This window comes from Diabrotica virgifera, chromosome 7 (assembly GCF_917563875.1).
Source record: "Diabrotica virgifera virgifera chromosome 7, PGI_DIABVI_V3a".
Lineage (NCBI taxonomy): Eukaryota > Metazoa > Arthropoda > Insecta > Coleoptera > Chrysomelidae > Diabrotica > Diabrotica virgifera.
In genome coordinates, this window is record NC_065449.1 from 15,181,594 (window position 1) to 15,253,682 (window position 72,089).

A 72,089-nucleotide genomic window follows, 5' to 3' on the forward strand; every position below is an offset into this window, starting at 1 on the left:
TAAATTTTGACACTAATGACATTTCATAGGTTGATTAAGTTATATCGGCGATTTTTTATGTTTTCTGCGTCATTCCTTTAATTTTTAGATTTTTAGTTTACTTTTATATAGGAAACAGTTGTTTGTAGAACTCTTTAGCGACGTATTGGTATAATATATGTATGGATTACCTACCGTCGAAGGCCGATATGTTCAACCAAAAAAGAAGATATGTAACCGGGCGTGCAACGCGTGCGGCGCACGCGGGCGTAACCCCAAAGGGGCGCCAAACCGAAGGTTTGTTAAATAAGAAATTTATTTTAAATGAAATAATCATTTTTTATATACAATTTTAATAATTTCATGAACAGCTAGAGAAATCTCAAAAATCAAATATTGTGTTATTACTGAAAAAATAATTATTACTCCCGTCCTGAAATGTTGAACTTATTCCGTCAAAAATATATTTTGTTGTTCCTTCCTAGTTTTTTTCTTTGAAGTAGATTGAATTACGCTTGGCATACCATCCAATCGATTTTATGTTGTAACGTAAACTAAAGAAAGCGACACTCAAAATAGTCAAATGAACATCAAATCACACTCCTTGACGAGTAGAAACATAAATCATTAACCCCCATAAAACGCAACTTAGCAGTTTACTCGTACAAAAACACAACTTGCTGGATCAAGCAGTTTTACTCGTATAAAGTGAACCTTTTACTCGACTTTATGATAATTACCCTTAAGTAAACAAATACTCTATGAATTATGATTATGTATTTGATAATACCTACCTTTTCCCTTCTCGTCTATTGGGCACAAACATTATTTACTGTTACTGGTGAACGGGTGGTTTCCTGCAGTGAAAGGTTTAAAATTTTATTTTATATTGTTACGACTATTATTGCAGTATCCGTTGGGTTTATTCTGCCCTGATTTTAAACTTTTGTTTTCGTGTAAAAAATATTCGACAATCTTTTTTATTTGTTGTTATTTTAAGTGGTGTGGAAATTAAATTAATAATTGTAAAAATGGTAAGTAGGTATCATAGTCATTACATAGAATCATAATAATTCATTTTAAATATAATGGGGTTTCCTCTAATAAAATCCACAATTTACAATTTATTTTGAAAAAAAGAAAATTAAGACATTTTGCCTGCGTAACTTGGAACCATATGGGAAACTTTTTTATTTTTAATTTTACGGAAAAAATTTATTCTTCATAAAATGGTTTGCATAGTCTATAAACTAAAATACAACCATAAATATAAAATTGTATCAATCTTATACGAGTATCAAAAATATGAATTTCGATCAAGAGTACCTTATATTTCACAATATCGAAAATTATCATTATGAAACGTTGTTTGGAATTAATTAAAAACTATGTTTTCATATGCAATTATATCCTTTTAATTGAAATTTTTTTTTCTCAAATTACAGATACCCAACGCCCCTTTCATTTATTACGAATAATGTGATAACTCTTTTATTATTAATGATTAATTAATTAATAATAATAAAAAAGTTAACACATTATTTGTAATAAATGAAAACGGCTAATTATTAGTAATAAAAGTATGTACAATTATTGTACGATAAAAAGTTCTTTATATGGTTTGCATGGTCTAAAATCTAAAATGCAACCATCAAATCCTATCAAATTTTATCAATTTTATATAAGATTAGTGTAAAAAAATATGAGTTTCGATCAAGAGTAAAGTGCCTTTCTAGATTATAATATTTTAATTAGAAGGATGTAATTGCATATTATAGAAACATATTTTTTAATGCTGAACAACTTTTCATATTAATAACTTTTCAATATTGTGAAAACTAAACGTACTTTGCTCTTGACCGAAACTCATATTTTTTGACATACCTCGTATAAAATTCCTAAAATTTGATATTGGATGGTTGTATTCTGTTCTGAGTTCTAGACAATGCAGATCTTTTTATGAAGAATAACTTTTTCTCGTAAAATTAATAATAAAACAGTCTCCCATATGGTTCCTAATTATGCAGACACCCTATATAAAATTTGTTTAAAAACTTTGAAATGACAAAATAGTATTGTTTGTTTACTTAAATGTATATTTTTAATTTAATGTACAGGGTGCTTCATAATTGTAACAAAAAAATTTAAGGGGAAGGGCTCAAAATGTCGCCTGTCAAAATTTTCAATGTGTTTTAAGTGTATATATTTTTTTCGAATCCTGAGAAAACTAATAAGTATTTTTAAATAATTTTAACGCAGAATGAAAGATAACATTATTGCCGAGGGCCGACAGTCACTTAGAATAAATAAAAAGTTTCTTTTGAATTAAATATTTGCAATTAACCCGGGAACAGTCGCTTCCTTTTCTGTCACGTTATTGGTCGCGCGTTAGATTTTATCTAACAAAACAAATTTAAATACGAATTTTCAACAAATTTTTAGTTTATAGTACATATTTTTATTTACATGTTATGTTAGAAATATTATTTCTAACAATTATTAAAGCTAATTAATTCTCACCCATGCCATAAATTCCAAAAAAAAGAAAAAGATAAAAAACCCACGCATTACTACACCCTTACTCGAAGCACTTACGAGTGGAAAGTTATGTTGCAAAATTTTTCAGCGAGTTATCACGAAAAAGGAAAAATGCTTTTATTTTCACCTCTGGAACTTATTAAAATAAACATTATACATACAAGTTTTCAGGGACTTTCGGCCTCAGTAATAATCTAGTCTTTCATTCTGCGTTTAAATATTTCAAAAATATTTATTAGTTTTATATGTATAGTAGATTTAGAGGGCGCTAAAATATGTCACGCACGCGGGCGCCAGTCAGCCTTGCGGGGGCCCTGCTCCTCTTGGTTTAAAAACAAACCATAGAATTTAAACAGTCCAGAGAATTTTTTGTAAATGAAGATATTATTTCAATTTTTCATTATTTACTTCTGTTTGTTGTGCTTACCCTTTGAATTCGCATTATAATTGACTCAGCAATCTTTTATGTATCTTGGCCTGCTCGTACAGAAATAGCCAATTCCTAGCAACTTCCCTCTATCTTCTGATACTTAAAATATCAAGGTCTTCTCCCACATTATCATTCTACTACGTTATGTATGTACGTACAGTACATTATCATCTGCTTCTACGTGGTTGTCCTCTACTTCTGCCCTCTTGGTTTTAAAATGTCAACCACACATCCTAGCAATGTGCCCGACCCACCTTAGTCTTAATAAATTTCACAATATCTAGTATAATTCATCAAATATGACGCCATCGACTCTCTTTATTTACGGCCCCAAAAATATTTTTAAGTATTTTTCTCTCAAAGATAGATAAAATAATCTCTCGTCGTTTTGGGATAAAGTTTATGTTTCAGCCCCATACCTATATAGTCCAGAAAGCCACTGCGCATCCGCTAGAAAAAATATTCTAATTCAGATTTTTTGCACAATCTTACTCAAAAAGGACTCCTTTTAACAAATTTGCATGTTGCCAGTACCAAAAGGTGGTCAAAAATTTTTTAAATGTTTTTTTTTTTGTTTTTTTCCTAAAATAATTTTTTTTGCATGGAACAAAGTTTTTTTAGGTTTTTTGGATTAAGATGATTTTAGTTCAATATAATATATTTTTATATAAACTTGCGTGCATATAGAAATCCGCCCACTTAAAATTTTTGTCATTTTTAATGTCTTATATTTTCTAAACTTGTTGGCAGATTTAAGTGATTTTTTTAATATGTTATAGCCTAATTCTTTAAAAATACCACTGTAATATTATTGTTGCTAACCAGTTAAATTTTTATGGTGTACCGGGCATTTATAAAATACTGAAATTAAAACCCAACTATAGACTCCGGTTTTCTTAACATTCTGTTTTTTTGATTAATTCGCTTATGTTTAACAACTAGATTTGTTATTTATCAATTCAGGGTGTTTCCAAATAAGTGCGACAAACTTTAAGGGGAAAGGAACAAAATGCAAAATTTTGACGCCTGTATTTTAAATGTAATCATTTTTTTCGAATTCTGAGAAAACTAATAAGTATTTTTGAAAAATTTAAACGCAGAATAAAAAATTACTTTATTACCGAGGGCCAAAAGTCCCTCAGAATGAATAAAAAGTTTTTTTTAATGACATATTTGAAACTAAAAATCACACTAAATTTTCCCAGTTTTTCACCCCTGTAACTTATTAAATTAAACATAGAAGTTTTCAGGGACTTTGGGCCCTTGGTCCTAACGTAATCTTTCACTCTGCGTTTAAATTTTTGAAAAATACTTATTAGTTTTCTTAGGATTCGAAAAAAATGAATCCCGTTTATATTCTTGTTATTGGTTTTTTTTGTATAATAAACGTTACTTACAAGGAATTACTTTTAATACTATTTTGTACAAACTTCCAATTAATAATATTTTCTTGTTCGACTCAAAAAATACTATAAATTTTACCAGAATTTGTAGGTACTTTAAAGTCGTAGTTTCGAAAGCGGTAGTCCGAAAGTCAGACTCAGACTACGGACGTCATCAATTGCGACGTTGCCTTTTTCTCTTCATGGCTTGTAAAGTAAAGGTGGCTATGGCAGTATTGACTTGTTTAGCGTGGGTAGATCTGCCCCAAACTGGGCACGCATATTCAGCAGTTGAGAAACACAGTGCCTGTGCCGTTGTTCTTAAGATGCCAGGACATGCACCCCATTTACTTCCCGTTAGCTTTCTGAGTATGCTGTTCCTAGTTGTTACTTTCCCTCTCTTTTTGGTGCAATGTTGTCTGTTGGTAAGGGACCGGTCCAGAGTTACTCCAAGATATAGAGGTTGGTCTGTGTGCTCTAGTATATTACCATTCCACACAATTTGGAGCTTTCGCTTGGCTTCCTTTGCGCGAAGGTGGAAGGCGCAGATTTCTATTTTAGAGGGATTGGGTCTCTGGGAATTTTGCAGATAGTACTTTGTCATTGTTTTTAAGGTAGTTTCGAGCCTCTCCTCAACTTCTTCAAAGCTATTTCCTTGAGCACATATTGCGAGATCGTCAGCATAGAGGAAATGCTTGGTTTCAGTCGGCGTAGGTTGGTCGTTTGTATATATATTGAAAAGCATTGGTGCTAAAACACTTCCCTGTGGGAGGCCGTTCTTTTGGACTCTCCACCTACTTACTTTGCCCTCCAGCACACGAAAAAACGTCTGTTTTGCAGTAAGGAATATACGTTACCCAGATGGTGGTCATTGAGAGTGTCGTATAATTTGCGGAGCAATGTTTTATGCCTTACTGTGTCATAGGCTGCTGTCAAATCTACGAAAGCAGCCCCTGTTATAAGTTTTTCTTCAAAGCCCTCTTCAATGTGTTCTGTTAGTGCGAGGACTTGACCGGTGCAAGATTTGCCGGGTCTGAATCCACCTTGTGGGATAAGGTGCTTGTCGACATTTTATTCTATTCTGGCGAGGATGAGCTTCTCATATAGTTTGAAAAAGTGACACAACAGCGAAATAGGTTTGTAGCTACTGGGATTTTCTGGGCCCTTTCCTGGTTTTAACAAGGTTATCACTTTAGATTTTCTCCATGATTTTGGAATTTTGCAGCACGTGTTGTAAAGTTGCAAGATCCAGTTTTTTGCTCCTTGGCCTAGATGCTTTATTTGTTCACTGCATATATCATCCACACCTGCAACTTTCCCGTTTTTTAACCTGTTCATACCGTCGTGGAGTTCTTTTAGTGTAAAAGGAGTTCCTAGGTGGTTTGTCTCCTGATTCAATCCTCTTCAAGTATATGGGTCTTTATGTGTTCTTAGTTCTTCCATTCATAAGGAGTTGAGTAGCAACTTGGTTTGCTGTAACCTTGCAAGGTGGTTTATGTTCTTTTGGGTTACCGCTAAGTTTTTTTACAAGGTTCCATGCTATTTTACTATTGTGTCATGTCCATTTTTTCCAGGGTTTCAATCCACTTTTCCTTTCTGGCTTGACTCAGCTGTTGGAGTAGGACTGCTCCGCAGTCAACCGTTTCTTGGCTAAAAGGGTCAGTGGAATAGAGGGTTTCGTATGTTCTCATTAGTTCTTTGGACTCGCTGGACATCCCGGGAACATATTGTTGCCTACATCCTCTGGGTATAGCTTTTCTACACATTTTTTATTACTTCTACAAATTTTTCGTAGTTCTCTACTTTTGGCTCAAGATGTAGCAGCTCAGAATCTAGTATGTCTGCATACTTTTGCCAGTTTGCATTTTTGAAGTTAAATCTCCTTCTGGACGGAATAGTTTGAGGTCTGGCAATTGGAAAGATGTTTATACCAATTGGTCTATGCTGAGTTTTGGGTATGGGGCCATATACTACTTTGGTACATCGGTCTTCAAGGTTATTACTTAAGAAACAGATATCCGGGTTGTATCCCCTTTTCCAAACTTTGCTCTGAACAGATGGTGGAAGTTTAGGATCATGTATTAGCGCGAGGCCACTCGTTTCAGCACATGCTTCTACTGCGTCTCCACTCGCTTCCGAATTTGCATAGCCCCAGAGTAAACTGTGACTGTTAAAGTCTCCCAGTATAAGCTGATTCGGTTGTGATTGGAAGTTAGTATAGTTTACTTTTTGGCAGTGTCGCATTGGTAAAGTCCAATAATATCCTTTGTAAAGAGCTGTTTCTTTAAATTCTGTCAAAAAGTGTTTTTCTGTTGTTGGTGCTTCAATGTGTAGTTACTGATGTATAGTTCAGTCCGGGAATCTTTACTCGTGCGTCATCATTTAAAGCATACGAAATAAGTCGATAATTGAAATTTACTAAACGCAACAGCAAGTGACAGTAAGTGACTTGCTGTTACGTTTAGTAAATTTCAATTTCCGACTTATCATCGACTTATTTCGTATGCTTTAAATGATGACGCACGGGTAAAGATTCCCGGACTCAACTGTATGTAAGGATTAACTGGATAAGTTGTTAGAAAAACACGAATAACAATAAATACAGGATAATATATTTTCAAACATTTTTTTTAAAGCTCACTTGGAAACATTCCAGTGACCTTTACACAGCAAAATAAAAAACTATATTTAATAACATAAACCTAGCGGGTATAATAGACTCTATAGTAAAGCGTTTTGGACCTCCAAAGGGAATACGAGTTGTCGAATTTCAATAAATACACTCCCTTGCCGGGATAGGGATGGGACCCGGCATAGACTTCGTTTTGGCAATCTCTTCGGTAGACTGGCACGATCTCGTGAAGTAGAGGTTTGGAGATGCCGTTCAAGGTGACGGAACCTGATTCTAAATCGCTAGTTCGTATCGTTTCTTCGTCAAATACTTCGTCGTCATCGTCTAGTTCATCGAGATCTTCGTCGTCGCTTTCTGAGACGTGTACAGAGACTTCTTCAGTCTTGGGAGTTCCGAATTCGAAGTATACGCCGAAACCTAATAAAAAACAAAATAGATTACAAAATCTTTGAAGTGCGCTTCAAAAATATCATTACCAGTAAGTAATAATTCCTGAATAATAAACTAAAACAATTTATTATGAGTGTTCGTTATTACAAAGCAAAATAGAAGCTATTTTAAAACTAGTTTCCTTTGTCCCATTACTAAATCACTCAATCTACTTCTTCTTTTCCGATAGTCTCACTTGATCCTTGTTATGTATTTGCGCAAACTCAGTGTTAGCAACCTAGGAGTGGGGTCATTGTGCCAGGACCGTAAAATTATAGTAAATTGAAAAAAATTACAGTAGATGAGAAAAAAATTGAGTTTTTATCGGTACACAAGTAATATAAACAGAATATCAAGTATATTGTTCAAAATTGCGGTTATATAGATTTTAATTGGAAGTGTTCAGTACTTTGCAGATGTTTCTTCTTTAAGTGCCACCTCCTCGACGAAGGTTGGCGGTTGGCAATCATCATGGCTATTTTGACCTTCGAGGCAGCTGCTCTGAACAGTTGCCTTGAGCTGCAACCAAACCATTCTCTCAGGTTCTTCAACCAGGAAACGCGTCTCCTAATCTCTATTTTTCCTTGATGTATGAGTCTCAAGATGTTATATCTTTCGGCTCTCATCACAGATGTTTACATGCATTAATTAAAAGGAAAATTTGGTTTGAGAAACAGGAACGAGCGTATTAAATATTTACTTAAAAAGAACATCAGAGATGGACGTGTCAGAGCCCGAATGAAAAAACTAGGAACAAGACCGATTTTATGATCACAGACAAGAGGCAAATCTTTACCGACCCATAACCTGTTAAGCCATCTCTACAAGTTATTCACAAGAGTAATAACAAATATACCGAAAATAAAATTACATTTTTACCAACCTAGGGAAAAGGTGAGTTTTAGGAAAACTTTGGCACTAACGACCACTTCCACTGCATAAAAGGGATTATAGAAAAATCCATTGAATACAATCGACCATTGTCTTGGCTTTCGCAAAGCATTCGATACGATAGAAATTAACAACAAAATGAGAGCATTTGAGGAAAGTCGTATAGATAATCGGTATTTCAAACTGATCGAAAACATATACATATATAATACAACCATGACCGTAAGATTACACAAATATACAAAATGTATAAAAATCAAAAGGGGAATCAGACAAGAAGACACGTTATCTCCCCAACTTTTTACGTCAGTTCTGGAACATGCTTTCAAACAATTGGAATGGGACGTCAAAGGAATCAGTGTTGACAACTAAAATGCTATTCCACCAATGATTTGCGGGCGACATAGTTATGATAACAGATAACTTTTGATACTTTCCTTAATCCAGGTCACAGCAACCAAACTCAGCGTGACCCAAAGAAGAATGGAATGCTCGTTACTTGGACTGACTCTCAGACACAGGGTTAGAAACGAGGATATAAGGACAGGCGTCACAGAGCGCATAGCATGGCTGAAGTGGAACTGGAAACTGGACCGACCATGTGACAAGAATTGATGACATACAGGCAGTGGACACAAAAAATTAGTGTGGAGACCACGAGCAGACAGAAGAGGTAGAGGTAGAACACCCTCTGTATGATGGGCACACGATCAAAAGAGCTGGCGATTGGCTGCAAAAATCTTAAGGCCGACAGAACTGGAAGAAATTAGAGAAGGTCTATGTTCAACTTTGTACGCAGAATACTGGATAATGATGATAAAATTAAAGATTGATGTGTTGTATGATAGGAGCACTATATTGAAATGTAATCTGTAAATCTGTATCGTTTCGACGGCAAATGAATAACATTTTCAAATTAATTATGATTCGTTTTTTTTAATCTAGAAATATAGTTTATGGAAATTATAGTTGATTTAAAGAAGAGGGTATGGTTTGAAATCAACAAGCAAGGAAGGACACCTAATAGGAGATAAGCAGGGGAAGCTAAGTAGATGACAGGAGCATTTTCGGACTAGAAGAATTGGGTTTAAATGTCTTAAATTTATTCGAGCAATCTCCTGTCTTCCTTTGTCAGTGGAGTTTCTGGACACCCTGTACATGGTACAATTATTTTATTTTTAAATTAAATAAACGTATTAAGTACAATTCAAAGAATATTTAAAAAAAACTTCAATCCAAAATATTGAAAAGTAAGTCATTGGTGATAAATTTTGACAGGCAGCTCACAAAAAAATGGATTTTGCGGTGGACATCAGAACTCGTCACTAGATCATACGAAACAAAAAATTCAAAAAGATTTAGTTAGCTTATGAGTTTCACGAGGTAACAACGTCGAGTTTTTTATTTTTAATAATTTTTGAGTTTTTGGTATCACTCAGAAGTCAAAAAAACGAAATTTTTGGTAAAAATTTTGTGAAAATCAACAGACTTATTATTGTTGAACAAAAAATAAGCACAAAAAGAAAAATATCTCGACGTTGTTACCTCATGAAATGTCTAAAGAAAATCTATGCAAAATTTCAGATAAATCGGCCAAGCAGTTTTTCAGTTACAATGTCCACCGCATTTGAAAAAGCAGTTTTGAGAAAAATGCGTTTAAAGTTTTGACAACTGCATCTTCATCTTCTTATTTGTCTGCCAAAACGTAAAGTGATGCACATTGGAATATGTTTTTTGAATCACGGAGTAATATACAAAAGAGAAGGAAAACAGTTGTTTATACAAAACGAGTCGAAGGTAGGCAATCAATCTGAAATTTTCAGAGTATTCTTGAAAGTATGCACTTTTATTTGAAATAATATAAAAAATTAAAAATATTTCAAACCATACCCCCCCCCCCCCAAAGGAGTATTGTAAAGGATCACAGTGCATAGTAAAAAGGAGTGAAATTATAGTATGTCTACTACAAATTATAGTAAGATTGCTAACACTGGTTAACACTTTCAGCTCCGGGCCAATACAGATATTTGTCTCATATGCCACTTTTATACAGTCATTAGAAAATTGTTGAAATTTTAACACAGTAGCCGTGTCGGTGGCACCCGATTGATAACAATGTGAACACGGGAACCGTGTCGGTGGACTTGAAAGTGTTTAATGTGCGCATTGAATACAGTTAGCAATTATGCGACATATTTTCTTTGTTTCCTCTTTGATTGTGCGATTGTGCCAATAAAGAGGCGAAAGAAATCATATTTTTCCAAAGAATACATACCTATATCATAATGATCAGTGGCGAACTCCCAAAATAACCTCGACCCGTGCGGATGTGTCGGTACTCTGACGGTAACGGTTTCTCCGTGTCCTACTCTCACGACACCGTCACCTTCTCCTTGCGAGACACTTTGTTTGAAAGCGTCCACTTCTGCTCTGGTCCACATACTGGCAGTTACGATGTTCATCTCTTCCGAATCATTGTTTTGGGAGTTGGAAATCGATTTTTCGTCTGCCTGCAAAATATACTAAGTCAAAATGATTTGCTAAAAAAGTTTCAACACGGGAATTATAGGGTAAAGGAAGAAGGTATCTACAGAAATTGTTCACTTCCAACTAAGACTGATAAAATGGCAAAAAAGTCAAGCAAACTTCTGAGTTCGACCAAAACAAATTCACAACGACAATAGAAACGAAAAATATATGCATTTAGGATGCTGGAAGAAGAAAAAGTGCTGCAAATATAGAAGTTTCAGTGTAACGTACCTTGTACTTACAACCTGTTCAAAACACCTTTTAGATAAAAGAAAGCCAGAAAACATGTATGAGATTTATAGATCTAAAAAAAGCCTATAGTAGCATACAGCATACCCCTCAGTAAATTGTGCGGCCTGAAATAAAGGATAATGTTGTATGTGATATAAAACATGTCTACAATGATATATAACATGGGTATATCTGTAGATCACGCTAAACTTTTCATTTTTCTGACGGCCATGAGGATGAGGCAATTGGATCTCTGACATATGATGTCGAGGTATCGCTGAATAGGGGAAGTATAAAGGTTCGTCAGCAAAATGCAATGATAATAAAAAATATTGTGATATTATACAGGGTAGCGAGAAAGTATGGAAACACGGTGATTTCTCGGAAACCGCTCGAACGATTTTTATAAATTTTGGTGGGTAGGGGTGTCCTAATGCGGCCGATATTATAGTGGTAATTACATTGTTGTCAGATCTTCAGTTTTTCTGAAAATCTAATGAACTTTCTTATTTTAAATAGAACACCCTGTATATTTTTTGCGTTTTGAAGTCCTTAAGAAATACTGATAATTTTTCATGTTATGTTCCCTATACCTAAATGCCATAATTTCGGAGTTATTGCTAGATTTATTTAAAAAAAAATTAACAATTTATAAAAATAAATTTTTTAGGCCCAAGTAGACATTATTTTAGGTTCTTTTGATCATTGGGAACAAAAAAGGTCTTTTGTAATTTTCCTCAAAAGTTTATCGTTTCCGAGTTATAAACAATTTAAAACTGAAAAAAATCGAAAAATTACGATTTTCAAGGTTACAAAACACAAGTAAAAAAAATATTTTTAAAATTACGAAGTACCTAAATGCAAGCTCAAACCTTTTTCTATCAGATCCCTATAAGAATTTTTTCATATTTTATTCTAAAACATTGTTTTTTTTTTAATTGTTATTAAAGCTCATATGAGAGGACGGGCTATCGCGCATCATTAACAACTAAAAAATAATGTTTTAGAATGAAATAAGACCCAATCACTTATCGGCATCTGATAAAATAAGGTTTGAACTTGAATTTAGGCAATTCATAGTTTCAAAAATAATATTTTTTACTTATGTTTTTGAACCCAGAAAATCGTCATTTTTCGATTTTTTTCAGTTTTAAATTGTTTATAACTCGGAAAGGATTAACTTTTGAGGAAAATTACAAAAGACCTTTTTTGTTAACAATAACTCAAAGAACCTAAAATAATATCTACCCGGTTGAAAAAAATTAATTTAATTTTTTTTTAAATAAATGTAGCAATATCTCCGAAATTATTGCATTTAGGTATAAAGAACATAACATAAAAAATAATCAGTATTTCTTAAGGACTTCAAAACGGAAAAATTATACAGGGTGTTCCATTTAAAATAAGAAAGTTTATTATATTTCCAAAAAAAAAACGGAAGATTTGACAACAATGTAATTACCACTATAATATCGGCCGTATTAGAATACCCTTACCCACCAAAATTTATAATAATCGTTCAAGCGGTTTCCGAGAAATTACTGTGTTTCCATACTTTCTCGCTACCCTGTATATCTTTTACTAAATCAGTGCTATTGTTAGGTTTGGTCTGAAGTGAACATCAAAACATCAAAATAAATGTATTTTCAATTAAGATTGGGGTTCATTCCCATTAAAAACAGTAGATTACTGGTAAAATAGTAATGCCTATTTTTGTACTATTAAAAAATGTTTTACCTGCTCTGCAACATCAACAGCATCTTCTTTATCCGAATGAGCATCCTTATGGTTTTCTTTTTCTCTTTGTGTCGCCTGTAATTGTTGCATATACTGAATGTAGTGTTGTTCTTGTAGTTGTTTTATCAAAGAACCTTGTTTTTCAGGGTCGCCTATAACATTGACAATGAATATCGTAAAAATAATATATCAATAACAAAAAACACACTGTATGATGTAATATATGGCACATCCGGGGCGCCCAAAAATTCCGAAAGCCAAAATCCCGACGGCCAAAACACCGACACTCCAGAATCCCGACACACCAGAATCCCGACACACCAGAATCCCGACATGCAACAATCCTCGCATAAGCAAAAATCCCGACCACTACATTTTGAATATTTATTGTTTCCTTTTCAAATGCAATACCAAATCAGATTATAGAGTATTGAAATTGAAAAATTAATTACTTACTAATAAGTACGGGTACTAATTATTATGTATTTTAAAAGAAAAAATCATTAAACACTTTATTTTATAATATAAAAGCTATACTTACTGAAATGGAAGATTGTATGAAAGTAAACTTGAATTCAGGATTTGATTATAAACTGCGCGTCATAGAAAACGGGCACCTTAAAAAATTGGTAATTTTTGAGGTTGCGTATCTCCTAAACCTGTTGTCCGATTTAAGTGATTTTTCGAATATCTTATAGCCTTATTCTTTGTCAATATCCCTGTAATAATATTTTTACTAAACAGGTAAATTTTCATTGTATACCGGGTGTACGAATCAAACTGTGTTTTTTCTCAAAGTTCGTAACACCCTGTGGAATATCCTAGCATCTATAAAATACTGAAATTAAAACATAACTATACCCTCAGGTTTTCTCAACATTCTGTTTTTTGATTCATTTGCTTATGTTGGATAATACAAAAGTTAGGTACTTTAACAATTAGCCATGTTCTTTTTCAGTACAGGGTGTTTCTAAACAAGTGCGACAAACTCTAAGGGGTAATTCTGCAGTAAAAAATAATGACTGTTTACTTTATAATCGTATCTCCCCAAATGCTTCATTTGCGAGATACGGGATGTTGAATTTTTTCTTACAAACTGACGATTTATTTATTGCTTTAAAACCGGTTGAGATATGCAAATGAAATTTGACGTAGTTATTGCACATTTTTTGACAGACAATTTAGAATTTTATATTCACCATTGGCTTGCATACGGGTAATATGATCGGTCATATTACCCGTATGCACGCCAATAGTGAATATAAAATTCTTGATTGCAAGTCAAAAAATTCGCAATAACTATCTCCTAGAACCTACCAAATTTCATTTGCATATCTCAACCGGTTTTAGGGCAATAAAATAAATCGTCAGTGTGTAAAAAAAATCAACATCCCGTACCTCGTAAACGAAGCATTTGCGGACATAAGTTTATAAAGCAAACGGTCATTATTTTTTCATGCAGAGTTGTCCCTTAAAGTTTATCGCACTTATTTACAAACAACCTATACTGATGAAGAACATGACTAGTTGTTAAAGTACATAATTTTTGTATTATCCAACATAAGAGAATGAATAAAAAACAGAATGTTCAGAAAACCTGAGGCTATAGTCGGGATTTAATTTCAATATTTTATAAAGGCTAGAATATTCCACAGGGTGTTGCAAACTTTGAGAAAAAAACACAATGTGATTCCTACACCCGGTATACAATGAAAATTTACCTGTTTAGCAAAAATATTATTACAGGAATATTGACAAAGAATAAGGCTATAACATATTCAAAAAATCACTTAAATCGGAAAACAGGTTAAGGAGATACGCGACATCAAAAATGGCCCACTTTTTAGGGTGCCCGTTTTCTATGACGCGCAGTGTACATACATTATTGGACTATATATTGGCAAAAAAAAATAATTTAATTCTTATACCCATGTTAGAAATGTTATTTAGAAAATTAGTTCATATTAAATGGTAACAAAAAATAAAAAACAGATGGCCATAAACAAAAAACCAAAAATAAATGTAATTATATGTTAAAAAGGAACTTATCAAATCTGTCGGGATTCTGGCGTGTCGGTATTTTGGCCGTCGGGATTTTTGCTGTCGGGATTTTGGGGTAGACTCGGCACATCATACATTGTATGATGTGTCATATAACATGTTATCAATTAGAGTACTTGGCCCTTAAAGGACAAAAAGTTCGAAGCATAAAAATATAAAATTTGATAAGAACATTTTGTAAAAAATATTAAAATTTAAATAGACAAACCTGGATATTGTTGCTCTGCATACTTCCTAAACTGTTCATAGGTCTGTTGATTTAAAGCTAATTGGATCTGTCTCTTAATTGCCTCCTGTCTCCACATTTCCTCTTGCAGTACCTTTTCTTCTTCCAATTTCTTCAGCCTTTCTTCCTCTTCCACCTTTTGCCTTTCCTCTTCTTGATGACTGTAGCATTGTTAAGTATATATATTTTTTATTACGTGAAGAATATGAAATATAGAACAAATGATGTTGATATAATAAGTGTAAACAACAAAGCAATCAAATTTAGAAATAGTAAACTCAAAAATAATAAACATAGAATTACAGTTGAAAGATCAAATCAATCCAATATAAATTTATATACCATAGTACCAAATACCATGTTTTTAACTTCCTCGCAAATGTTGGTCAACACTGATCATTGGAACCACAGCTCATAATTCATTTTTTTTTCCTTTAAAAAAAGATGCATTTTGCTGAATCTTTTCAATCGCCATTTTCTGAATTTAATTCTATTTGTTTATAAGCCAAAAAAATTGTTAACAATTTTTAAAAAAATCCTTAGGCCTCCCAAATAATCTGATTTCAATTCTATTAAGTGCATTGGATAGGTGGAGTACTCTTTTATATGTAAAACATTGGAAAACTTCTACTTATATGGTTTCGATTTTGTTGAGCAAGATTTTAAAGATTTTCAATTTTTTTTTAAATTTAGATTTCAAAATTATTATGGGAAATCTATTAAATCGATTCTAATGAAATTTGGTCAACTATTTTATGATATAAAGATTTTCTAGGCAAATTATGAAAGTCCTAACTGCAATCCAACTGGTTGAAAAACATTGAGTAAGAAAACGCTTGGTTATAAGAAGAGTAGAAAAAAACTATGATTTTATTTCAATCAGTTTTGAACATTTTGATGCTTTTTTATTAATATTCTGGATCTAGGTACTTGAGAGGGAGTAAAAGTCAATTATTATTATTGAAGTTATTACACAATGCCACCTCTCACATTCCCCTTAAAAATCTGCCCTGGTGTATTAGTAATTACATAGTCTTCACAATAAGAAGAGTAGAAAAAAACTATGATTTTATTTTAATCAGTTTTGAACATTTTGATGCTTTTTTATTAATATTCTGGATCTAGGTACTTGAGAGGGAGTAAAAGTCAATTATTATTATTGAAGTTATTACACAATGCCACCTCTCACATTCCCCTTAAAAATCTGCCCTGGTGTATTAGTAATTACATAGTCTTCACAATAAGAAGAGTAGAAAAAAACTATGATTTTATTTTAATCAGTTTTGAACATTTTGATGCTTTTTTATTAATATTCTGGATCTAGGTACTTGAGAGGGAGTAAAAGTCAATTATTATTATTGAAGTTATTACACAATGCCACCTCTCACATTCCCCTTAAAAATCTACCCTGGTGTATTAGTAATTACATAGTCTTCACAAATGGCATAACATTATTTTTGAGCAGATTTCGTTTAAATGTAGATCACAATTTGATCAACCCTATATACAAATTATTTACTTTAATTTATAGTAGTAGTAGTATCTTTACTCAGTAGATTTTATTATGGTAAGTATTATGCACACTGTATAATGATTTAACTGGGCTAAATTTAACTAACATTCATTTTATTATCATTATCTGAGTACTTTACTTGTCTAGTTCAGTTTCCAAATGAATGAAAACACATTGACATAATCATGACTCAACTTCATTAAAAGTTTTTTTATTTAATCTTTATCATAATATGTAATTTAGATATTTTAATATATTAGCATTAAAATATAATATATTCAAATTATGCAAACCTTCAAATCATTTTAGAATTCAAAGTTCAAGTGATATGATATCAAATTAGATATAGTACAGGTTTTTAAAATGTAGGCAATTTTTATTCACGATCATGAGCATTTGAACATCAATCCCTTCTATCCATGAATAGTTTTTTTTATCAAAGCTGTTTGTTGTTATAATCAATTTGTTATGTAGCCCATTGGCTTATTCCACTTAGCTATGGCCCCCGCCTTTGTTGACAATGTTTGACAATGATCTTCCAGTTTTATCTGGGCTAGATCATTCTTTATACTCAACAGATTTTCCAGTATTGACAACTCTACAAATTTTACCATTTGTGTGACCTTATTTTTTTTATTTTCCGCTTGTTTTTATTTTTTTAACAATTAAGAATTTGTATGGAAAACTATTATCTGTTTAATTTAAAGTTTATTGATATCTATAACAATTCTGGTGTGAATCCCACATTTTTCTGCCACTTTAAGTTTACAGTACTTAAGGAGGTGTGTAAACACTGCAGTCAAAATGGTTGGTGATCATAGGAACTAACGTTTAACAATTCTTTCAGTAGATGGCAGCACATATATATATTCAAACATTTTAATAACGACGAATTTTAATTCTATTAACGACGGCGTTGTTGCCATTGCCAAGTACTAAATAGAACTTATGATCGTTACTGATCGATCGGTACAGTTCACCTTCAATCGTACTTGTATTGTATTTACAGACAAGGGTTTTTAAATCTTTACCTGGAAATCTCACTAATAGCATTGTATAACTGGACAAATTTTTATCTTTTTTTAAACAATGCTAATAGATACAAAACGTTTCATTTGGAAATATTTTATCACTTATTGTATTTAGATTATATTTGTAATATTTGTCTTCAGACGACAATTATTAATTCTTTACCTGGTCAAAAATATTTATTTTAAACTGATAAAGAAATTTGCAATTGTTTGAAATACACGTAGTAAATATATACATTGAATCACGCTTTTTGCTCTAAATTTTAAATAATCGCTTGGATTAACATGAAATTTGGCATACACATAGGTAACACCATTACACATCCCATTTTAACAGATTGTTCACAGGAAGCTAAATTTCTTGGTGTTTATCTTGATCAGGGACTCACTTGGGAACGGCACATACTGAAACTTTCCCAAAAGCTCTCAAGCCAACTCTTTTTATTTAGAAACCTATCTAAGGTTACCTCCCTTCAAACCCTTCTTACATCATATCACAGCAACTTTCACTCACGACTAACTTACGCAATCCTTTCCTGGGGACACTCTTGCCATATAGATAAGGTGTTTGGTCAGCAGAGAAAGTGTATTCGCATAATCACAGGTCAGGGTTATCGGGACGATTGTAGGCAGTCTTTCAGAAACCTGAGGATTCTCACACTACCTTCTGTGTACATTATGCAGTGCCTATTGTATGTTCATCAAAATGTAGATCTATATAAAACACAACAGCATACTTATCAGACTAGAAATCATGATGCCCTTGTACCAGACTTCAGTCGACTTGAGAGGACCAGAAATGGAACCAGATACCTAGCATTGAAATTTTATAACTGTATACCAATATCTATTAAAAGTCTTGATTTTAACCAATTTAAGAGACAAATTAAAAATTATCTTCTGATGGGTGCTTTCTACTCATTTGAGGAGTACTTCAGATCTAAATTTTGTTTTGTCCTGTAATTTAATTAGTGTTTAGTTTTTAAATTTTAGTAATAGGTTTTTTTTACTGAAGTACTGTCAACTTTTAATGTAATTTTAGACAATTTTAATTATTGCTGACCTGTAAAAGTACATTTGTACATTATTACCAATAAATACTCTACTCTACTCTAACAGGTCAACCAAGAAAAGTGATAGTGTGCCGATGTAAGATTTTGCCCTGAGGGTGAGTTTTACCCCATCTCAGGGATGAAAAATTATATGTTCAAAATAAGTCTGATAATGGATAAACTGACTAATTCTAAGCAACTTTTGTTCTATAGGATTTTTTCAGACTTATAGCCAGACAGGCCAAGACCCATCCAGGGCTATGATGCCAAAAGAAGAAGAATAGTAAAATCTAACTAACATTCCAAACAAAAAAGATATCATAGGATAAATATATAGTACTTACGCTCGCCTCTCTTGCTCCTTCTTTTCTCTCCTGTGTGCCTCTATGTACGTCGAAAATAAAGGACATTTCCTACTAAGTAATTCTACAAAACCTGCCCTAGCTTGGTCGGCCGAAAGTTGGCCCAATTTTTGCCACGCTACTCTCCTATCTCTACCCACAACATCCAAAGTCCCCAAGGGGGGCAATTTATGTACTGCATCAGCATAGGGGCCGTGAAGCACTTGCTGGGAGAACGCTACTAATTGCAATTTGTCTTCATAGCTATAGTGTACCGCTTTACCTTCTTTTTCTACGGAATAAACAAAATGTTTATGTGGAACTAAGATATGACAAATATTTAAATTTACCTTTATAAAAGTTAAAACCTAATTTATACACTTCTTTCAGGGGCAGGCCATATTCTGCTGTTTCTAGTGTGGCAGTACTTTTATTGCTTGTTGTCGTATTTCCATTTTCTAAGGCTATTTTGTTAAAATTATCAGAAATTTGGGAACTGTCACTTTCGGTAGCCATAGCGAAGTGATGACGTTTATTATTGTCTTCTTCTGTTCCTGACGGTACTATTTTTTTCATTCTGTCAAAACTGAATTTTCCCCTTTCTGATTTTTCACGTATAAAAAATATTTAAGACTTCTCTGTACATTTGTTTATTTACATTGATATAATTTTACTTTGAAAAACAAATTTTACTGTTATTGCATAAATATAAAACGCAGTTTTTAAATATGTGTTGAATACCTACAATGGAGAAGACTATTCGTAAAAGTGACAGTGACATCATTAAATGAGGTTATGTTTATGTATTGAAATTTCAAAATATTTTTCTCACATTTTATTTTCTCATATAAACAAAAATAAATGGTAAGATAATAAATTTTGTTTATTTATTTATTTACAAAGCTCAACAGGCCTTGAAGGCCTAGGGCTAAAAGTACAGATATATGATATAATAGTATAATACTTATACATACATTACAAAACTTTTATAAAGTGGGGTGGCTTCTTGTCCAATTATGCTCCTTGCCTACTAAATTGACGTAATATTCTTCTCCATTCATCCCTGTTTGTTGCTCTTTCTTCCCAATCAATAAATATTTCCCTCATTTCTGAGATCTTTTTGTACACTGTCAAACTATCGTTGTCTCCATCTTCCTTTCCTTCTTTTCATGATTGGGCTCCGTTTTAAGATCATCTTTGACATACTCTTCCTTTCCATTCTCATCACGTCTCACATTTATCTCACTTTCAATGCCTTAATGTGGGGACTGATGCTTGGTTTGTAATACAGTTCCTCTGGCTCTGTTTGTTCATCGCACCCAACCTTCTACCATATTTTTACCTCCATATATATAGCTCAGAGCATTTTCCTTTCCCATCTTTCCAATTTCTCTGTACTTATTTGCTTTTTTCACTGTCAGCTATCATACGTTACTGTGAGCTTTACCTGTTACTGTTGTATATATTCTTAGCTTCGTATTTCTTGATACATATTTGGATTTTATCAGTAGTCTTGGCTTCCTATCTTTTTATTTCCCTTTGCCAATCTGGCATCCAGTTTTTCCAATCTGATGCTCAGTGTCAAAGCATTTTGCCTCCTTTTCTAATCTTTTCATATTATCGGTTAACAATGTTCTCCGTCTTCCGATACCCGTTCGCCATTCCTCTCTGTCCACACATTGATCTACTTGCAGACCTCTTTCATCCATGGCTTTGTTTATTCCTGCCTGCCAAATTTTCCTCGGTCTACCTCTTCTTCTTCTACCTTGCGGTTTCCAGTTTTGTATTTGCTTTGGGATTCTGTCTTCGTGCATTCTTTGTACGTGACCAAACCATCGTAGTTGTATTTCATTGATTTCGTCATTTATTGTATGTGTGACCTTCATTACTTCTCGTATTGGTTCATTGGTGACATGTACTCTTCTTGATCTTCCTGCAGCTCTTCTCCAGAAATCCATTTCGGTGACCTCTAACATTCGTTTTGCTTTTTCCTTCATAGGCCATACTTTGCAGCTGTATGTTATGATGCTTTTCACTACAGCGTTATAGATCTTTTTCTTGTTTTGGTTTTTTATCTGCTTGTCCCAGAGTACTGAGTTTAGGAGCGTAATTGCATTCCTGCCCTGAGTATTTCGTTCTTTAATGGCACCATCCAGTGTTCCATCATTCGTGATTTTCATACCCAGGTATTTACATTGGTTACATTTACTGATTGTTTCTCCTCCTTCTAGTATCAAGTCCTGCTGCGTTCCACCGATATTCATATATTTGGTTTTTCTTATGTTGATCTCTAGTCCCCATTTCCTGTATTCCTCTATTAGCTTTCTTGTCATGTAACAGATATCATCGTAGTCTTGTGCTATTAGTATTTGGTCGTCTGTGAAACAAAGAGTATTCGCGGTGTGCAAGTACTTGGAAGGGAAACGAGAAACGACCGTGCGTGAGTCGCGGAGAAATATTGCAACTATCTTAAATAATTCATATTGTCAATTGAAATTGTCAAATTGACGTATATTTCATACCTTCTGTCATTGAAGCAGAAAAATTATATATTGCTCCACAATATTGATATGATATGCAATTATTATATAAAGTTAAATTTAATTAATTGTATTTTGCTTGCAGTACTGCATTTTAATAACCAATTTTATTTACTACATACAATTGTTTACGTTTGCATAACATAACCTGCATCTTATTTTTTCTTCTTATTATTGTTTTGGACTATGGCCTTGACAATTATCCAGCAACCAGGACTAATATAATTGGCCAATATAATTAAAAGTGCGAATAAAAGTACAGAGCGTAGAAATAGAGGTCGCTTTGCCGAACTTGCACGGTCCCAATATAGTGTATGGTCATTTACTGGGATTCCCATGTTCTTGCATTTCCGTTTCCAATTTTTAAGAGCTTGTTCTAAATATATTTTAAAAAGTGTTGGAGAGATGCAGCATCCTTGTTTGAGCCCTTTATTTGTCAGAAATCCTTCGGTGAGTTTGTTTCCTTGTTTATTTCTCGTAGTCGTGTTATTATAAAAAATTTTAATTATTTTTATGATTTCTATGTTTAAACATTTGTGTTCTTCATTGCCTCCCATAACTTTACCAAAGATATACTGTCGTATGCTTTTTCAGATCAATATATACGAAATGAATCTCTTGGTTAACCGCTGTTTTCTTTTCCATGACTTGTGTGATTGCAACAAGGTGGTCAATTGTAGATCTTCCTGCTCTAAATCCTGCTTGTTCTTCTGCCTCCATTTCCTTATATCCGTCTTCTATTCGGTTTTTAAGAACCTTCCGTATATCTTGCTGATTGTTGGTGTAACGGAAATACCTCTGTAGTTATCACATTGTTTTCAATCTCCTTTTTTGTATATTGCTGACATATACGATAATTTCCATTTTTGTGGGACTTCTTTGTTGTCGATGCATCTTTGTAGTAGTTTCCTTATGTGCTCATAAAGTCTTGGAGTTCCGTTTTTTATCAACTCGACTGGAATCCTCCCAGGTCCTGGTGCTTTACTGTTTTTTAGTTCGGTACATACTTTCTTAATTTCATTGGTGGATAGCCTTATTGGAGATCCTGTTACTCCTACTGTGTCCTGGGATGGTTCTGATGTTTCAAAATTCCTTTCTTTTTTTCTGTCAGTAGGTCGCTGAAATACTCCTTCCACTTATTCGGTGATATTGCAGTTACAAGTTGTTTTCCTATCTCTTTGCGTAGATTTCTAAGAATTTTCCAGCTCTCAGTGGATTTCCTACCTCCGATGTATGTATTGATTCCTGTACACTGCTTTTCCCATTTTTCGTTCTTGCTCTGCCTAATCATTCTGCGTATGTTTGTTTGTGCTTCCTTATAAGCTAGTTGGTCTACTACATCTTTTGTACTCATGTATCTCTGGTATTTTCTTCGCTTTTCTTCTATTTCTGATTCGACTTCTTCGTCCCACCAATATGGTTTGTTTTTTGTGTTCTTTTCTATCTGTCCTAAGGCTTCTGCGGCCGAATCTTTTCATAACATTTCTTAATTCTTTTCTTGTTTTTGTTAGAACAGTAAGATCATCAGCATAGGCCAGACATTGATGCACATTGTTGAAGATGGATCTGGTTGTTTTAACTTGACTATTTCTGATTATTGTTTCTAATACTAAGTTAAAAAAGCATGGTGGATAATAGATCTCCTTGCCTAAGACTTATGTTCTTGAAATTGTGTAGAACGGAGAATCCTCTCCATACTACATGATGTCAATGTGTTATTCAAAGTCATTCTTACTAACCTAATCAGTTTTGCAGTGCTTCATATATCTTATTCCTTCTTATCCTATGATACACTTGTTTAAAATCTAGGAACAACGCATGAAGGGATACCTTGTGTTCATAGCAGGTAGTCTAGATTTCTTTTAGTGTAAAAATCTGACTCTAAATCCGGCCTAGTATTCACCTACTTTATCTTCAGCAAATCTGTTGAGTATTTCACTTACGCTTCTTTTCATGAGCATTTTTCAGTGCGTCACAAATGATAGAAAAAAAGGTAAGTCCGTGATAATATACATTTTAGTGACATGACATTTTAGTTAAATCTGACAGTTGTTACATTTTATTTGCAATTTGGCATAAAAACAAATCAATTCTGTTTATTGCATTTATAAAATGGTATTTTCTTTGATTTGTATACTCTTATAAATTGTACAGATTATATTCGTAGATATATTATATAATTCGAAAATAATTATTTCGATTATAGCGCCATCTATTGACAACTAGAATAAATGTTATAAATGTCACCGACGAAATGTAATCACCGACGTGCGTTTTTTTCTGTCACATGCAATTTAACGCGTTAGAAAGAAATCGAAAAACTGTGACGCACTGAAAGATCCTCATGAGAAAAAGCATAGCATCCATTCTTTAGCATTTCCACAGCTATTTTGATTTCTCCTGGTCTTTTGTTATTTGTGAGCCCATTAATAATTATACTTTTCATAAGTCAATGAAATCTCTCTTTCACTAGGCCATTATCCTCTATTCGCGGTGTGCAAGTACTTGGAGGCGATACGAGAAACGATCGTGCGAGAATAGCGGAGAAATATTGTAACTTTCTTAAACAATTCATTGTCAATTGAAATTTCCAAATTGACGGATGTTTCATATCTACTGTCAATGAAGAAGAAAGATTGTATATTGCTCCACAATATTGATATGATATGCAATTATTATATAAAGGTAAATGTAATTAATTGTATTTTGCTTGCAGTACTGCATTTTAATAACTAATTTTATTTACTACATACAATTGTTTACGTTTTAATAACATAACCTGAATCTTATTTTTTCTTCTTATTATTTTTTTGGAATATGGCCGTGACAATTATCCAGCAACCAGGACCATATGATTGGCCAATATAATTAAAAGTGCGAATAAAAGTGCAGAGCGTAGAAACCAGGTGTCGCTTTTCCGAACTTGCACGATCCCAATAAGGAAATTTTCGTTCTCATCTCCATTTTGCTTATTCAGTAATTCACTAAAATGTCTCTCCCACATACCCATCACTGTAATTATTTTTCACTTGTAAGTGTTCCATCTACTTTTTTCGTGTATGAATTGTAATTTTGGTATCCCTTTTAAGTTTTTTTAACTTCCTGATAAAATGACTGTATTTATTTTTTCTGAATAAATTGTACCTACTGAAAGAAAAACAATACATATTATTTCAAATATTTTTACCACATTAAATGTTAATTTTTTTTTAGGGCAAATCAAAGAAATCTAAAAAATCTAAGAGGTATTCCAGCTCTGATTCTGAAGATGAATGGGTAGAAAAAGAAGTTGTCGAATCAAAAAAGAAAAAATCCAAGCACAAAAAGAAAAAGAGTAGTTATAGCTCCTCATCAGATTCACAATCTAGCTCAGATGAAGGGTATATGAAAAAGAAGAGCAAAAAGAATAAAAATTATGAATATAGTTCCAGCAGTGATTCTTCTGATGGAGATAGGAGTAGCAAATATAAAAGAAGTTCTTATAGGTCTAGATCTAGAAGTCCTCCTTATAAGTCCAATATGGAATCCCAAGAAAGTAAGCTACAAAAACAAGAATCGAGTGCACAAAGAGAAGAATGGATGAACATTCAAACTAAATTTTTAACATCATCTAATTCTGATCGAAAAAAGGAAAGGGATGAGCAGAAGAGGTTAGAAAGGGAAAAACAGCAGTATGATCCAAGGAGCTGTGATAGGGAACTGAATCCCTACTGGAAACATGGTGGAGATGGTTTGCCAGGATTTAAAAAACCAGCACTTTCAGATGATGAAGATTCAGATAGAAGGCACAGATCATCAGGTTACAGGTCTCAGTTGCCAAGCACGGGTAGTTCCAGTTGGAGAAAGAAGCAAGATAGTGATAGTAAATCCACTAGGTATGTTAAAAGTTACCAGTATACAGTATTGTGCGAATTAATGTGAAAAGAGATCAAAATTCAGTTTTCATAAGTTGGCACACCTGTTGTGCCTATTCTGTCAACTGTTTTGTCCAAAAAACAACATAACCTCAAAACCTTATTAGCGTTGACTGATAAATATACTGGAAGATACGAAACTAAATGAGCGTTTATGTACGACACCAGTGGTTTTAGAAATAGATGGCGTTAGCAGCTTTCTAGGTGCGAGATTGAATTTACCTGAGACAACGATGAGACGTATTCAGGTAGCTTTGGTTATCGGAATTTGGGGTCGGTCGGGTCGATCGGATTAAAATAAAAATTATTTAATTCTTTTGATGCATTTAAATTTGAGTTCTCATTCAACGATAACAATGGCAATCTTTAAAATAATTATTGGAGTGTACCTATGTATTACTTTCTAAACTCGTTTTTAAATTAGCAAGAATAATTTTGTAGTTGTAATTTGTCTTCTAATTTGAATTCTTGAAACAAATCATTAAATATTCTAAAGTTTATTTAATAATTTTATATAATATATATAATAATATAATTTATTTAATAAAAAATTTATTTAACGAGAAAAATACTCACTCGGTGATTTTAGATATTGTACATTTCTTATTTGCCTCATAATCTCGATAAAAAAATAGGTAGTTATTTTCGTTAATTACAGTCTCTTCTGATAATTGTATATTTTGTTTGGAGATATTATTGCAAACGTATTTACTTAAATGAAATTGACTTAGTAACCCGCTCGGCCACTTTAAACTCTTCGAGAGAAAAATGGTAAGGACTCATGAATGGTTGCAATCGCGATTTCCAACAATTTCTTCCAAGTTTTTTCGTGCCGTCGATATTTTCCGAGTTAGGGGGAAAATAGTGACTAAGTATAATTATTGAATTATTTATTATTAACTTTACTTCTTAAAGGTGCCGTGTATTTCTGCGTAGGCGTCCACCGTGCATTGTATTGTCAGGTGAGATATTAGATAGTCACGATTACATTATTCTATTAAGAGTAATTTCATTAATATTATTTGGCGAATATTACCCAGCCATGACATCTTTTTCTAGACCTCTCTTACCCTTTATATTTCCTTCGAGTTCCAGTGGCCGACAAGTATATCGTTCTCCTCGCAATATGTCCCTAAGTATGTACATGATATTTTAAGCATTCGGTGCAGGCACCTCATTTCAAAGACTTCAAGTTTGTTAGTTGAGCTGGCCTTTATTATCCATGCTTTCATTACATACAAGAGAACAAGCCAAACTTAACACTTTAGCGTATTGTACAGTAGAAAAAATGAAAGAATACCCATGAACGAACATAAAAAACACGCTGTATTTTCCTGTCACCGTGTCACACAAAAAATTGGCCAGCACAGGTACATGTAATAATTATTATTACATGTACTTGCGCTGGGCAATTTTCTTTGCGACATGATGACAGGAAAATACAGCGTGTTTTATATGTTCGTTCATGGGTATTCTTTCATTTTTCCGACTGTATCTCAGGTTGAAACCCAAATTTCAGTGAACAGTAATAAGAGTTTGGACGTCGACATCCCATTGTTTATGAGAGATATTTTTCATTAAGTTGAGCCCGTTTGAGCTGACAGTCGGAGTGAGTGTATATTGTCTTACCAAGATAGACGATTATCCAGTTTTATTCCCAAGAAGTTAATCAATTCTGAATAATTTATTATAAACTAGGAACTACTTATTAACTTTTGCTCTCAGAACGAATTTCGAATAAACAATACGTTCTTCAGACACAAAGATCAAGAAAAATATACATTCAAAAATACAAGAGCACACAGATCCGATATTGATTATATATTGACAAACAGAAACATCCATCATTCTCAAGTACTAGACGTAAGATGTTTAAGTGCAGCTAATATCGGAAGTGATCACAACCTAGTACTTGGAAAAATCAGACTACATCTACAAAAAAACAGGAAAAAGACCCTATTGAATGTGAGACAAGAATAAAGGTACAACACAGCTACAAGACTTGTCAACACGAGATCTATACCAGAGAAGACTGCAAAAAGTACTGAACGAAAACTACATAACACCAGATGAAGACATAGAAGAAAGTTGGAGGAAGATTAGAGATAATATCAAAATGGCAGCAACGGACGCACTTGGAGAACGTAAGATAAGTAAACATATACGAAAGAAAAGGAGAACACCCCATGGATCTGTGAAGAAATAAAAATAAAATGCCAAGAAAAAAGAAAATCTAGCTAGAATACAAATTCAAAAGAACGAGACAAACATATGTGAAGAATATAAAAGAGTTTGAAATGAGTTAAACTCAATAGTAAGAAGGAAGAAAACAGAACATTGGTAAGCATTTTCAAAAGAGATGGAGCACGACTTATACGGGATGCAAAAGGAAATGTGGAAAATGATAAGAGGCAAACAGCAGAGATGAAGGAATTGATAGAAGTAAAACATATTGATACAAATACATGGACAACTTACCTAGAAAACCTGTATCAAACAGCTTATCATGAAGAACTGGAAAACCAGGATTAGAATCGGATGAGCATACAGAAATTAAAGAGGAAGATATAACGAACGCCTTAAAACAGATGAAAAATCGAAAAGCACCAGGGAAAGATGGAATAGCTAATGAACTTTTAAAATACGGAGGAGAGAGACTTCACAAAGAACTGAATATCCTGATAAGTAAAATAATAAATACAGGAAGAATTCCAGAAGAATGGAGTACCACTCAGATGATAGCGTTATTTAAGAAAAGTGATAGGACAGACCCCAGTAATTATAGAGGGATAAATTTACGGAGCACTATACTGAAACTCCCAACAAAAATACTGATGAAGAAAATAATGGCGTCCATAAATATATCAGTTGAACAACAAGGATTTAGAAGGGGAAGATCATAACGATGCAGTTTTTGTGATAAGACAAATAGCGGAGAAATCATTAGAGTATAACAAGCGAGGGTTTTTCTGTTTTATATACCTAGAGAAAGCGTTTGATAGAATACAATTAAAAGACGTGATACACCTACTATATGACAAAAATTTACCACTGGATATTATAAAACTGATAGAAAACATTTATGTACGAAATAAAATAGAAATGAAAGTCAATGGAATAATAACAGAACCCATATAGAAGCAAACACAGGAATCAAGCAAGGAGATTCATTAAGCCCTCTACTGTTTAACATAACGCTGGATGCAATGATAAAACAAGTGAAGAAAAAAAGAGGGTAAAAAATGGGCGATAAAGAGATAAAAATACTCTGTTACGCTGATGACACCGTGTTAGTAGCAGAGTGCGAAGACGACCTACAAAGATTACTGCACGAATTCAACATTAACGCAAAAGAAATGAATATGAAAATATCAGTCCAAAAAACAAAAAGCTTAGTAATATCCAAAGAACCAATAAGATGCCAATTGGACTTAGACAATAAAAGTAAATACCTGGGAATTAATCTATCAGCCGACAATAATATCGAAGAAGAGGTTAAAGACTAATAATAATTAAAGCCAGTAGAACGGCCAGATGCCTAAATAGGGATGGACACAAGCTCGAGCTTAGCTCGGCTCGGCTCGAGGCTCGGCTCGTTTGACGAGCCGAGCTTCGAGCTCAAGCCTGTTTGTTTCTTGCGAGCCGAGCTTCGAGCCGAGCCAAATTTTTTTCGAGCCGAGCCGAGCTGAATTGGAAACGAGCCGAGCTTTCCTTAACGAGCTTGTCAATATTTTAGCTAATACTCTAATATTTTTTCTATTTATTTTTGATACCACTGATACTTTTGTTTGAGAATAAGTAATTTAGACGACAAATATGTATTTGCAATATACAGTGTGTCCGTAATGTATTAAATAAATGGGATATTTCCTAAACTAAAAGTCTTTTGAAAAAAATCTAAAACACGTCGATTTTTAATTTTAATGATCTACATTTTACAACCAAATTTAATTACACAGAGTGATACACATAAAGGTGATGACGCCATCGGATTTTTTGTAAATATAACAGCTTCATACACAATACCTGCAAAAGGTAAATATGTGGGCTAACAATTATCGGACCCTACTTTTCAAAGGTAATTGAAACGAGTCGCATAACATCAGTCTTTAACGGGGTATCTCGCACCTACTTTAATTTATTTATTTCCCAGTAGAATTAATCCTGGAGGTTTTGATGAAAGTTTATGGTTTCAATAGGATATTGCGCCTCCGCATTATGCTGTAGATGTTCCAAGGTACGTAGACGAAATTTTTCCGAACAGGTGGATTGGAAGACGTGGGAGTGTGAAAATTTAAGATAAAGTCATGTATCAATTACTGGATTACTTTCAAATTCTTAGATTAATAATTTGAAATCAATAAAATTTATTTTCATAGCGCATATCTTTGAAATTCTGTCCGTTAGACCCCAAGTATCATACCTTTTTAACATCAGCTCATTTTTTCGATCTAAAAATGTCACAACGTAGGTACAGAGTGTACATTTACCTCATACATATCAGCTTAATGTATATCACCCTGTATAATCAAATTTTATGGTAGAAGGTAGAACATTAAAATTAAAACTCCACGAATTCCAGATATTTTTAAAAAGGATTAAGGAAGTATCTAATTTATTACATATTTTACGGACACTCTGTATAAATTCCTTTTTAAATAATATTCTTGCATTTCGATTATCCCTAATATCGTCACTAAATATTTGAATAGGATTTATAAAATGCAGTTATGTACTTCTCATTTTTACTATAGTTACTCGGAAGAGGTAAAAATTTTAATGAACATATTTTTTTGTTATGGTAAAATGTAAATATTCGCATTCCTAGAAGTTAGTCTTTTTGATAAACAAATTCTTTAGAAGGTTACAAGAGGCAGTTTAAGTTTATGGAGGATTATAAAATTGGGATTCTACCTCGTACCTCCATACTTGAATGGTTTTGGACATAATGATATGAATTTAACAATAGAAATTTACTGTTAATCTGTACAGTTGAATGTTTTATTGTAACTTATTTCTCAGTATAAACTTTGCTAAATCTGTAGGTATTACGAAAATAATTCCGATTTTAAGAAAACTAGCACGTTTGTATTTTACGGGTAGTAGGAAAGAAATCTAATAGTTATTACAATCTTTTCAGTCTTGAGAAAGAAGTTGAAGTTGCTGTTCGTCCATTTCTGTTTAGGAACCTAATTCCAAATTTTTCGCGTTTTTAAAATGTTTAATTACGATAGTGATGATAGTTTTATGGACACAAATCTTCCTTCTCCAAGTCCAAGTGAAAATAGTGAAGTGTCAACTAAGTCGACTGAAAGCGTTAGCGGCGATTATACTCTTGACGAAACTTCGACATTTCGGAGCAAGTTTACATGCTTTTTTGAGTTTAAAATTATTGACAAAATAAACAAATTAGCGACATGCAAATTATGTAACAAACGAAAAATTAAAAGTGAGTTTAAAGTAAAACTTTCCGTTACAACTACTTTAAAAAGGCACTTATTAAGTAAACATCCAAAGGAATATGGTACTATTTTTCCAAAGCTCTCTCAACCTGGAACTAGCAAAGCTGGACCACTTCATAATTTCTTAACAATTAAGGTAAGAACACATTTTACTATTGTAATGTCAATATTCAAAGTATTAACGCCAAAGTTTTCGATGTGCCAAAACAATGCAAATATTCAAAAATAATATTTTATTATTTTTTTGCATGATGTTTCAGTTTTTATTTATTATTGTTGGAAAAAAAAGTGTAATAAAATTTTTTGTTCATAACCAGTTTTTTTGGGAATTTTCTTAATAAAATTTTGGTCGATGTAATAATCTGATAAATATTTGGCATTAAATAATTGCTTAACGTTAAACAATGTTGTCAAACTGAGTAAAATTATAAAATTTTAAGCTGTTAGTTTTCAGTACTAACAATTGCATTAATTATAATGAAAATTGATATACCTACTTAACCTAAAATGCAAATCCGAGATCCATTGTCTAGTCGCAACAGAGGGGGTCCCGTGGGAAAGTTCGAGCTCCCCGTGATTTAATGGTGGTATTATAAGTTTTTTGGGTCGCTGAATCCAATGGAAGTGGTCTGGAAGCCCAAATATGGTCCGTTTAATTGTTATTAACAAATTATGGTAAAATAAGGGCTTTATGAGAAGCCCTGTAAAGAAATTGATAGTATTAAGGTCTTTTTAGATTCTTTGGATAATTCTGAGCAAAAAAGGTCTCTTGTGATATTTGTCTAAAATTAGTTGTTGTCGAGTTATAAGCGATGACCTCTGCCAAACGTCATTTTAAAGAGGAAGGATGAATTTGCATTTTTTTATTATATTTTTTAAAAAACACTTTTAAACTTTAAAAGGTGATAATTCAATAGTAAATTTAATTTCGAACAATTTTGCTGTAGAAATGTATGTACTAAAAGGGCATAGAACTCATACTATGCACCTTAGTTCATAGGGGTTAATTCACCCCTTTCTCAAAAACGCACCCCTGTAAATGGAAGCACTCCGCGGTGTTTTCATATTTAGAGGTCCATTGACCATATGAAACAAGAAACAATAAAACCCCGTGAACGTTGTAGTTCCTTTTAGCCATCTTATTTTGAACATAATCAATAGCCTAATATATTCTCTTCTATTACATCATCATCATTATACATATTTGCCTTTTTTGTCTTGAGCCACATCAGAATAAATATTCTTTACCGCCATGTCATTCCTAACTTTACCATAACGGCTTCTTCTTCCTCTCTTACTAGCTCCAGGTGCGACACACATTTTCGCTTTTTGGATGAAATGGTACCTTTGCGCATTGTACGCGCCATAACCACCTTAAACTTATCTCATTTTATCTTTAATAATTGGTACCACACCCAAACTCCCTTTTATGTTTTTTACCATGTTTTATCACTTTCATTTTACTTTTATAAAACTTTTCCGTCTGCGACAAGTAATTCTTGCCGTTTTCGTCCATAATTTAGTTTTTAATTACTTCTATTTTTGTGTTGTTTGAAACCAAAGCTTACAAAAGTCTGAAAGGAACCAAAAATTAAAATATAAAATACGTAAAGAACATTTAACACTTAACAACCATTGTCTCCTTATTCTTGCTAATATTCTTGTTGGTTCAATTGCCGTAAAGTTGGTAAAAATAATTTTGTTTACCCGCTGGGCTGCTATAATAATTCTAAACAATTAGATAATTTCTCATTATCTATTACTACTTTTCTCAATGATTTAGTTTTTTAACAATGTAAATGATATTGACTTAAAGAACAAATAAAAGTTATAATTAAAATATTTTATATTTCATAATTTTCTAAAAGACTAGGTCAATTTAATTTGTTTATTTATGGAAAAACCAAAAAAAAAGTTCAAAAAATTCAGCGCCCAATTCGGTAATCCCTTTAGTGTGCAGTTCATTGTACCTACCCAACGACCTCCAATCCTATTTTAACTATTAGCGGGCTCTGGTAATTTAGTGTGAATTCATGTTGGCTGGGAAATAATAAATAGCAAAATAAATACAATAAAATAATAGCTTTATTTTAAAAATAATTCAAATTTACATTCAAATATCAAGTAATTTACACTCGTTTATGTTTATTGCAGAAATCCGTGAATGAACCTAAAGATGAAAACTTTATCGTTGATTGGGTGGCCACTAAATACCTACCTTTTTCGTTTTTTGACGACGAAGCAACAAGGAACTTCTTCGATCAAATCAAACCTGGAATAAACCTGCCTGGACGAAAAGCTTTAAAGAGAATGGTTGTGTCCCGTTTTGAACAGGATCAAAAAAAAGTTATGCATATACTACAACAAAACACATCAAGAATATCTTTTACCATTGATGGCTGGACGGCAATTAATGGAAAATCTTATTATGGGATCACCGCCCACTTTATTGATGACCATTGGCAACTCCAGTCTGTAGTTATCGATTTCTCACCTTCACATGGGCTTCATACTGGGAGAGATATTGCCAAGTTGTTTTATGAATCTTTGCAGAGCTATGGCATCACATCGAAAATTCAAGGCATAACTGTTGACAACACTGCAGCAAATACAACGTTCATGCAGGAGTTAAAAAAGCTTATTCCTTCTTTTGATGACGTTAATCAACATTTTAAATGTGTAGCACATATTCTGAACTTGGCTGTTCAAGATTGCTTAAAATCTCTGAAAATAGAAGAAGACGTAGGAGGGGAGGCTGAAGATGAAGAAAGCAGTAACGTAGATGAAGAGGTTGAGTTCGAACACAACGATGTTCTAGATGAAGATATTCAAACACCAACTAACTGTTTGGATAAAATTCGTTATATATTTAAGAAAATAAAAAAATCTGAAAAATTACGGATCCGTTTTAAAAGTGCGTGCCAAACTGCTGGGGCATCTACACAGATTTCACCTATTCTGGATGTTCCAACAAGATGGAACTCCACTCATGATATGTTGGATGTCGCATTAAAGTTGAAAAAGGGGATCGACTGTCTATGTGCAAGCGACAGTGTCAATAAATTAAACAATTTTCGACTACACCAAAACGAATGGCAGATGTTAGCTTCCGTCTGTAAATTTTTAAAGATGTTTAAAATAGTAAGCGAAAACCTTGGAGGAGACAAATACGCAACGCTTCCATCAGTGATAGTCAGTTTAAATATACTGTTAGACAAAATCGAATTACAATCAAAGTTGCTTGACGATAAACCGAATCGTTCCTGTGTAGATGAACAACTTTTAACTGCATTTCAAAAGGCCAGAGATAAAATTTTAAAACATTACAGACAAACAAATTGGATTTACTGTGCAGTACTTATTTTAGACCCAAGACATAAACTTGAAGCATTTGATAACTCACTTTGGGGAAGGGACTTAAAGAACGAATCGTATTCAGTGTTTAAAAAACTGTTAAAAAAGTATGAAGGAAATCAGCAAGCTGTAGAAAATATAACGCAAAGTACATCTGAATCGTCGGTGGTCATGGAAGTACAAGATGAGCTTGAAATCAATTTCGAAAGCTATTATCAATCAAAGGTCATAACAAAACCAAAAGACTTAAGTACTGAATTCTATGACTACATAGCACTCCCGCAAAGTACTGGCAACGAAGATATTTTAAAGTGGTGGCAGGTAAATAAAGGAAGATTTCCTGTTCTTGCTGAAATGGCCAGAGACTTACTAAGTATTCCTGCTACGTCCGTACCATCTGAGCGATTGTTTTCGAAAGCTGGCTTAATTATTCGAAAACAACGCAATAGATTGACTAATGAATCGGCTAAGTGCCTCTTATGTCTAAACTCTTGGGTAGAAAACCCAATTTTGAAAAATGTGTAAAACAATTTTTTTTTTAATTTTAATCGTTTAAATTAGTTCTAGGTTTAATTTTATTTATTGTTGAAGTAGAGTCGTATATGTATAATTTGGTAAGAATAGAGTTATAATGTTATTTTTAAATATATACCTACACTTTCCTCCTTTCCTCTTGTAAATGATTTTTATTAACAATGTAATTTTTTTTTAAATAGTATCTCCGATATAAAATGTTAATGGAGATACTATGTACCTATTTATAATTGACTGTAAGTGTACAAAAATATTTTTCAGGTGACACAGGTTTTTTAGTTACTTAAATTAAAAAAAAAAGAGTTACAACTCATCTGTATTAAGTTTAGTGAAAGATTTATTTTATGCGAATCTAGTAATATAAGACAATAAAATACTTGATACTTTTTATTTATATTTTTTATTTATTTATGCAGGCCTTTTAGGTGGTAGGTACTACATTACAATATTACCAATAGTATTATACAGTGTGGCAAAGCCAAATGGAATAAATTCATTATTTCGTGAATGAGCGATTTTGGAAAAAGATCTCAAAACAGGTCGATTTTTATTTTTAAATTACGATTTTTTGGCATATATAATACCTACATATATCATACTAATGACGTCATCCATCTGGGCGTCATGACGTAATCGATTATTTTTTTAAATGGGAATAGGGGTCATGTGCTAGCTCATTTGAAAGGTTATTAAATTCTCTATTCAGTAATATCAATATTAACATAATTATTTATACAGTGTGTCCAAAAAAAAATTCGAATTAAATTAATTAACACAAAAAGAAGAATGTATGTAATTTATTTAATTCACAATACATTTTACTGCTGTCAGAAAACATAAAAAATGTTTATTTGACAAATAAACACAGCTTTTCGCTTAAATTAAATGTTCAAACTACCAAGAGGCAGGTGAGTGGCATCTTGAACATTGAATTTAAGTGAAAAGCTATGTTTATTTGTCAAATGAACATTCTTTCTGTTTACTGACAGTAGCAAAATGTATTTTGAATTAAATAAATTACATATACATTCTCATTTTTGTGTCAATTAATTTAATTAAAAAAAAATTGGACACCCTGTATATTATGTTAATATTTATATTACTGAATAGAGAATTTCATAACCGTTCAAATGAGCTACTATCATATACGAGTATATGCCAAAAAATTGTAATTTAAAAATAAAAACCGACCTGTTTCGGATTTTTTTTCCAAAAGCGCTTATTCACGAAATAATAAATTTATTCCATTTGGCTTGGCCACACTGTATGTACATATGAATATTGATATTTAAAAAAATGTTTTCATAAAATATGCTGCTTTTTCCTACTCCGATTATTTATGGATTAGTCTGGTCGTATTAGACTTTACTTTTTATTGTTATTTGTATTATTTATTATCACTACACTATACGAAATCCGGGTGTTATCAAACAATTCATCCACTATCTTGTCATAATACTTAATACAAATATGCCATCTTATTTGAAATTTATATTAAACTATCGTAATATATCTACCTATATAGTTTCTCAGCGATAAAACTATTTTCTTGGCTTCCTTTAAATCCGGTTATTTTAAAAAGACTGACATTATTTCAGGACGAACACTAAAATCATACATTATCATAGTTTTTTAAACAGAAATTAAGACAAACTGTGAAATAAACATTTTTAATTTCTCCTATTTGTTCATTAATCTAAGAAAAAAAATATCTCGCTCTTCTTGTCTCCTAACGTTACTATGACAGAGTATGTAGCTATTATGTGAAAAGCATTTAGTGAATTTCTTATTATTTCTTATATTTGACTATTATAAGTAAAAAAAATTACTACGAATGTTATATTTTACATTCATTATTATGTTTTTGAGCTCGGCTCGGCTCGGCTCGAACTATTCGAGCCGAGCCGGCACGAGCCACGAGCTCAACCTGCAAGCTCGAAGTTCAAGCCGAGCTTCTATCTCGAGCTCGGCTCGAAATTTCGAGCCGAGCACAAGCTTTTCAAAAGCTCGGCTTGGCTCGGCTCGAGTCCATCCCTATGCCTAAACGACACAATTTGGAAAAACAAATACCTTAGAGTGGAAACAAAGGACCGAATATATAAGTCATTTGACTGAAGTTATTAGACCAGTTATGACTTACACTGCCGAAACAAGACCAGATGCAAGCAAAATACAAAGACGTCTGGATACCAATAAAATGAAGATTTTAAGAAGGATTGCTGGAAAAGGACTACGGGACAGGGTAAAAAGTGAGGAAATCAGATGCATATGTGGGGTAAACAATATAAATACCGGGGTAAAGAATAGAAAAGAAGAGTGGAATCAACACATAAGCAGGATGTCTGAATCAAGGATAATAAGAATAGCCAGGGACAAGTCACCGTTAGGCCGAAGAAGTATAGGACGCCCAAGGAAAAGATGGAATGACAATTTAGGGACAGAATGAAAGGCACCGTTGAAGAAAAACAGGCAGTACTGCCTATATAAAAGAAAAAGTAGAAGAAGAAATTCTTTAGGTAGATTTTTGGTAGTATAATGTGCTTCTTTGGAGTTTTACTGAAGATTATTATTTTCGTTTTAGTGGGAGAAAATTCTAGGCAGTAGTGTTTGACCAATTCTCTAATTTCTAAATGACTAGTGGGTTAAGTGATTTAGCGATGTCATTGATTGCAATAAAAAAGTGTAACGAGTAGACCATTGAGGAATGTCGTTTAATTGGATTTTTGAGTCTAAAAGAACGTTATTTATTCGAATAAGTTTCGTCTATATAGGAAATTACTAATAAATTTTATATTTCCTGGAATTGGCCAACTTAATAGAATTCTTATATCTAATCCCCAAATGGCACGCGTTATAAAATATAATAAAATATAGCCATAAGCCAAACATACTTTATCACATCCAAATGACCCATGAATTACAGATTCAATATCCACTAGGTTGTCTAATGTAGATGTGGACTTTCTAAATCCACTTTGTATAAGGCCAGGTAGCTATAGTATCAATAAGTCTAATACTATCTATGCTAGTATCTATCAAGTGGATAAACTGATTAATTGTAGCAAGATTTGTTCCATTGAGTTTTTTGACTAAGCTAATACTTTTCGAGTTATTTGAGAGTGAATATGTTCATTTTTTAACAACAAAAAAACACGTTTTTAGACGGTTTTACGCAAATAACACAATAAGTAAGTATTTTATCGAAAAAAGTATTCAATAAAAATATACTTTATAAAAAATTTAAAAAAAAATGTCTGTATAAAGTCTTTATACTCAGTAGAAGCAGAGTTGTAGCTAAAAAAGTAAGTTCTTATTCGTCAAATTCCAAATCGAATATTTCAACGTGAAATAACCAAAAAATAAAGCACATTTCTTTAAAAAAGCTTTGTTTTTGTTTTTAAAAAAATTTCTAGCATTAAAGTAAGCACGTTACGCTGAAAATAAAGTTGGTCCTTTTTTGTAAAAGATAGTTTTAAAAAAGCGTGAAAATCACCCTCTAAAAGGGAACTTGCATAACATTTTTATTTCGAAAGAGATGCTATAAATTTGCTACATCGCAACTTTTTTAAAGTGTTTAAAAAGCTTTGTTTTTGTTTTTAAAAATGTTTCTAGCATAAAGTAAGCACGTTACGCTGAAAATAAAGTTGGTCCTTTTTTGTAAAAATAGTTTTAAAAAAGCGTGAAAATCGCCCTCTAAAAGGGAACTTGCATAAAATTTTTATTTCGAAAGAGGTGCTATAAATTTGCTATAAATCACAACAGAACACGATTTAAAAAGAAAAAAAGTAGTTTGTATTTTTCGTTTGGCCCCTCAAGACGAATAAAATCAAATTATTGTTACCGCTTCACAAGTGACTTTACTTATGTATTGTTTATAATACATATGATCTGTAAGTTTCATCGTAAATTTAGTTTTACAGTATTTTTTTTTATTTTGAAAAAAAAACCTTTTTTTTTAAATAACTTGTGATACGAAATATCCCAAAGTGTAAAGGTTTTGGTTTTCTGAATATTTTGTTTTTCTGTAATACAAAAATTGGTTAAGATATGGCTGTTCCGAATTTGCACATACTCGTGATTAGTGACTCATTGAAGCCCTTTTAACTACAGCCTTTCAAAAATAAGCACTATGAACCGATGAAACTTACAGATCCTCTATAATAAGCATACATACGTAAAGTAACTTATGAAGCGCTACTGATTAATTTCATTTGAGATGCTAATTAGGAGGTGATTTTTAGATTTTTTTTACAAAAAAAAGGGATCAATTTTATTTTGTGCGCAACTTGTTTACTTCTGATACCAGAAACTCAAAAAAATAAAGCTTAAAAGTTCTTAATTTTTTGGTTATTTCACGTAGAAATATTCAATTTTGAATTTGACAAATAATAAGAACCTACTTTTCATTAGCTAAAACTCTGCTTTTACTGGGTCTACGACTTCATAATATGTCATATTTATATAAAACATTTTTTTTCACTTTTTGATAAGCTGTATTTTTGCTATGAATGTTTTTTTTTGTGAAATACTTCCTTTTTTTTATTTGCAAAAATCCGTCTAAAAACGTACTATTTTTTGAGAAATGAATATATTCACTCGCAAATAACTCGAAAAGTATTTACTTGTGAGGTCAAGACTAGTGAAAAGAACTTCTATAGTCAATTTATATTTTCAACATTTTTGCAGAAACAAAAACCAAAAAAAAAAATTAATACAGATTAATATGATAGTGACTGCTGCGTTAAAATTTTGAATACGGGCCACGTAAAATAACCGCGTGTTCTTGGCTAGTTCCTTGAGTAGGGAGAATTTTACACTTCCCTCTAAGGCTAGTTCCAACAAATTTAAGCTAGGCGCTCCACTATACGGGCAGGTTAGAAAGACAACAAAATAATGCATAGGGTTTCGTATCTTTCCGTATTTATCAATCAACGTTATTAGTATATTATTCAAAACACGTGCTTTGTGTTTTATATCATTATTATATTTTGTTGTATCTCAGGTTATGTGCAAGTTGGTGTTATTTTCATTGACTTTGTGAAAACTGTGCAATCAGGTTTAATTTTTAATATGGATATCACTCCTAGGAAAAGAGAAAGGATCATAACACTTAGTGAGCATACACCAATGACTCCGAGGGACATTGCAAAGGAGTGTTGTGTAAGTTTGGGTGCAGTAAACAAAATAATTAAACAAAAAAAGGAAACAGGGTCAGTTGAAGTGCAGCGGAAAGGAAAATGTGGAAGAAAACGGAAGACTACTCCTGGAGATGAAGCCTTTCTTTTGCGCGATAGCAAACTTCATCCCAGAAAAACAAGTTATGACCTCCAGCAAGATTTAGAAAAGGCTGGAATAAAAATTCACGACTCAACGGTACGCAGACCTCTCTTAGAAGGAAGCAGAAGAGCTGTGAGACTGCAGAAGAAACAACTTGTGACAGGCCTATGATGAAAAAAGACTAAATTGCACTTCCTAGTGCAGGGCCAGCAATCAAAATTCGTATGAAAGGCAGCCAATGAGTCACTTTCAGCTAGCCATATTAACCAAACAGTTAAACTTCCCACCAAAAAAATGTTCTGGGGCTGTTTTTCATACTCAGGAACTGGCACTCTTATTCCTATTGAAGGTATGATGAACAGTGAAAAGTACAAAGCCATGCTAGGGCAACGCTTAGCTATAGAGCTTGACAAACTACAGGCCGAAGGGACTGCAATTTTTCAACAAGATTCAGCTCCGTGCCATGTATCGAAGGTTATGATGAAATACTTCAAGGATAATAATATTACCCTTCTTGATTGGCCTGGGAATTCACCTGACCTTAATCCTATTGAAAATTTGTGGGCAATATGTAAGGCTAAACTGCAAAAATTTGACTGTATGACAAAAACAAAAATGGTGGAAGTGGAAGCAGTGATTAAGGTATGGTTTAGAGATGAAGCAATCACAAACAATTCCAAAAAACTTGTGGATTCCATGCCTAGAAGACTCCAGGAAGTCATAAAAGTAAAAGGGGGACATATTAAATACTAACTAATGAAAAAATCTCATGTAAGTGTACCTAAATTTACCTTTGGCCTAAATAAATCATATTTACAAATTAATTATGTTTGTTCACATTAATTCGCACAGTACTGTATGTTTCAACTGATAATAACATTATGTTTTAATTTATCTTACAGACCATCCAGTAGTACATCTAATTGGAAGAAAAAGAAGGATTCTGAAGAATCAAAAACAAGTAACACCATAGATTCACCAAGCATTAAACATGTTCCAGATACTAAAGAAGTGACTAAAGAGGTTCCAGAAACTGTTGAGTACACAGAAAAAGATTTGAATGCTCTAGCAGCAAAATTAGTTAAAGCCGAAATAATGGGAAACCAGAAACAAATCACAGAACTTAAAGAAAAGTTAGAACAAGCAAGAAAGTCAGTGCAACAAAAGGGAGCAGGGGATGAAGAAGTTTTACTTACACAAACTGATTCTAGAGGCCAATCTAAGCCTTTGAGATTACAATCAGAATATGGAGAGGCCAGTAATTCTAGAAAGAAAAAGAAAACTGAAACACATAGGGACAATCAAAGAGTAAGGTATTTTGCTGATGATGATAAATACTCATTGAAAGAAATGTTTGAGAATGAGAAATACCAAGCTGGAGCTGACCAAGACAAAGAATTCATCAAAGCTTATAGTAAAATAAAAAAGAATGATGATTTAGATGATATATTTTCAGACAATATCAGAGAGAAACAATCAGATTCGAAGACTGATGAGAAAAATAGGAGTAAAGCTATCCAAGACCATAAAAAAGTGTCCAAGAGTTTAGACAACTGTGATAGATGTATTCAGTCAGAGTGTATGCTGAAGCATTTAATGATATCCATGGGAGATACTCTATATCTGGCTCTTCCATCATTTGAACCATTAACAGAAGGCCATTGCCTTATAGTTCCAATAAGGCATACTCCATGTGCTACTCAGTTAGATGAAAATGAATGGTCAGATATCCTTGATGTAAGGAAAGCTCTTGTAAGGCTTTTTAAAGAACAAGACGAAGATGTTATATTCTTTGAATCTGCTAAAGGTTTACATAGATTTCCCCATATGGTAATAGAGTGTATACCAGTACCCAAAGAAGAGGGTGACTTAGCTCCAATTTACTTCAAGAAAGCCATTGATGAATCAGAAATAGAGTGGGCACAAAACAAGAAATTGGTATCATTAAAGGGTAGGGATGTAAGAAAAGCTATTCCAAAAGGTTTGTCCTATTTTTCAGTTTCTTTTGGCATGGAAGAAGGTTTTGCTCATGTTATTGAAGATGAGCAACTGTTTCCTGATAATTTTGCACAGGAAATTATTGGAGGAATGCTGGATGTACACCATAGCAAGTGGAGGAAACCTAAAAACCAAAAATTCGAAGAACAAAGTAAGAGAGTTATGGAATTTTCAAAGAAATGGAAGGACTTTGATTGCTTGGCGAATTATTGATTAAAATAAATAGAAGCTGGGTTTGCTGCAGTTCAATCTGCAGAGAATGAATGTTAGATTTTTTGTATATATTTCCTTCTTCCATCTGTTTATTTTTTTTATTTATTTATTCACGGGCAAGCCCTATTCAGATATAAATGTTACAGTGTTCTAAATTATCATAATATAACATAACAAAGTGGTTTGAGAAAAAATTCTATGAGTAGTACAGTTACAAAAAAGAAAAAAGAATAAGATAACATATAGGTCAGTACAATTACAAGCAAAAGATAACACATAAATCAATTCAGAAATGTTCCAAGGTATAACGGTTTTGAGTTATCTAATACATACAGGTCATGTAACACTAATCACAATACAAAAGCTCTGGCCGAAAGTATTAAAAAGTTAGGGAAGAAATATGATTTTTAAAGCGGGAAACTGATATATTAAAAATTTTGAGGTTATTTAATGAGTTAGCTAATCTAAGAGTTCTAGGAATAAATCTGTCGTTGTAAGACTAATTGAATCTATGAAAAGAAATATAAAAGGTTTGCACCTGCCTAGTTGAACTTCTTCTTCTTCAGGTGCCATCTCCGCTACGGAGGTTGGCAATCATCATAGCTATTTAAATTTTTGAGGCAGTAGCTCTAAATAGTTGTTTTGAGCTGCATCCAAACCACTCTCTCAGGTTCTTCAACCATGAAATTCGTCTTCTTCCGATGCTTCTTCTGCCATCTATCTTTCCCTGCATTATGAGTCGTATGATGCCATACTTCTCGCCCCGCATCACATGTCCGAGATACTGTAGCTTCTTTTCTTTAATTGTAAGTTCAACTTCCTTTTCTTTACCTATTCTTCTCAGTACTTCATTGTTTGTAACTCTATCTACCCAGGAAACCCTCATAATTTTTCTATAGGTCCACATTTCAAAGGCGTTAAGTCGTCTCATTGTCTCTACATTTAACGTCCATGATTCCACTCCATAGTATAGAACACTGTAGACGTAACATTTTGTTAGGCGTACTTTAAGAGCTAATGTTAAATCTTTGCTACATAGGACCTTTTTCATTTTTATAAAATTAGAACGTGCCTTTTCGATTCTGACTTTTATTTCTGCAGTGTAGTCATTATTTTCTGTTATAAGTGTTCCTAGGTAAGTGTACTTTTTTACTCTTTCGATCTGCTGGCCCTCTACTATCAAGATTTAGTTAGTATTATGGTTGTTTTTACTAATTTTCATAAACTTCGTCTTTTTGATATTGAGAGAGAGTCCGTACTCCCTACTACACCTTACTATTTTACTCATGAGTCTTTGCAGGTCTTGTAAACTATCGGCTATTATTGCGGTATCATCTGCATATCTGATGTTGTTAACTAAGACTCCATTTACTCTTATGCCGACTGTTTCATCTTCCAGAGTTTCTCGCATTACCTCTTCAGAATAAGCGTTAAATAATAGAGGTGATAGTATGCAGCCTTGCCTGACTCCTCTCTTTATTTCCATTTCTTCAGATGTTTCTTTTTCAATTCTTACTATTGCTCGCTGATTGTAATAGAGGTGTGTTATTAGTCTTAAATCTCTTTCATCTAGGTTTTTATTTTTTAGGATTTCCATGAGTCGATCATGTTTTACTTTATCAAACGCCTTAGTGTAGTCTATAAAACAGACGTAAAGAGGACGGTTAACATCCAAACATCTCTGTGTCAGCACGTTGAAGGAGAATAATGCCTCTCTGGTACCCATACCATTGCGGAACCCATATTGGGTGTCACTAATATCCAGCTCCAGTTTAGAGTGTATTCTGGCGTGGATAATTTTCAATAGAATTTTCAAGGTATGTGACATTAAGCTTATGGTTCGGTAGTCACTGCATTCTTTTGCATTCACCTTCTTTGGCAAACACACAAAGGCTGATGTCAACATTTCTCTAGGGATGATTCCTGTAGTATAGATAGCGTTGAACAGTTCTACTATTATGTCCAGGTTTTTCTACCTAGTTGAACGACTGGGGACAAATAGAGATATTTTGGAGAGAAGCTCGGGGCAGTTACACAGCCCGTTGATAATTTGAAATAAAATTATTAAGTCTCTTTGTTTTCTACGTACCTCAAGAGGAGGTAAGTTTAGTATGCGCTCTAATGCAGCATGCATCTTATATATGGTAGTATATCTCAGAAAATTGTGTTGGACAGCCTGAAGTTTCAGTTTATGAGTAAAGTAATAGGGGAACCAAATTGTGGAACAGTAATCAAAATAAGATCTAACCAGGGAGAAATAAAGGGATTTAATAGCTGAAATGTTAGTAAAGTCTCTGGTGGTTCTCTTTATAAAGCCAAGCATCTTCATAGACTTATGTATTGTACTGGAAATGTGTGATTTATAGCTAAGGGCGGAGTCAAGGATCACACCTAGATCCTTAGTTTCAGAGGCAGAATGTAAGGTCAGATTATTTATACTATATTCGAAGATGATTGGATGATGAGTTCGATGAAAACGAAGAATATGGCATTTGGATGCATTCAAACACATACCATTTTGCATACACCAGTTAGATAGGCGATCAATATCACCTTTTAGACTAAGTGAATCAGCCTCACATGTGATTATTTTAAAACATTTTAAATCATCAGCGAATAACAAAGTTTCACTTACTTGGAAACAGGGTATCAGATCATTGATAAATATTATCATAATTCTAAATTTGAAGAACAAAGTAAGAAGTGGAATTTTCCAAGTAATTAAAGGCAATTACAGGGAGTGAATATTAGATGTTTTGTGTATGTATAGGTACTTCATTTAACCATTATATTTTTTTTCTTTTAGATGTGGATTTTCTTCATTCAGTTTACCTCTTTTAGTGCCCATTTTAGTACATACATTCTTTATTTGTTTGCCACCTTCTTTATTTTTTCCAGCTTCTCCGTTGATTCAACACTTTCTCTTGATACTACTGTTACTAATTCTTGTATGGACCTAAAATATTCTCAAACAACAAATTTTTTGTATTAAGTATTTTCCAGAATAGGTAATTATTTAGATTTATGCATTATACAATACATCACAAACAAATGTCCATTTTTTTTATACATTTGATTGACCCTTCGGTTGCCATATTACAGAGAAGTTTACCCCACCTGTTGAGGGAGTCGGCGCATCTTCCACAGTTTTTTCTAATTCAACTAAAAGGGCTGCCCAAATCTTACAGGGATGTTCAAATTTGTCAGGTTTGTCTATGATGTTCGGTAGACTATGGTAATGCAGATCTGTCTTACTTTCCCAATCTTCTCTCCATCGGGTATTTAAGTCAAAACTGGATTGCTGCAGCGGTTGAGCAGATTTAATAGGAGGTAACACTGGATCGGAGACAGTTTCCAAGAATACATTAGCAGGTATGGTTTCTTCAACAGTAAATGGTTTGAATTCAATTAGTGCGGTCGTAAATATTATTAAATTTATCTGACCTGGCCCATTGTTAAGACCCACCCGGAGCGATAAGCCACCGAGGTAGACAGAGTTGATCTTTTGCAATTAACACTGACTAGACGGTACTCCCATAATAAAGCCTAAAATAAATTTTACCTGAAACCGGGCCTTTTATACTATTATCGGTTAATCCGGGCTGTTTATAGTGGTAACTAATTGAACTTAACCATTTACTGTTTAACATACCATAATCAAAAATCACATAATAGTGATGTCATTGGCAAATATTTACATATGTCATCAGCTATTGGGACCGTGCAAGTTCGGAAAAGAGACACCTGCGGTTTCATAGCTCAGCAACATTTTTCGCACTTTTAATTATAGGTATTGGCCAATTATATTAGCTCTGGTTGTGGATAATTTTCAAGGCCATAGTCCAAAAAAATTAAGATCGAGGTTATGTTATTAAAAGGTAAACAATTGTATATTGTAAATAAAATTAGTGATTAAAATGCAGTACTGCAAGCAAAATACAATTGATTAAATTTACTTTTATATAATTATTGCATATCATATCAATATTGTGGAGCAACATATTATTTTTCTTCTTCAATGACAGTAGGTATGAAATATACGCCAATTTGACAATTCCAATTGACAATATGGTCAATTAAAAAATGATGCAAGATTTCTCCGCTATTCTCGCACGATCTTTTCTCGTATCCCCTCCAAGTACTTGCACACCGCGAATATATGACCACATGAAACACCAGTTATCATGAACAAGAGTACCACAGTTATAAACAACACACCCCCTCCTCGACTAGCGTCAAAAAACACCAACTGGGCAGATTTTCAATACTACCTAGAATAAAACATTAATCTTAATTTGCGAATCAAATCTCCACACGAGATAGATACAGCAGCTCAATATTTCACCACCCTTGTGCAAGAAGCGGCATGGCAATCTACACCACGAAATGAACGCAGACCGACACATACAACAAATGTTCCCCTACACATTCGGTAACTCATTGCTGAAAAACGTCGTGCGAGAAGAAACTGGCAAAGATCTAGATCAACATATATACAATAGACTACGTAGACAACTTGGAGTAGCCATCAAAGCTGCAAACAACGAAACCTTCGAACATTAGGTACATTACAAACCTTACACCAAATAATCAGACACTATGGAAGGCGACTAAGAAACTCAAAAAACCATACACAACTATTCCTCCCCTCCATAAACCAAATGGTGAATGGGCTCGTTCCAACAAAGAAAAAGCGGACGTCTTTGCTGAACATCTTACGAGTGTATTTCAAACCGAGCCACCAGACCCTGATGAAGAAGTGAAAGAACTAATTAGCGCAGCATGTCAAATGTCCCTTCCAATCAAAAGTTTTACTCCTATAGAAGTCAAGAAAGAAATAACCAAACTCAACTCACGAAAGGCTCCAGATTATGACTTAATCTCGGCACAAGTACTAAAACAACTTCCTCGTAAGGCCATTATTATGCTAACAGTAATATTTAATCGCATGCTAAGTTTATCATACTTTAAAGTTTTTGAAAGATTGCTGCTACAAAGAATATACGCAGATCATGAATTCCTAACATTACTACCAGAACATCAGTTTGGTTTTCGGGAAAACCACTCTACTACACAACAAGTCCATCGAATAGTAAATAAAATATCAAAAACTCTCGAAGAAAAGAAATACTGCAACGCTGTATTCCTAGATATCTCACAAGCGTTTGACAAAGTTTGGCACAGAGGTCTGCTTTACGAAGTAAAATTAGCACTATCTAGTAACTATTTCCTCCTAATCAAATCCTACTTATCAAATAGATATTTCTCATTAAAATTCAAAGACCAACAATCCAGCCTCTGTCCTATTAACTCCGGAGTTCCGCAAGGTAGTGTTCTCGGGCCGCTGCTTTTCCCACTCTACACAGCCGGTATACCAGAGTCTCATAATACTGCGATCGCTTCCTTTGCTGATGACGTAGCAATACTCGCTGTAAATGAAGATCACATACAAGCCTCACAAGACCTGCAACACCATCTGGACATACTCAGTGAGTGGTACACAAAATGGCGAACAAAAGTAAATAAAACAAAATCATCTCAAATAACGTTTACAAACCGTCACAACACATGCCCACCTGTAAGAATGAAAAATGTACGAATACCAACAGTAACAGACGCTAAATACCTTGGCCTCCATCTTGACCAACGTCTTACTTGGAAAAAACATATATAGACCAAAAGAAGACAACTAGACTTGAAATTTCGGCAAATGTATTGGCTCCTTGGACGCAGATCAAAACTCAACATCCAAAACAAAATTTTTTCTGTACAAAACAATACTCAAACCTATTTGGTACTACGGACTACACCTTTGGGGCTGTGCAAAGTCAACATCACTCAATATCATCCAAAGATTTCAGTCTAAAGTTCTAAGATTAATAGTGGATGCACCATGGTATGTAACTAATCAAACACTTCACGAAGACTTAAATATACCTTTCATCAGAGAAGAAATCCATCGAGCATCTGAATCACAAAACGAGCGTACCATTCACCATGACAATGAGTTAGTAAGGGAATTATTCCATAATGGCCCTGCCACAAGGAGACTAGATCGAATCTGGCCTTAGGACCTATTTTAAAACTTAAACATAAATAGAATAAGATGATATATCATTGGAAGTCTCTTCTTCATGCCCAAAAACATGGAACAAATTTACTTAATACTCTTTTAATGATGTAGGTTGTAAATAAACATAATTACATAAAAAATAATGAAACACTACTCTCTATTTTGTTCATGGTTAATAATGGATAGACTTAGTCTCTGCCTATTATTATCCCTGGTTTTACATAACTTATTTTATTTAGGCTTAGTCGATCTTTCTACCAGACTTTTATTAATAAACAATCTAAAAATGCCCTTGTACTTTGTATTGTTTCTTCAAGCTTCTTTATCGCAGTAATTGATACTAATACCTGGCGAGATAAAACACATACTTTTTATCTAGCATCATTCTCTTCCACGCATGAAACTAATGACAAACCAGCTGCCGCCTGTTATTAAGTAAAAACACATGTTATTTTTATGAACGATCTAGACTCAGTATCAAAAGAGATACAGTCGGAAAAATGAAAGAATTATTATTTTATTATCTTATTTTGTATTTGCTGTCTTTTTCTATAACAAACGTTTGTTTTGGGTATTCTTTCATTTTTCCGCAAACGTTTGTTATAGAAAAAGACAGCAAATACAAAATGATTGATGTGATCGTTCATGGGTATTCTTTCATTTTTATGACTGTAGGTACAAAGAGAGACGATTGGGGATGTTTTCACATATTTTAAGTACAATTTTTTGACGTTTTGGGTTGTTTACTTTTGTGGCTGTCAGTTTGTTGAATTTTTTACTGTTATTTTGTCGAATTTCTGCATTTTGAAGTTTTTTATAGTATACAAACAGTTGTTTTCACAACTAATTTTATATTGGAGTTAGAAATTTTATGATAAGTTTATGTTATTTTACGATAAATTTTGACAACATACAAATATCCTCATTGTTGACACAGTTAAGGAATGCTTGCGTTTAATGTTCCGCCAAAGTGAATAAAATAACAAAAAGAGAATATATTATCGAATTTTTTTATAAATTGTTTATTTATTAATCAATGATAATAAAAGAATTTATTTATTACACCAACATTTTAAAGCAAAACTTAAATTTGACATTCTATTATTTATTTGATAACATCAAATTTTATACTATAACCCGTGATCGGAATAATACCCACTTTCTGTCACTCACTGTTGCGTTTAGTAAATTTCCGACTTATTTCGTATGCTTTAAATTAATGATGACGCACAGGTAAAGACTCGGGGACTTAACTGTACACATGTTGTAGTTCTCATGCCAGTGATTTCTACAAAACTTTATACCGTAAAACCCGCTTATTGGAATAGCCTTAGAACCAAGCAAAAGTATTCCTATAGCCGAGATATTCTAATAACCAATCATTGGTGGCTAGTAAAAACATTTCGTGATCTCAAATTGCTATTCCTTAAACCTGGAAATTCCTAAAATTGCCTTCAACTGTAACAGGTACTTATGGTTGATACAGGAATAGATTTAACAAAAAATAAAGAAAAAAGTACAAAACAAATAAATTGTTTGTTTATTAAATATTGATTTTTATATAAAAAAATCCTAAATATAAGAATTAAATACACCTATTAGACAATCATTTCAAGTTCCTTGGCATACTCTATAGCCTGCTGTGCCAGTTCCTGTGAGGGTATGGGTTCGTGGGTCTTCTCTTCAGGAAGAAAGTGGAAAAAGTCATTGTTGAGCTTCCACGGTTTGAGCTGGAAAGCCTGAAATACAAATAAGAGTTTTAAAATAGCTCAAAGATCCCACAATTGAGAGGGCAAAAGGATATGAGCAGAAGAAGAAAATAGCTCAATCAGCAAAACACCTTTCATACCTTTTTGGCAAATGTTTTAGCAGCTTCTTCGTTTGGCAGGTACAGCATTCTGGCTACGTCTTTTACTGAGATCTTTTCATAGGCTACTGATAAACAGTCTGCAATTTCTTCTCTTATGGTGTCCAGCAAAATATCCATAAAGAAGTTATAACTCTTAGCAGGTACATTACCTTTAGCCAGAAATATCTGAAAAGGAACATGGAGTTAATACGCGATCTAGCATATATTTAACAAAGTTTATGTAGTTGGTTTTGGATAATAAAATGCCAATTTTCTGATATTTCTATTGCCTTGTTTTGATACATGAGTCTTTGTTATGAGCTATATTCGGTCTGTTGGACACTAAAAGTAAATAAGAACAGAATTGAAGCATTGGAAGTGTGGATTCATAGACGGATGCCGAAGATACATGGACAGCAAGAAAAACTAATGAGGAAGTACTAAGGTGGGTCAACAAAGATAGAGAATTGCTAAAGACTGTTAAACCCAAAAAAATGTCTTATCTGACATAGGAGTAGGAAGAAAACTTTCTTGGTTCAAAAATATTCGTGAATGGACTCGGATATCAAATGACTCTGATATGGCACATAAAGAAGAGTATTTCCATTTTTTTAATACTTACTTTATTATAACTCCCTTCCATTAAATATTGTTCAATAGACAAGGGATGTCTGATGTACACATCATTCTGAATATGATCGGCAGGTAAAAGTTCCAATTCAGTGTGAAATTCTGCTACTCGGTTTTGTGACAGCAGGAATAACAAGTTTAATCCAAGCAGTTGGTACTTAAATGGTGATTCTGGTAGTTGGTTGTTATAATCGAAGTAATAACATTTTAATTGTGCCATGTATCTTTCAAAAGATGTAATATCATTGGCTGCTATACTCCATTGGACTCCTATCTCTAGAACATCTCTGGCTAGAAGTAGTTCTTGTTTGGACGCAGTAGATGTGGTAATCGGCAGAAACATTAGATTGGTGAGCTCAAGCTAGAAACAAAGGTATACTCTAAGTACATAATTTGATATACAGGGTATACTAAAATAGTAATGTCGATTATTAAAATTATTTAAAATAATTTTTTTAGTAAAATTGTGGCTTATTTCCGATCAAAACTAGTTAATTTTAAAATTAAATATTTATTAAATTAAAATAAATTGTTGATCCACTATTGACCACATTTTCAAGTCAATCCATTATTAAGCACATTTTTTCCTTAACCTAGATAATAGAAAAACATATGGCACATAATCAAGAAATTCATATGTTGTTCATTGACCTACGGAGAGCCTATGATTGCATTCCACTGAAGAAGCGAGTGTGGCAATCAATGGAAAGCACGAATATGAAGTAATATATGATCAACCCTTAACAGAAATAAAAACAAGGACACAAATAACAAAAGGATATTCAACATCAAAGAGGTTGAAGCAAGGATGTTGCTTGTCTCCCACTTTATTTAAAATATACCTCGAAAGTGTTTTAAAAAGATGGAAACAAAAATGTAGAACAATGGGGAATATCACTCACCAACACTATGGTAGTAGGGTCAGTAAGGGTAATTGGAAACAGTACTCTTTACCGCTAGAAATGAAATATTGCAACAACATCACATACACAGAATTACAATTCCATCTTTGCTTATTGTGTGGTATGTTATTCATTTGTTTCCAAGTTCCATTGTTTTTAAATGCATAAGTAAATCGATTTAGAACAGTGCCAATATTTTACAAATTTTATCTCTCTGTATTGAGTATTTATAGTGATTATATAATTTACAGCTACAAGAATATTTATATGGCCTAAAATGTTAATTTGAATGTTATTTACTACAAGAAGTAAGTACAGTAAGTGTTCACAATTACCCCCTTAAATATTGAGCATGGGGTAAATGAAAACACCTGTTAGAGGTAAATGGAAACAATGTGAGGTAAATGGAAATCAATTTTTTATGTTAAGGTTACAGGTCTTGCCATTTTTAAAATGTTGAGGAAGTACATATGGAAGAGAGAAATACTCTTTGAATGATTTGAAAATGAGGTGTCAGACGTTAAAACAAAAAAAATAACATAGGGAGGCTGCATTATTTACAACTGTATAAAGGGTAGAAACGTACCAACAGATAAGATGGAACTAGTGGGTCTACTGCATGGTCAGCCAAAATTGAAGACCATATCATTAGTCATGACCAAATCATCGTCAAGATTATGACGAATTAAACTAAGTATATTATAGACCGACAATTAATTGAGGAGTATTATACATGGGGTGTAGAAGTGAGGAAAAGGAAACTGAATACGTGTGCATTGGGGGAGAACAAGAAGATCTCATATTAGGTGACATAGATAGACACAATAAAGCACTGCTACGACTACAAATATCTAGGTATCAATATTTTGCTTGATAGCACATTAGACAAAGTGGTAAGGGAAAGAAATATGGTAGGTAGAAAAGCCATCACAATGTTAAACCTATTTTATGGGACCCATCCATCAAAAAAGAAAATAAAAAGAGGATATATTAAACTAGAGTGAAAAGTATCACTTTATACAGTTGCAAGGTATGGCCAGTGAAAGAAAGAACACTAGTAACAGAAGAGGAGCAGGAATATCTAGAAAGAAAGAATTATCAATGAAGGTATTAGAGTAGTGAAATAATGGGAAACCAAAACAACTTATCTGGTTCGGACATATACAAAAAATGAATGAACAACAAATACCAAAGGAAATACTAAAATGGCAACCAGAAGGAAAGAGAAAATGAGGTAGGCAGAGAAAAGTTTGAGCCATGGAATAGACAAAGACCTGAGAGAAAGAAACATGGAAGAGGACTTGTGGAACAACCGGACTAAGTGGCGGTTGGAAGTCGCCACTTCGTTCTGTTAGGATAAACCTACATCTAGTCAGGGTCTATTTTACCACTAGGCTTATGAGGCACCTGCCTCGGGCCCGCATTTTAATGGGGCCCGGAAAGATTGCTAAAAAATTTTTTATTGCAATAACAAAATATATTTTCAAAATTCTTTTATTTCATTCATTTAAAATCGCATTGGGCCAATTAAGCGAAGTTCAAACCAAAAAAGGATGGCATCATTTGAAGCAAATGATTTATTAGGGAAAATGAATAATTTATCCTTATGACGACGATTTGGAATAAACTTTTGGACAGAATAAATGTAACCAGTAGAAGCTACAGTAATGTGTGAACTTTAAAATAGTTTAATCAAATGTGTTGGTATACAGAAAACAAAACAAATATTTTCAGAAATTGAAAATGAAGCTAAAAAATTATAGCGAATAAGCATTTCATATAAAGATGAGCTTTCCCGAGAACGGAGAACAATTTTTTGATGAAAATTCAAGAGTTCCCGAAACGATTTTTTAAAAGGACATGAAACTTTTAAAATAAATAGTTTTTTACCTAACTGTGATACTTTAATAACGCAACTATTTATACGAAAAGATGCTTATAATTCAGTAAACGATATATTTAATAATATCTTGTTCACAGACAATAGTGAAACAGTAAACTTAAAAACTATTACTGAATATTATGAGAACGATATCGATGTTGATGATTTATTGGAAGAAGTGTCATATTTTAAAGAAATTTGCAGCACATCTAATATCTTTGCGAAAAAATTCGCAAAGTATGATGAGCTTTTTGATTGAAAATAACATCATATTGACATTTACAAATGTAGAAACGTTGCTTACAATTTATTTAACTATACCTATTAGCAATAGCTCTTCAGGTGAAAAATCTTTCTCGGTACTGTGGTACTAAAAAGAGTAAAGTCGTATTTAAACAATTCTCTAAATCAACAAAGTCTGTCGTTTTGGCTATTTTAAATATATAAAATGGTATTTTACAAAAAATTTATACAAATAGCAGGGGAGTCTTGGATGCAGTGGCGGATCCAGAAATTTTGTTTGGGGGCGATCATGGGTCTTAAGAATGATTTAATTACCTTTCTCTGATGCAAGGTCACTTAGCCTTACCAACCCTAGGATACGTGGGTTTACAATTATGGGGGGCTCATTACCCCCCGTGACACCCCCCTGGATCCGCCAGTGCTTTGATGCTAAATTTGCAGCTACTAAAGCGTGATAGGGACCTATTAGGTTGTGGAGATTAGGTTCTAAAACCAAAAAATGTTAAGTTTTTCATTTTGGCACGGATTTTCCTTGTGTTACCACGCCACGTCCGGGGTGGAGGTGTCGTGTTTGGTGTCATTCGATAGATTTTTGAAAAATATGAAACATGCATTTTTCAGTTTTTCGATCTGATGTTTATTTCGTCCATTTCGTTTCATTTCGTTTATATTTAGGGCCTGATAAATTGTGTAGTGCCTCGGGCCTGATTTGAACTAAAATAGGCTCTGCATCTAGTAAAGCCGGACTCAAACGACTCCTGTACTTGGCGAATAATCGTCACTTGTGTATACTGTCAATGCTGTGTGAGTGGGTTACTAGTACAATTATTGTACTATTTGTCAAACACTAATAATAATAATGTTATTAATACTACTATTAATTCACAAAGAATTGTACTGGTAACCCTCCCAAAAGACATAGTAAGTAACGCAAGTAACGATTATTCGCCAAGTACAGGAGTCGTTTGATTCCGGCTTTATAAATTGTTTCAGCATCTTACCTTAAGAGTTGAGAGTAGTTTTTCACATTTACTTAAATTTGGGTTGTTGGTATTCCATTCTGATTTTAACTGCTTGTACAAATTAGCCACTTCATTTACTTTCGCCATTGCTTGTTTAATTAATTAAATCTTCAGAATTTTAGCTATAAATACTCGATCAAAATTCTTCCACAAATTACACTATGACTAGGAACAAATGGAATGAGTTGAATATTTGTGACAGCTGTCATTCTGTCGGTGTACGTCATAATAATAAAGTACAAATGAACTACCTCTTGATTAGTTGAAGCACGTTGAAGACAATGGTTGAAGTTACATTATTGCGTTATTATTATTATAATCTATATTTTAAAATTACTGTCCAGTTTTTTGTATATTGATAAAATAAATAAGCTTCATATATTCTAAAATTTCGTACATCAACCATGTATATTTCCCTACCTGAATAACGAATTATACAAGGCCACAATTTAACAAATTCGTTATTAACAGCAGCATGTGACAGAAGGAGTGGAAACGCAATGCATCGTTTGTGGGCTAACTTTTCAACCTCTAATTCAACTTTCAGCAATCGCCGCTAGAGGCGCAAGTGTTCGAATAGGTGCTACAAATACATTAGCTCTTATGGACTTATTTAATATTTAACTCATTTTATTTTTGTTTTTAGCGTAATTAGACATTAATTTATTGGTGGATTGTAGCTGAATATGTTTTATGCCAAAAATAAATTATTATAACATATCGACGTGTGGTAAAAAGTGTATTCTTTATATACCATTGTAGATGGAGATGTGACATCAAATTTAAATTTGTCATTACTTTAATATGTAGGACAGCTTATTTTGAAGCGGAAATATTTTGTCACATTATCTAACTGCCACATTTATATACCAATGGTATTTCAACGGCAAATTAATTTTTTAATATCTTTGTAACTGATATTAAAAAGTTTGTTAGTTGAAAAAATTGACTTAACTGTACGTAATTGTTTTTAAAAAGTTTAAAAAGTTATTTAAATAATTTGAAGTTTATTGATCAATTTTTTTTAATTAGGTATTCTTTTTATCAAAATTTAAACTGCTTTTTTTTAATACTTCATTTATCTATATTCTGAAAGCTTACCTATCAGATGTTTAAATTTAGTTAATAAAAATATATGTCTATAAACTACGCAGACGATAGTCTGACTTTTATAAAATTAATGTTAATTTTTGTGAAATATTTTGTCTCAAAAAATGCATTGTTTCGACAGAAAAACTTTCAAGATCGTCCTACTATTATCACTATAATTTTCAGGTTAAAATAAAAACCAATAATAGGCACAAATTTTATTTACACCGAAGGAAATAACATACAAACGAATAGGTTTAATCCACGAACGTTATAAATAACATAAAGACAAATCTTTATAAAAAGTCTTTATTAACTTCGTTAAGTTCCCTTTTGAATTTTTTATCGGAACGATAACTCGATATAAATCCCGGTACGAAGCAAGTTCTTTTAGTGTAAGCTTTCTTGGCACTTATATTTAAATAATATTAACCACCAAAACCAATAATCTTATATTAACTACGAATAATTAATTATTTTCGAAATTTTCACATTCACTCCAATGCAAAAGTAGCATCTATTTCTACGCCACCGCCGCCCTAGCGAGAAACCAAGCAAACAGGCAAAATTGTGTACAAAAATTTCAAGGTCGTCCTATCTCGATTCCTCTCCTCTGTGTAGGTCTCCATACATGTGACTTATGTCATATTATGGAAATATGTCACATTTTATATGAAAAATCTTTTTAACTTTATTTTTATTTTATTTTAATTATAAGAGAAATTTTAGTGAAATAATGTTCAATCCATTATGTCGTAGGTGTGGGGTAGTAGTTATTACTAATTTTTGCTATTATCGCCATCTACTGTGGGCTAGATGTACGAATGTTCTAGAATATTCACAGAAAACATTGCGCAGCCGTTTGCGTTCATTGATTCGATTTGAAAAGGCGAACGTGACGACGCACATGTGTTTGTTATTGGAAATCACAAGGCACAGTTTCCCCTCCTTAAAGTAACTACCAATCAGCGTTCACGTAGTAAGTTTTCGATGACATAAAACAGTCTCGTACGCACAGGAAATTTTCATTCTAGAAATTATTGTTGTTAATGTAACACGTTGACAAGAAAGTGACGTTTCGGTGTGTTGAAATTTGAAAGTGATAACAAATAATTGATCAAAAATGGCTTTTATGATGCCAGTGGTGAAAAACGATTGGGATATCTACAAAGCCAATCGTTCTCGAAGAGTTTCCGAATGCGCGAACCCTACATCATGCCGTTCGAGAAAAGTGTCAGAGTGTAAATCAGAAGGTCCAAGTCTGTCGACTTCTCCTGGATCGGAATTCGTAACATCCCCGATCCGCAGTTCTGTGCCCAGCAATATGTCATCGAGACAGTACTCCAGAGCAAGTTCCAGAACAAGTGAAACCAGCCTTCCCAGCCCAGTGAGGCATATGAGTGTAGGGTCATCGCCCCCGAAGAACGACTCAGAACCGACCTTGAACAAGTTCCACAACAGACTTCTGGACAAACTGAAGAAGTCTTTGAGGAGTGGGTCAGAGAGCGAAAAAACCAGTTCATGAGACAAGGAAAAGGAAGGGTCGCCATCAAAAGGTGACGGGAAAAGACTGTAGAGGTGATTTTTTGTTTACCTAACCGGGCCATCGAGCTACGTATGTTCAGGTATAGCAACTGATCTGTTGTCCTGTGATATGTAGTGAATATAGTAGCTTTAATTGAATTGTTTAAGTTTGCTGCTCGGTTAGTATACATATTGTTATATTTATTTGATTTTTTCACAGTATAATAGCGTTGAAAAAGCATAAGGATTTATAACACCATATAATAATCTGTATTTTTTAACCTATACTGTAATGCGATATTGAGAACTTATTGTTCTCGTAGAATAGGGATTTAGATTTATAAATGACAAGACTGCAGATAAATTTATACATAAGTAATTATAATATTCCTCAAAACTGAAAGGAATCAATTATTTTTTATTTTTTCATCCAAATTCAACATAATTTTCTTTATAGGTACCTATTTCCTTTCTTGTTCACCAATTAATGTTGTGGTTGCATAATAATTGCTGTTAAAAATTACATAACATCATTGAATATCAGTAAAAATTACAATAAATTATTGATTACCCGTAAAAATTACATAAAATTGTTGAATATCAGTAACTATCTAATTATCTAACATTTCTTTAGTGATATTGTAAAAGGTGATCGGAATTGTTGATAACATCTGGTTCTTTTTATTTGATAAATCTTTTAGTATCTAACATTATTTCATGTTTTAAACAATCTAACTTTGACTGTTTGTAAGATAAAGCTGCTATAAAACAATTAAGACTGGTTTGATATACAACAGCCGTTGCAGAATCACTACAGATTATAGGTGAAAGTTTCTACTTAAGTTTTTCTTTTTTTAATTAATGTTAAAGTTATGTACCTATAATATTAATAACTACATAAATAATAATTCCTTTTTTCTTGAGGATCAAAAAGCAAATATATATTTATTATAAGAAATGAATACTTCGCTTTTATTATTGTTATACTCTATATAGCTATAATTGGGAATATATGTGTCTTCAGAGGGACAACGTATATATTTTTAGTGAAGAAAGAAGCTTTGGGGTACTTCCAGACAATAATCGAGTACCTATCACTAAAAAACCACTGCCCTCTTACATAAGTGCTCAGAAAGAATATTTCTTGGTTTAATTCTTCTTCTTGTAAAAGTAGTTTGTTCGAAAGGTTAGTGATTTGATTTAGTTTCGAATTTGTAGTAGTAAAAAATATTTTTTCTATGTGTTTGATAGTAACATTCCAAAACCAAGTTCTAAATTGTGTAAACGAAAATTGTCTAACGAATTCTTGTACAATAATTAGCTAAAATGTTGATGGTTATTACAGTTTTTGTGTAATTGTAAATGAGTTGGAGAAAAACTTAAATTTCATAGATATTGTCTCATCTAACTATTTATAGATAATTAAAATCTAAATAAAATTTATTTAATTGCATCTGGAGTTTTTTATTTATACATTTTATCCTACAAAGTAAATAAAACTTAGCAGGTGAATGGGGATCATGAATAGGATCAATAAACTTGATCCTTTCAATATTATCAATGATGACACTTATGGACTATCTTGTAGGCAATTGAGGCTATGTCATATATTGAAAGGTGACCATTAAAGGGCTATCATAATATAGGCTTAGTAAAGAAAAAGAAAAAAACTGCTGAAAACATCTTATACAGAAATTGAAGAAAGACTTCTGTGTAAAAGGAATATTTATTAAAACCCCAATAAAGGGCTACATTAAAAGACGGAACGTTTTCGCTCTAAAGAGAGTATCATCAGTGTTCTAAGCAAGCTCTACATGCTAAGCCACCAAAAATACATAGGTTTAAACCCTTTGGTCGGCGTTTTAAGGGTTTTAACCTATGTATTTTTGGTGTTTTAGCATGTAGAGCTTGCTTAGAACACTGATGATGCTGTCTTTATAGCGAAAACGTTCTGTCTTTTAAAGTAGCCCTTTATTGGGGTTTTAATAAATATACCTTTAACACAGAAGTATTTCTTCAATTTTTGTAATTAATGGTATACAGCCAGTTAGGGGAAATTTTTCCTTATGGATCTTATACAGGTTTTTAAAGGCTCTAAAAGGTATACGAGGGATAGCTAATGACAAGTCCTTGAAGACGTAGGTACAGCTGATTTCGCTTTGATTTTTTTTAATAAAAATCATAAAAATTTAAAAAATAATTTTTGGACTATAAACTATTTCTTATAGATTTTAGAGAAAAATGGTTCAATTAAAAGTTATACATAGGTCTTAAAAAGTTCTTTAATTTGTGAGTTTCTAAATTAAAATACATAAAAAATTGACTGAGATAATTGAGAAAAAAACTTATTTTTGCAGTAATTTATAAATTATATATTATAACTTTGATTTTTAAATAATGCCATGTAATTGAACTACTTGAAATCATAGCAATTAATGATTTACTGAAGTGTACTTAATCTCAGCTACATTGACCAGATTTTTATTTGCTCAACTCTTAATAAAAAATTTTTATTGGAGTGGGAAAGTATGTAATTAAACAAGAAAAAACAAAAAATTTGATTTTATAATTTTAATGAAATTAAAAAAAACTATATGTATCAGAACTCTTAATTTTGATTATAAACATAATGGCGATTTTTTGAAAAAAATGTATGCTACTCGTCAAATATTTTTTTTTATTAAAATTTTTTTACAAAAAGTACTCCCGTTACGTTAGGCAAGACACCCTCACTCCCAGAATTCAATTTTTTAGATTTTTTTACGTTCTATGTTAATAAAGTCTCTAAAATAGTCTGGAGCACAGAATCCGAATGATCAGATTTACGTTTTTTCTGTATTGCTGCATGGCTATAAAAATTGGACAATGGAGTCTGAAACAGAAAAAGATAGATAGATGCCTTTGAGAGGTATATATACAGACGGATGCTGATGATTGTATCCGCGAACAGAATGCTTAAACTTCCGTCAATATTTTTGTTTTTAGTGTAGGTACTTTCGAAATTGTCCTCGTAGCACATTGTTTTTTGTTAAAAATCACCAGGCAGAGTTTCTTTCCCCTCCTTAAAGTAATTACCAATCAGCGTTGACGTAGTAAGTTTTCGATGACATAAAACAGTCTCGTACGCACAGGAAATTTTCATTCTAGAATTGTTGTTGTTGGTATAACAAGTTCATAAAGAAAGTGACGTTTCGGTGTGTTGAAATTTGAAAGTGATAACAAATACTTGATCAAAAATGGCTTTTATGATGCCGGTAGTGAAAAACGATTGGGATATCTACAAAGCCAATCGTTCTCGAAAAGTTTCCGAGTGTGCTAACCCTACATCGTGCCGTTCGAGGAAAGTGTCTGAGTGTAAATCAGAAGGACCAGGTCTGTCGACTTCTCCTGGATCGGAATTCGTTACATCCCCGACCCGTAGTTCCGTGCCCAGCAATATGTCATCCAGACAGTACTCCAGAGCAAGTTCCAAAACGAGTGAAAGCAGCCCTTCCAGCCCAGTGAGGCATTTGAGTGTAGGGTCATCGCCCCCGAAGAACGACTCATCAGAGCCGACCTTGAACAAGTTCCACAACAGACTTCTGGACAAACTGAAGAAGTCTTTTAGGAGTGGGACAGAGAGCGAAAAAACCAGTTCATGAGACAAGGAAAAGGAAGGGTCGCCCTCAAAAGGTGACGGGAAAAGACTGTAGAGGTGATTTTTGTTTACCTAACCGGGCCATGGAGCTACGTATGTTCAGGTATAGCAACTGATCTGTTGTCCTGTGATATGTAGTGAATATAGTAGCTTTAATTGAATTGTTTAAGTTTGCTGCTCGGTTAGTATACATATTGTTATATTTATTTGATTTTTTCACAGTATAATAGCGTTGAAAAAAGCATAAGGATTTATAACACCATATAATAATCTGTATTTTTTAACCTATACTGTAATGCGATATTGAGAACTTATTGTTCTCGTAGAATAGGGAATTAGATTTATAAATGACAAGACTGCAGATAAATTTATACATAAGTAATTATAATATTCCTCAAAACTGAAAGGAATCAATTATTTTTTATTTTTTCATCCAAAATCAACATTATTTTCTTTATATTTTCTTTCTTGTTAACCAATTAAGCTTGTGGTTTCATAATTGCTGTTAAAAATTACATAACATCATTGAATATCAGTAAAAATTACATTAAATTATTGATTACCCCTAAAAATTACATAAAATTGTTGAATATCAGTAACTGTCTAATTAGGTATCTAAATTTCTTTAGTGATATTATTGCAAAAGTTGATTGGAATTGTTGATAACATCTGGTTCTTTTTATTTGATAAATCTTTTAGTAACATTATTTCTTGTTTTAAACAAACTAACTTTGACTGTTTGTAAGATAAAGCTGCTATAAAAAAATTAAGACTGGTTTGAGTACAACAGCTGTTGCAGTATCACTACAGATTTATAGGTGAAAGTTTCTACTTAAGGTTTCGTTTTTTAATTGATGTTGAAGTTATGTATAACATTAATAATCACATAAATAATAATTCCTTTTTTCTTGAGGATCAAAAAGCAAATATATATATTTATTATAAGAAATGAATACTGCGCTTATTATTGTTATACTCTATATAGCTATAATTGGGAATATATGTGTCTTCAGAGGGATAAAGTATATATTTTTAGTGAAGAAAGAAGCTTTGGGGTACTTCCAGACAATAATCGAGTACCTATCACTAAAAAACCACTGCCCTCTTACATAAGTGCTCAGAAAGAATATTTCTTGGTTTGATTCTTCTTCTTGTAAAAGTAGTTTGTTCGAAATGTTAGTGATTTGATTTAGTTTCGAATTTGTAGTAGTAAGAAATATTTTTTCTATGTGTTTGATAGTAACATTCCAAAACCAAGTTCTAAATTGTGTAAACGAAAATTGTCTAACGAATTCTTGTACAATAATTAGCTAAAATGTTGATGGTTATTACAGTTTTTGTGTAATTGTAAATGAGTTGGAGAAAAACTTAAATTTCATAGATATTGTCTCATCTAACTATTTATAGATAATTAAAAACCAAAATAAAATTTATTTAATTGCATCTGGAGTTTTTTATTTACACATTTTATCCTACAAAGTAAGTAAAACTTACTTTGTAGGATAACTTATAAGCAATACAATTGATCATTTCAATATTATCAAAGATGGCACTTATGGACTATCTTGTAGGCGTGTAGGCAATTCATGCTATGTTAATTTATTGAAAGGTGAAAGGTGACCATTAAAGATTAAAGGGCTATCATAATATAGGCTAGTAAAGAAAAAACAGCTGAAAAAATCTTATACAGGTTTTTAAAGGCTGTAAAAGGTATACGAGGGATAGCTAATGACAAGTCCTTGAAGAAGTAGGTACAGCCATTGATTATAGACACAATCAATGGTACAGCTGATTTCGCTTTGATTTTTTTTATAAATCATAAAAATTGAAAATTTATTTTTGGACTATAAACTGTTTTTTTATAGATTTTAGAGAAAACTGGTTCAATTCAAAGTTATAGGTCTTAAAAAGTTCTTTAATTTGTGAGTTTCTAAATTAAAATACATAAAAAATTGACCGAGATAACTGAGAAAAAAATCCTTATTTTTGCAGTAATTTATAAATTTTAACTTTGATTTTTAAATAATGACGTAATTGAACTGCTTGAAATCATAGCAATTAATGATTTACTGGAGTGTAGGTACTTAATCTCAGCTAGATTGACCAGATTTTTATTATTTGTAATAAAAATCTGCTCAACTCTTAATAAAATGTTTTGATTGGAGTGGGGAAGTATGTAATTAAACAAGAAAAAAACAAAAAAATTGATTTTATAATTTTAATGAAATTAAAAAAAAACGACGATATGTATCCGAAATCTTAATTTTGATTATAAACATAATAGGGATTTTTTGAAAAAAAAAATGTATGCTACTCGTCAAATATTTTTTAATTAAAATTTTTTTTACAAAAAGAACCTCCCTTAAGATAGGCAAGACTCCCAGAATTCAATTTTTAAATTTTTTTACGTTCTATGTTAATAAAGTCTCTAAAATAGTCTGGAGCTCAGAATCCCAATGATCAGATTTACGTTTTTTCTGTATTGCTGTATGGCTATAAAATTTGGACAATGGAGTCTGAAACAGAAAAAGATAGATGCCTTTGAGACGTATATATACAGACGGATGCTGATGATTGTATCCATGGGTACAAAAAGTTACTAACAATGAGGTAGGTACTTCGAGGTATGAGCAAATAGAAAGAATTACTAAGAACAATCAAAGAAGGAAAAATACAAGCTACTTGTGTCATGTGTTGGTTGAGATATGAAAGATTGAATTACTTCAAATTTAGGCTTTAAGGCGCCCTCGATACAGTGGCGGATATCTAGACATTTGCCTTAGGGGGGAACATCTAATAAAACACCAACCAAAAGACATAAAAAAGATAAACTCAAACTACATAAGAGACATAAATAATAACTTATATGCATTAAGTTCTCTTACTTTTCCTAACTACCGTGTTTATTGAGTTCTTTTGTCTGTCTGAGGTTTATGGTTAATAGCAGCTAATATATTTTTATGTTTCAACAATTTTTTTCTTTAATTTTGGACCTTGTTAGGGGGGAAATTTCCCCTTTTCCCCTCCCCGTAGATCCGCCACTGCCTCGATACGTAATCAAGGGACAGTGTTTTATTGTCTACAAGGACTATATCTTTGTACAAAAAATATAAGCATCACTCTGTAAGAGAAAATTCTCTCTTTGAGTATAACGAGGTTATTGTGCTATAAGATATTCAGAATGGAATTTAACAACAAAATTGAAACAAACAGCATCATTTGGCAAAGAAAAGAATGCTTAAACTTCCGTCAATATTTTTGTTTTTAGTATAGGTACTTTCGAAATTGTCCTCGTAGCACATTGTTTTTTATTTTAAATCACCAGGCAGAATCCCCTCCTTAAAGTAATTACCAATCAGCGTTCACGTAGTAAGTTTTCGATGACATAAAACAGTCTCGTACGCACAGGAAATCTTCATTCTAGAATTGTTGTTGTTGGTATAACAAGTTGATAAAGAAAGTGACGTTTCGGTGTTTTTGAAATTTGAAAGTGATACCAAATACTTGATCAAAAATGGCTTTTATGATGCCGGTAGTGAAAAACGATTGGGATATCTACAAAGCCAATCGTTCTCGAAAAGTTTCCGAATGCTCGAACCCTACATCGTGCCGTTCGAGAAAAGTGTCAGAGTGTAAATCAGAAGGTCCAAGTCTGTCGACTTCTCCTGGATCGGAATTCGTAACATCCCCGACCCGTAGTTCCGTGCCCAGCAATATGTCATCCAGACAATACTCCAGAGCGAGTTCCAAAACGAGTGAAAGCACCCCTTCCAGCCCCGTGAGAAATATGAGCGTTATTGGGTCATCACCCCCGAAGAACGACTCAGAACCGACCTTTAACAAGTTCCACAACAGACTCTTGGACAAACTGAAGAAGTCTTTTAGGAGTGGGTCAGAGAGCGAAAAAACCAGTTCGTGAGACAAGGAAAAGGAAGGGTCGCCCTCAAAAGGTGACGGGAAAAGACTGTAGAGGTGATTTTTTGTTTACCTAACCGGGCCATCGAGCTACGTATGTTCAGGTATAGCAACTGATCTGTTGTTCTGTGATATATGTAGTGAATATAGTAGCTTTAATTGAATTGTTTAAGTTTACTGCTCGGTTAGTATACATATTGTTATATTTATTTGATTTTTTCACAGTATAATAGCGTTGAAAAAAGAATAAGGATTTATAACACCATTTTAATCTACATTTTTTAACCTATACATACTGTAATGCGATATTGAGAACTTATTGTTCTCGTAGAATAGGGAATTAGATTTATAAATGACAAGACTGCAGATAAATTTATACATAAGTAATTATAATATTCCTCAAAACTGAAAGGAATCAATTATTTTTTATTTTTTCATCCAAAATCAACATTATCTTCTTTATATTTCCTTTCTTGTTAACCAATTTAAGGTTGTGGTTTCATAATTGCTGTTAAAAATTACACAACATTATTGAATATCAGTAAAAATTACATTAAATTGTTGAATATAAGTAACTATTTAATATTTCTTTAGTGATATTGCAAAAGTTGATAAGAATTGTTGATAAAATCTTTTTATTTGATAAATTTTCTTGTAACATTATTTCATGTTTTAAACAATCTAGCTTTGGCTGTTTGTAAGATAAAGCAGCTATAAAAAAATTAAGACTAGCTTGATCTACAACAGCTGTTGCAGTATCACTTAAGATTTATAGGTGAAAGTGTCTACTTAAGTTTTCTTTTTTTAATTGATGTTAAACTTATGTAAAATATTAATAAGTAATTATATAAATAATAATTCCTTTTTTTCTTGAGGATCAAAAAGCAAATATATATTTATTATAAGAAATTAATACTTCGCTTATTATTGTTATACTCTATATTATTGGGAATATTATGTGTCTTCGGAGGGTTAAAGTATATATTTTTAGTGAAGAAAGAAGCTTTAGGGGTACTTCCAGACAATAATCGAGTACCTATCACATCACTAAAAAGCGACTGCCCTCTTACATAAGTGCTCAGAAAGAATATTTCTTGGTTTAATTCTTCTTCTTGTAAAAGTAGTTTGTTTGAAATGTTAGTGATTTGAGTTAGTTTCGAATTGTTAGTAGTAAGAAATATTTTTCTATGTGTTTGATAGTAACATTCCAAAACCAAGTTCTAAATTGTGTAAACGAAAATTGTCTAACGAATTCTTGTACAATAATTAGCTAAAATGTTGATGGTTATTACAGTTTTTGTGTAATTGTAAATGAGTTGGAGAAAAACTTAAATTTCATAGATATTTTCTCATCTAACTATTTATATGGATAATTAAAAACCAAATAAAATTTATTTAATTGCATTTGGAGTTTTTCTTTATACATTTTATCTTATTTTTATAAAGTTCTTCTTTTTATAAATTCTTACTTTTATAAAGTAGTAAAAGTAAGTGAAACTTAGCAGGAAATTGGGGATCCCGAATACGATCAATACAATTGATCATTTCAATACTGTCAATGATGATCAGACTTGAAAAATATGCACTTTCAAACGTACATGTGCATAAATATCACTTTTGTCAATAATGTTCAAAAAAAAGATTTTTCTTAATAATATGCAGAAAATTCAAGATTCTACAAAACACACTATGAATTTTAAAGTAAGTACATGTTTATTATATTAAATACATAAAACGAAAACTTAAATAATAATAATTTTAATTCAGATTTCTCAACAAATGGTAGACAATTAAATGTTTCTGATATATTCTATTAAAATTTTTTTATAGTTTTCCTCAGAATATAGAAGATATTTATAAATAGAAAAACTTCTTTCGACATCCTGATGTGATAGGAGCGTATTTTCGGTTGGTTAGAGTCACTGGTCCATGTTAGATTCTACCGAAAATTTTCTCTGGAAAATATTTGCCTCTTTAAGAACCGTGGCAAATTCTACATTTTTGTCAATTGTACATCTTTATACAGTTGAACTCTTAATGGCGCCGTAAGAAACATTTTTTCGCTTGAAATTAAATCATTGACAAGAGGAAAGATTTTTCTAATTTTTTCAATACAAAAAGTAAAAAAACTGATGTGGTTAAGATAAAGAAATATACACCAAATCAGATGTAAAATAGAAATTGAAGGCATAAGTATTGAACAAGGAATGGAAATAAAATACCTTGGAATTACACTGTTCAGCTATGGAGATCTCGATAAAGAAGTGAGTGATCAAGTACAAGTACAAAAAACAAACAGACTGGCAGAACTGGCCTTAATAACACCATATGTTGAAACCGACATTTCTGATATTAACACTGATATGAAGTCAAGAATTTATAGATCCAGTGTAAGACTAATAATGACATATGCATCAGAAACAAGACCCTATACAGCCACAATAAAAAGACTATCGAAACGGCAGAAATGAGAGTACTGAGTACTAACACATCAAAAGGAAATGTAACGTACAGTGTATAAACGAATGGACACCGAATAGAAAAATAAAAGGAATAAGCACATAACAGAATGTGAGAGGCCAGTATGGTCAAAATAGTAAGAGATAAATTACCGATCACCTTGAAATATCACCTAGAAAAATTATTAAATTGACTGTATATAAGACACTAACAAGACCAGTGCTAACATATGGTTCAGAAACTTGGTCACTTACAAAATAACCATAAACTGCTCAAACGTTTCGAGCGAAAAATCCTAAGAAGAAAATATGGAGGGATAAAGGAACAAAGTTTGTGGCGCAGGCGTTACAACTTTGAGTTGTACAGAAGTTTTATAGAATAGAATAGAATAGAATAGAAATATGCTTTATTGCCATGAAAAATTTTACAATTTTATCGAAAAAGCTTATAAATAGTAAAAAAAACAAAACAGTAACAATCCAATTTACTAAAATTACATAAATCGTCAATAAGTTAAATAAAATAAATAAATAAATCGAAGTTAAAACAGAAATAATCAATTGCAAAAATTTAAATAAATTGCAAATTCATAGTCTACCTAATAATTAATAAAAAAGGTTTAAAAGTTAAAAAGTTAAGCTGCTGCATATGACACCCAAATATAGATAAAAAAATAATAAAAATACTACTTGTGCAAAGGGTACTGTAATTTCTTAGTTATTGACTAAAATAATCTTCTACTGAATAATATGGTCTTTCAGACAGGTAGGCTTTTGTCAGTTTACGGAATTTGGGAAAAGATGGTGCAGATTTTAGTTGTAGGAGGAGATGGTTGTACATTTTTTTTGCGGAATATAATATCGATTTCTTTACTAACTCCGAGGACGGGGTCGGCAAATAGACGTCAAACGTAGAATTTCTCGTGAAGCAGTGATGATTAGGTCTTGGTGGAAAGACATGTAGATGTTTACGAATTAAGCAAACAGTTTCTAAAATATACAAAGATGGAAGGGTTAAAATTCCGTGATCTTTGAAGTTTGAAGTAACTTCGGCAGTGTGTTGTTCTTCTGAGGCCAAACAGATACCTTATAGCTCTTTTTTGTAATTTGAAAATAACATCGAATTGGGCAGCTGTACCAGAACCCCAAAAAGGAAGACCATAACGAAGATGTGACTCGAACAAAGAAAAATATGTTATTTTGGAAGATGCTAAATTGAGTTCATTCGATACAGATCTTATAGCATAGCAGGCTGAATTGAGTTTCTTCCGTAACAAATCGATATGGAGGGACCATTTAAGGTTGTTGTCTAAAAAAATGCCAAGAAATTTTACAGAATCAACGGTACTGATCTGGCTGTTATTAAGAGGTAAGGGTTGAAGGGCTCCTTTATAAGACAATGCTACTGTTTTATCTACGTTAAACGAGAGTAAATTTGAGTCAGACCAGGTTTTTATTGTAAGTAGATCAGAAGTTATAGTAGCATGAAGAGTTGCAATATTTGAGTTGCTCCAAGTGATACTGGTATCATCAGCAAAAAGAAAGATGTTTCCATCGATTTTTAAATTAGTGATGTCATTAATAAAGATAAGGAAAAGTAGAGGACCCAATACTGAACCTTGAGGTACCCCACATACAATGTTTTTGAGACTAGAGTCTTTATCATTTGCTCTAACCAGTTGTTTCCTATCTTCCAAGTAAGATTGGAACCAATCTAAAGAAATGCCTCGAATTCCGTAGAAATTTAGTTTTTTTATCAAAATGTTGTGATTTACACAATCAAAAGCTTTGGCATAGTCACAAAAAACGGTGGCAGTGTAAAGATTATTGTTCAGTGCTTGATAAACCTCATGTAGTACAGAAACATGGCATCAGTGGTGCATTTATTATTTAAAAAGCCGAACTGATTTTGTGATAAAATGTTGTTTTCAACTAGAAAGGACATAAGTCGGGCTTTTATAAGTCTCTCAATAATTTTGGAGAGTACCGGTAGTAGTGCAATAGGTCTATAATTGCAGGTATTAGATATTTCACCACCCTTATGAAGAGGAATAATGATGGCTGTCTTCAGGCACTCTGGAAATTTACCTTTCTCAAAAGAATCATTAATTAGTGAGATGAGGACTTCTAACACATTTTCTGGGAAATAGGTCCAGATGCGGTCGTTGCATATGCGGTCAAGGTAATTTTCGTTGCAAAAGCGGTCAATGCAAAATATTTTGGCAGGTAACGTTGCACTTGCGATCAGACATTTTACTTAAAAGCTAGATAAGAAGGTCGTAATTTAGTAACCACCCGAGTTATTAGCAAGCCCGGTCGACCCTATTGAAATATTTTAATCCGCTTATCTATATTTCGAAAAATAGGTAATGAAAACAGTAATGACTAAACCACAATAATCCCCTCATTACGGATTTTTGGAAAGTTTGTATTTGCCTAATTATAAAGGTTGGGGGAGAATTACCAAAATCTAAATATAAAAACAAATGCGTATTATTTGTATATTGTTAGTTTGAGAGATTGTTTAGTGCAGTACGTAACAACTTTTAATAATGGAAAATTTTGAAGTGATTGAAACCACCCAAGGAAAACCTTCTGCTTTTTACGCTGGATATCAGTATCGAAAATATAGGAAGAATAAGGAAGATGTTGTAACTTGGGTATGTGTAAAAGAACGTCACCACAGCTGTAAAGGGAGGATGAAGACAAAACTGACGGAATTACTCGAAGTCAACCAACACACTTGTGTCCCCGATGTAGCTCTCTTAGAAGTAAAAAAAGGCTACGTACATTTCAAAAAAGAGAGCTCGAGAAGAAGACACTCCAACCCCAGACATTTACAGGGAAGAGTTCGAAAAACTATTTACAAAAGAACTCGATTTTGTAAGTGAAATTCCTTTGTATGCCTCACGTAAGTCTACACTTTGTCGTTCAAGACATTTACAAACTGGTGTCGGATCAGAACCAGCGTCGTCTATTGAAATAGATATCCCACTGGAAATGTTGACATTAGAAGCTGGTCAGAGTTTTTTGTGTTTTGACGACACTGAAGAAGGAGAAAGAATTTTATGTTTTTCGACTTCGAAAGCGAAAGAAACGTTAGCAACAAAAACAGATTTTTTTGTCGACGCGCGACGGTACATTTAAGAGCTCCTCCAAACAGTTTACACAAATATATACTATGCATGTTGATATGGGCAGCACTGACGACGAAACAAGAATTGTTCCTGTGTTGTATGCGCTTCTACCAAACAAAAAAATGAAAACGTATAGAAGGCTGTTTACAATATATACTGACAAAAAAACTAGGCAGATGGAAACCAACAACAGTGACGCTTGATTTTGAAGATGCTGTTATTCAAGCTCTCAAAACTGTTTTCCCAGATGTTAGACTGCATGGATGCAACTACCATTTTAATCAGTCGCTTTGGAGGAACATTCAGTCGATCGGACTGACAACACAATACATTAACGACGATAACGTTAGACTTCATTTAAGAATGTGTTCTGCATTGGCATACTTACCTTTGGAGCAAATAGAAGATGGGTGCCTAATTATTCAATCTGATTCTACGGAAGATGAAAATTTGACAAAATTTTATGATTACTTCGTTAACGAATGGCTAGAAAATCCAGTGATTAGCATGAATATGTGGAACTGCCATGGCCTCCGACACCGAACAAATAATGCCGTGGAATGATGGAACAACCGGTTAAACATAATGTTAAAGAAACCTCATCCAAACATATACATTCTCATAAAAAATTTAAGAAAAGAAGCAGAATATTTCGATTTCATATTAAATAGAATGGACTTAAACCTAGAAAATAAGAAACGAAAGAAAATGTATATTCAAGTGGATATAGGATAAAGGATATAGGATAAAGAGTGCAACAGGACTATTGCAGCGGTCTTGTGATATAAAATCATTTTGGTGTCCGTGGCAAATATTCAAAAATTTCACTAAATAAAAACATTAAAATAAAAAAAATGACAAAAAAACAAAGATAAAACAACAGAAAAAATAGATAAAAAAAGCTAAAAAAAGATAAAAAAAAAAACAAAACAAAAATTAAACGTGCCTATGATTCATCATAGCCAGTCCTAAGGCTGGATAAAATGTGAAGGATTTTTTAAAATGTTTGTACTTAACTAATACACATTGAATATAAAAAGACATGAAAGCATCTTAGGGAAGTTTTTAAATTTATAATACTTTTTAACATTTGACACAAACAGTAAGGTTGCCAATTTATACAGAATTAATCAACAATTCTCTAATATTTTATTTAGGTGACACTAAGGTTTATTAAATCAACTATCTTCATTTTTTTTAATTAGTGCACATAATCTCACTAAATTCTCAAAAGAAGCAAGTTTTTTTTATATCAAAATACTTTTTGCCGTAATAAAATTATTAGTAAGCATTTTCTCCTCTTATCAACGTCTATGGTAAATATTATTTAAATCTTACAAAAATTTGGTTATAGAATTATTCATGTGATAGTGGTAGAAAAAGGTAAAAATATTATTTGTTTATTAGGCAATGACCGCACATGCAACGATAAA

At 32.7% G+C, this 72,089-nt stretch overlaps 6 protein-coding genes across 11 annotated transcripts; 4 read left to right on the plus strand and 2 right to left on the minus strand.

The window, feature by feature from the left end:
* Nucleotides 1–6,919: 6,919 nt before the first annotated feature.
* Nucleotides 6,920–19,549, minus strand: LOC126887947 (Golgi resident protein GCP60). The gene is made up of 6 exons (XM_050655895.1): nt 19,353–19,549; nt 19,006–19,294; nt 15,048–15,226; nt 12,779–12,930; nt 10,557–10,791; nt 6,920–7,378 (listed from the first exon to the last, which is right to left on the minus strand). Exons 1-6 carry the CDS (start codon nt 19,516–19,518, stop codon nt 7,032–7,034), a joined length of 1,368 nt encoding a protein of 455 aa, XP_050511852.1. The 5' UTR covers nt 19,519–19,549; the 3' UTR covers nt 6,920–7,031.
* Nucleotides 19,550–19,660: 111 nt separating this feature from the next.
* Nucleotides 19,661–42,380, plus strand: LOC126887945 (CWF19-like protein 2 homolog). Of its 2 annotated transcripts, none has more exons than XM_050655894.1 (3): nt 19,661–19,866; nt 24,756–25,417; nt 40,986–42,380. In XM_050655894.1, the coding sequence occupies exons 1-3, from the start codon at nt 19,864–19,866 to the stop codon at nt 42,292–42,294; spliced, it is 1,974 nt and encodes a 657-aa protein (XP_050511851.1). In that variant the 5' UTR covers nt 19,661–19,863; the 3' UTR covers nt 42,295–42,380. The 2 variants fall into 2 exon arrangements, with proteins under 2 accessions (XP_050511851.1, XP_050511850.1); XM_050655893.1 differs by lacking the exon at nt 19,661–19,866 and adding an exon at nt 24,088–24,227.
* A 7,504-nt stretch (nt 42,381–49,884) lies between these two features.
* LOC126887949 (26S proteasome non-ATPase regulatory subunit 8-like) lies at nt 49,885–55,136 on the minus strand. Its single transcript, XM_050655899.1, has 4 exons — nt 54,875–55,136; nt 50,839–51,207; nt 50,217–50,402; nt 49,885–50,106 (listed from the first exon to the last, which is right to left on the minus strand). The coding sequence occupies exons 1-4, from the start codon at nt 54,980–54,982 to the stop codon at nt 49,966–49,968; spliced, it is 804 nt and encodes a 267-aa protein (XP_050511856.1). The 5' UTR covers nt 54,983–55,136; the 3' UTR covers nt 49,885–49,965.
* A 1,856-nt stretch (nt 55,137–56,992) lies between these two features.
* On the plus strand, nt 56,993–66,464 carry LOC126887952 (uncharacterized). Of its 4 annotated transcripts, XM_050655905.1 has the most exons (3): nt 56,993–57,578; nt 61,218–62,478; nt 66,355–66,464. In XM_050655905.1, the coding sequence occupies exon 1, from the start codon at nt 57,108–57,110 to the stop codon at nt 57,507–57,509; it is 402 nt and encodes a 133-aa protein (XP_050511862.1). In that variant the 5' UTR covers nt 56,993–57,107; the 3' UTR covers nt 57,510–57,578; nt 61,218–62,478; nt 66,355–66,464. The 4 variants fall into 4 exon arrangements, with proteins under 4 accessions (XP_050511862.1, XP_050511860.1, XP_050511861.1 ...); XM_050655903.1 differs by lacking the exon at nt 61,218–62,478 and having other exon boundaries at nt 56,993–58,852; XM_050655904.1 differs by lacking the exons at nt 61,218–62,478; nt 66,355–66,464 and adding an exon at nt 62,480–62,588 and having other exon boundaries at nt 56,993–58,852.
* Nucleotides 60,377–66,464, plus strand: LOC126887951 (uncharacterized). 2 transcript variants are annotated; one of them, XR_007699310.1, is made up of 2 exons: nt 60,377–61,217; nt 65,134–66,464. XR_007699310.1 is itself a non-coding variant. In XM_050655901.1 (2 exons), the coding sequence occupies exon 1, from the start codon at nt 60,745–60,747 to the stop codon at nt 61,147–61,149; it is 405 nt and encodes a 134-aa protein (XP_050511858.1). In that variant the 5' UTR covers nt 60,380–60,744; the 3' UTR covers nt 61,150–61,180; nt 65,096–66,464. The 2 variants fall into 2 exon arrangements, 1 of the variants encoding a protein (XP_050511858.1); XM_050655901.1 differs by having other exon boundaries at nt 60,380–61,180; nt 65,096–66,464.
* LOC126887950 (uncharacterized) lies at nt 64,548–66,464 on the plus strand. Its single transcript, XM_050655900.1, has one exon. The coding sequence runs from the start codon at nt 64,660–64,662 to the stop codon at nt 65,062–65,064; it is 405 nt and encodes a 134-aa protein (XP_050511857.1). The 5' UTR covers nt 64,548–64,659; the 3' UTR covers nt 65,065–66,464.
* Nucleotides 66,465–72,089: the final 5,625 nt, after the last annotated feature.

Bases quoted from the DNA above. Each gene is read 5' to 3' on its own strand.
- LOC126887947 (XM_050655895.1), bottom strand. From the start codon at position 19,518: ATGGCTACCGAAAGTGACAGTTCCCAAATTTCTGATAATTTTAACAAA. The intron at 19,295-19,352 runs GTAAATTTAAAT...TTTATTCCGTAG, and splicing joins AGGTTTTAACTTTTATAAAG to AAAAAGAAGGTAAAGCGGTA. The intron at 15,227-19,005 runs GTAAGTACTATA...ACAATGCTACAG, and splicing joins AAGGAGCAAGAGAGGCGAGC to TCATCAAGAAGAGGAAAGGC.
- LOC126887945 (XM_050655893.1), top strand. From the start codon at position 24,165: ATGAAGAAGAAAGATTGTATATTGCTCCACAATATTGATATGATATGC. The intron at 24,228-24,755 runs GTAAATGTAATT...ATTTTTTTTTAG, and splicing joins TATGCAATTATTATATAAAG to GGCAAATCAAAGAAATCTAA. The intron at 25,418-40,985 runs GTATGTTAAAAG...TTTATCTTACAG, and splicing joins AGTGATAGTAAATCCACTAG to ACCATCCAGTAGTACATCTA.
- LOC126887949 (XM_050655899.1), bottom strand. From the start codon at position 54,982: ATGGCGAAAGTAAATGAAGTGGCTAATTTGTACAAGCAGTTAAAATCA. The intron at 50,403-50,838 runs GTAAGTATTAAA...GTTCCTTTTCAG, and splicing joins TGGAAGGGAGTTATAATAAA to ATATTTCTGGCTAAAGGTAA. The intron at 50,107-50,216 runs GTATGAAAGGTG...TTTGTATTTCAG, and splicing joins CTAAAACATTTGCCAAAAAG to GCTTTCCAGCTCAAACCGTG.
- LOC126887952 (XM_050655903.1), top strand. From the start codon at position 57,108: ATGGCTTTTATGATGCCAGTGGTGAAAAACGATTGGGATATCTACAAA.
- LOC126887951 (XM_050655901.1), top strand. From the start codon at position 60,745: ATGGCTTTTATGATGCCGGTAGTGAAAAACGATTGGGATATCTACAAA.
- LOC126887950 (XM_050655900.1), top strand. From the start codon at position 64,660: ATGGCTTTTATGATGCCGGTAGTGAAAAACGATTGGGATATCTACAAA.